This window comes from Vombatus ursinus, unplaced genomic scaffold (genome assembly GCF_900497805.2).
Source record: "Vombatus ursinus unplaced genomic scaffold, bare-nosed wombat genome assembly UNPS02014793.1, whole genome shotgun sequence".
In the NCBI taxonomy this organism is placed as follows: Eukaryota; Metazoa; Chordata; class Mammalia; order Diprotodontia; family Vombatidae; genus Vombatus; species Vombatus ursinus.
The window spans coordinates 18,163,873-18,224,820 of record NW_020954571.1 but is presented as its reverse complement, the minus strand read 5'-3'; the positions used below and the strand labels follow the sequence as shown (position 1 = coordinate 18,224,820).

The window sequence follows — 60,948 nt, the reverse complement described above, 5'->3', positions numbered from 1 at the left end:
CAGGAATTTGTAATTAGACTGATTTGTCTGGAAAGTTAAGTACTTATAGTGGAGTGATATGAAGTAATAATACAAAAGTAGGCCTAGGGTCAAATGGCAAAGGGCTTTAAACACCAAGATGAAGAATTTGTACTTTATCCTAAAAACAATAGGGAGTCAATGAAGGGTTCTTGAGCAGTGTAATCTGCCTCTTTGTGAGGATTTTTTGACAACTAAGAAAGGCTTGTAGAGGAGAGAGAATTGAAGTTAGATGTGTAGTAGTTAATAAATGAAAGAAAATAAAAGCTTACTCTGTACAAAGCACTATGCTAAATCCTGGGGATTCATGTAGATGAACAAGGTAGACTCTGCTCTAAGGAGCTCACATTCTATTGGGGGCAAAAAAAAATACAGGAAGTTTCAGCTGCAAATAAGACAGAAAGGCCTTGTGATTCTTACAATACAACATCAGATGGTGACAGTTCTTTAATGTCACTACCACTGATGAAAATCTGTTTCATAAGGTGAAGCATATGAGCAGATAAACTAGACTGATGGTCATGGGAGGGAAGATAAGGGGATCAATATTAAGAGATGTTTTATGGAAGCAAAATAAACAGTACTTGGTCACTGATTGGGTAGGAGGGTAGGTAAAAGGAAAAGCAAGTGTTAGGGATGATTTGGGGGTTGCAAACCCAGATGACTGGAAGAATGGCAGTGACTCTGGGAGGTAATGAGTTTTGTTTTAGGTATGTTAAATTTAGACCTAAGAAACATGAGAATACCTATCCCTATTCCAGGTCAACTCCACAGACCCCAGTCTGTCTGTGATGGAAGTACCAAAGGAGAGTTTAGAAGAAGGCTCATTTAGTCAACTTACCCAAACATATCTGACTTCCTCTTTGATTAAATTTTCTGTTTCTCAACATCCTCTTTAGTTGTAGCTCTTCCCATATAGAGAGTCAACTCAGTCCGCTCTGCTTTTATTGAGGCCTCTAGCAGCCCCGTGTGTCTCCTGTGTTTCCTTCCTTTAACATTGACCTTATGAGCATCAAAATGTCCTCAAAAGTATGCAAGTGCTGGTGAAAAAGTAGCAGTGTATTTCAGGGCAAATGTGGTTGCTGTTTCATCTAAGTTGACTTTCAAAATGAGGATTCCCTTGGACACCATTATGTCAGGTGAGATGAAATTCTTTCTTTCCTGGTGAAATCACATGTTATCTGGGGAGCTGCAACCAAAGAGGGTCACTCATCATAGACCTCTTATTTTATTAATCACCAAAATGTTTTCCCAATGTAAGGTCAACAAATAGTAGTGCTAACAGGATTTTAAATGTAGTCTGGACAGGACCACTCTCTAACCTGTGAATTCTCAGAGCTGCACAAAGCAGGCCTAGAAATAGGACTACCAAGAATCAAGTAGTGGTTGAATTAATCAATTTCAGAGTGAGGAATGCTCTCTATGCTGGAGTAAAGGCACAGCTTATGTACATAAACCAAAAGTGGGGAAGGGGAGGAGGTGGATTACAAAACAATTATTTCTAGGACCTGAGTGGTTTCCCATGACAAGCCCATGAGTCCACAATACAGGTGTTCTGGAGTGCTGTGGGAACAGCATTGTTTCAAGTCTTTGGGGGTCATTACTTGGTGGGGCATAGGACCAGAGTTCTGTGGCAGGAACAGGTTCTACAGTCTTTGATTCTTTGATTCACTTTACTTTAACATACTCAGGCCCAGGGAAGTAGTGATAGTGAGAGTGTTGTGAAGGGTTTGATTGATCATTTCAAGCTGCATTATAAGCTTCTGACTCCCAAGGCAGATGAGGCTGAGGAATCTAAATTATTATTATATTCACTACACATATCATATAGATGAATGTGAAAATCATGAATCCCTTCACAGTGGACAGTAGTACATCACCTCCAAAAGTTTAAGGAATGTCACCTTGTCCTTTAGGTCCTTGTGCATTTCCAGTAAAGCTCTGTGAATATGCTCCCTAGGATGGAAATGACTTTTATTACTAGCTATAGCATCCAAAATACATCCTGATATATCATTGGTGTTTAATAAATGTTTATTGATTCATTAAAGAAAAATAGAAAAATATAAAAGAGAAAGAAAAAAGTTATAGAAAGGAAAATTGAAATAGAAGAACAGAAATAATGAGAGGAAGAGTAATAAGAAGCAGAAAAAAGAAAGAGGAAGAAAGGCAGAAAGCTAAGCATTAGTGTGCTATAGTGATTGTAGGACTTAGTGAGGGTATGTGGTATGAGAGCTCTGTCTCTATGGGTTGAAAGTTTTGAGGGATAGGATAGAAAGATAATACAGGGAAAGAAAGAATATGATAATGCATGATAGACAAGGAGTGACCCATATGCCTTCAAGGGACTTAATTTGGATTGTATAAGCAGATGGGACTCTTCATCTTCTGATTAAACTGAGTTACATGGTATGATAAAGATTCTTTGATATATCTTTGAAAGTCTCAACTTCCACTTTATCCTTGAAAAAGAATGTGGTAGAGAGGGGTCCTAATTAGAATTCATATATGGACTAAATTTTATTTCAAATATGGACTTATTTATTTTCATTGATAAGACTAAAATCTTGGCATAGGTAGCAAGAATCACAAATAAAGTAGATTTCATTTAACACAACTGTAAGTAAACTCCACCCAAGGAAAACTGGTTCTTCTAAGCATTCTGAAAAGAAAGCAATTGTAGATTGTCCCCTTGTGTAAGAGCTGTGTAAGAGCTTAACTCCCAATAATTGCCTAATATGTTGATGTTTGGCTGGTTCCATTTGCCCCCTCCACCTTCATGTTGAAAAGTTCTCCAACCACCAAATAACCAGACATCCATCTCAATTCTGAAAGATATTGTTGTCACATTTCATGGAGGCTTCTTGTGAAAGAGAAATAAAGGAGCTTTTCAAATTATAACTCTGTAATCTCTCTTTTCACTACAACTGGCTTCTCTGAGAAGAGCTTAGTCCAAAATGCCAGTTCCTTCTCCTTTGGTTTTTTGGCTGTCTTCATGGTGATGTCAATTTGAAGATACTCTTCATTCTGATCATATATAGGCCACTTTAGCAGGCCTTCACCATTGGGGTTTCTGGAAAAGTAACAAAAATTTTTAAAATGTATTAATCATTTAAACATTAATGATGGTCATGGTTTTTAAAAAGTGGTACACAGTGAAGAACTCACTCATTAGTGACACAAAGCCAAATTCCCTAGGATTGAGGCATTATTAAGTTTCTACCTTCTCAATTTTACTTCAAGTTCTCATATGATGCAATAAAGCAATAATCATCAACCTTCTGTACTGATTATAAAACAGAAAAGTAAATCAGTGGAACAGAATTATAAACAACTGAACACAATAACTGAGTTTTTGATAAACTCAAGAACATAAATTCATAAATTACTTGGGGACAAATTCCATATTTGACAGTGGAAAATATATGTGAGGGAAGATTGGCTCCTTCCTCTGCTTCTAGCTCAGTTAATGCAAGTCAAATTTATAAGCAGAGTTGACAAAATGTTAATGTGTTAACAAGGTGCTAACACCTTGTATTCTCTTTCAAAAGGGTGAATACCTATCTGTAATTGAATTAGAAGAGGCACCCATTGACTGCGCAAAAAAAGACAGGGCCTTTTAGGTACCTTGAAAGTCTGAGTTGCTAGTTCTGTAGTCACACAAAGAGGAACCTAAACCTTAAGAGATAATGGAGGCAGAGGGAGTAATTTCTTTTTCCTTTCCCACCTCTGACTAAGAGAACTACTTGCTTAGAAAGGGAGACTCCATCTAGTAGTTGTAAAAATCACTTTAAGAAATTTTGAAGTCTATGTGAGGGAGATTGAGACATAAACATTTACTCAGGGCTAGAAGCAATACAGGACCTCTGGTAACAGAGAGAGAGAGAGAGAGAGAGAGAGAGAGAGAGAGAGAGAGAGAGAGAGAGAGAGAGCTTGCTATATACTCAAGATAGAGTTAGTTCTGTATATTTAGAACCATTCTTCAGTAAGAAATTTAATCTCTGGAAGTCAAGGTAAGAAATTATGCTGTCTTGGATATGATGGAGTGGAATGTGGTGAGATAGAATAAGTGGAGGAGTTGGTGCTTGGTGACAATTTGAATAGGAGACTAAGGACTTCAGAACCCCAAGATTCTGGAGTAGTGAATAGCCTTATCTTTACATATTCCCCTCTTGTATGCCTCACTACCAATGAATTCTAAATTCATATCCGCTCTTCCTACATAAGTTGTAAGTATTTGTGGGAAATTATGCCCCAAGTTCAAAGGGGGAATGTTCTGTTGTGTTTTTTTTGTTGTTGTTGGTTTTTTTTTTAGGCAATTGGGACTAAGTGACTTGCCCAGGGTCACACAGCTAGTAAGTATCAAGTGTTTGGTCTGAGATCAGATTTGAACTCAGGTCCTCCTGACTTCAGGGCCGGTGCTCTATCCTCTGTGCCACCTAGCTGCCCCCTGTTTTGTTGTTTTGTAACTACTCTTCTTATCATGTAATCTTGTTAAATGTCCTTGTTTTAAAGCCACTTTTGTCTACTGGCTGATCATTACTGAGAAGTATACTGGGGAAGAGGGGAGGTGGTGAATTATATAGTTTAGGATTTATTGTCTCAATGGGTAGAGCCTAGGTCCTGGGAGTAGAAGGTGCCCTCTTGAAAACTAATCTTTGAGCACAGGGTGGGAAGAGGCCCATAGGTGTTGATTCAACAACAACAACAAAAATTGTTAAACTGGAAAGAAGCTTGGTAGGAACTACATCTACATTAATATTCAATATTGTATACCTCAGCAAGCTCAAAATGGATATGTAAACCAAATATTTAAAATACCATTAATGATAAGTTAACCAGAAAAGTTATCTTTCATATTTATGGCTAGGGGATGAATCCTTAACCGAAAGATAAAAGTAATCAGAAAAGATGGAATCGGTTATATCAATGACATGAAATTGAAAAGTTTTTGCTTGAACAAAATTAATGCTAGTAAAATCAGAAGGGAAATAATCTATTGGAAGAGAGGAACTTTGCATAAACTCTTTGGTATGGGTCTGATAGCCAAGTTATTTTGTTTTCTTTTTATATTCAGGATTTTATTTTTCCATATTTAGTGTAAAAACAATTCTTAATGTTCATTTTTAAAACTTTGAGTTCTGAATTCTCTCCCTTCCTCCTTCCCCCCAATCTTTCCCTTCCCCACTGAAAAGGTAAGAAATTCAATATAGGTTATAAATGTGTAGTCATGCAAAATATTTCCATAATAGTCAAGTTGTGAAAGAAAACATAGACTCCCAAAACCCATCAAGAAAAATAAAGTAAAACAAAAACAAAAACAAAAACAAAAACATATGTTTCAATCTGTATTCAGACACCATCAGCTCTTTCTCTGGGGATGGATAGCATTTTTCATCATAAGTTCTTTAGAATTGTCTTGTATCATTGAATTGCTAGAATAGCTAAATCATTCACAACTGATCATATTGCAATACTGCTGTTACTTTATACACAGTACATTTCAATTTGCCTCAGTTCATGTAAGTCCATGTTTTTCTGAGAGTATTCTGCTCATCATTTCTTATACCACAATAGTATTCTATCACAATCATATACCACAATTTCTTCAGCCATTTACCAACTGATGAGCATCCCTTCAATTTCCAATTCTTTGGCACCAAAAAATGAGCTGTTATAAATATTTTTGTCCATATAGGTCTTTTTCCTTTTTGTTTTTTGTTTTTTTTTTTAATCTCTTTTGGGATACAGTCCTAGTAGTGATTTGTTGCTGTCCTTCATTTTTGAAGAGGATAAAAATGGCATCACTATGCTAGAGTCAAGTTTTAGAGTGTACAACTGAGACTGATCAGATCAATACAAGCTCAGAATGTTCTGTCATAGGTCAGGCACAAATAATCCACATGAACCTTTAGTGTGAATTCTCAACACGACGACCCACTGCGTGCCTTGGCACAGCCAGGGGAACTGGCAGACACCAGTGCAGAGAACCACCAATTGTGTGGCAGATGGGAATCCACCAGAGGCTGAGCTTACCCATGCTCTAGCGCAGCCATGGGTGAGGAGGTGGCCTCCAGCAGCCAGACTACCTCCATGCCCACACTATACCCAAAGAACTTCAGTGTAACCCCAGAGATGCAGAAAAACTCCAACTAGCCTTTACACACACCAGCCACCAGCTCCAGCTCAGCACCAGATAAGCTGCCAGAACATTGCAGCCTCTAACTGCCAGAACCTGAAGTCCCAGCACACAATGACAGTAACCAGGCCCCTAGCCTACAACACAAAGTGTGAGTTAGTGCCCCCTGCACCCCAGAAGCACAGATCAACTTTAAAAGCCATGAAAAAGGCAAATACCATGAGCAAAATGCAACAGAAAAACAAAGACCATAGATTCTTACCATGGGGATAGAGAAGATCAAAACACAAATTCAGAAGAGGACAGCATTGTCAATTTACCCACATCTGAAACCTCAAAGGGGAATATGAACTGATCTCAAGCCCAAAAAGCCTTCTTGGAAGAGCTCGAGAAGTATTTTAAAAGTCAAATAAGAGAGGTAGAGGAAAAATTGAGAAAGGAAATGAGAGGTATTCAAGAGAGAGTCAATAGCTTGGAAAAGGAAAGTCAAAAATTGACTAGAAAACAAGAACTTAAAAAATGCAATCAGCCAAATGGAAGAAAAAAAGCACACTGAAGAAAATAACTCCTTAAAAAGTACAATTGCCCAAACAGAAAAGGAGGTACAAAAGCTAACTGAAAAAAAGAATGTTTGAAAGTCCTCTATTTTATTGAATGCCCATTTTTTCTTGTGAAGGATTATACTCACTTTTGCTATGTAGGTTATTCTTGGTTGTAATCCTAGCTCCTTTGCCTTCCAGAATATCATATTCCAAACCCTCCAGTCCTTTAATGTAGAAGCTGCTAAATCTTGTGTTATACTGACTATGACTGCATGACACTTAAATGTTTCTTTCTGGGTGCTTGCCATATTTTTCCTTGATGTGGGAGCTCTGGAATTTGGCTGTAATATTCTTGGCAGTTTTCATTTTGGTATTTGTTTCAGGAGGGGATTGGTGGATTCTTTTAATTTCTATTTTGCCCTTCGGTTCTAGAATATCAGGGCAGTTTTCCTCAATAATTTCTTGAAAGCTGATGCCTAGGCTCTTTTATTTTTTTTTAACATGGATTTCAGGTAGTAGAATAATTTTTACATTATCTCTCCTGGATCTATTTTTTAGGTCAGTTGTTTCTCCAATGAGTTATTTCACATTGTTTTCTATTTTTTCATTCTTTTGGTTTTGTTTTATTGTTTCTTGATTTCTCATAAAGTCATTTGCTTCTATTTGCTCAATTCTAATTTTTAAGGAATTATTTTTTTCAGTGAGCTTCTGAACCTCCTTTTTCCATTTGGCCAATTCTGATTTTTAAGATACAGGCTTTTTGGACCTCTTTTTCCATTTGGCCTCATGTGTTTTTTAAGGGGTTATTTTCTTCATTATTTTTTCTATCTTCTTTACCAAGCTGTTGACTCATTTTTCATGATTTTATTGCATTCTTCTTATTTCTCTTCCCAATTTTTCTTCTACTTCTCCTACTTGATTTTCAAAATCTTTTTTGAGCTTTTCCATGTCCTAGGACCATTTCATATTTTGTTTTTGGAGGTTTTGGATGTAGTGTCTTTGTTATCTTCTGAGTGAATGTTTTCATCTTTCTTGTCACCATAGTAACTTTCTATGGTCAAAATGTTTTCTGTTGTTTCTCATTTTCCCAGCCTATTACTTGACTCTTAACTCTTTGTTAAAGTAAGGTTCTACTTCCGGGGTGGAGGATGCATTGTCCAAGCTTCAGGAGTTTTGTGCAGCTGTTTTCAGAGACACTTCTAAGGACCTGTAAGTTTTCAGTTCTTTCAAGGTAGTATGATCTAAGGAGAGGTGTGTTTGCTAATTTCCTGGTCTGTGCTCTGGTCTTTAAGCAACCACAAGCACTCTTTTCTACTCTGAAACTGTGACAAGGGTCCCTGCTCCACAGTGGATGCAAGCTCTGGTGTGCTAGTGGTCCTCCTTGCCTTGGGATCACCACCCAGGACTGTGATCTGGATCCAAGTGTGGGCAGAGCAACAGAGTCCTGCCTCAGTGCTAGCAAAAAGAGCCTTGTGATCTCCTTCTGACCAGTTGTTCAACCTCCTTACTGGCTGTGGGCTGAGAGCTCTGGAAGCAGCTGCTGCAACTGCTGATGCAGTGGCTCCCAAGGCCTGCACTTGTTTTGTTGGGGTCAGGACTCTTTCGGTGTGGCCTGTACTAGACTGTGCTCCATTCTCTTCCAGGTTTGACAGATCTTTCCTGCTGACCTTGTAAGTTGTCTTTGGCATCTGTGGGCTGTGAGATCTGGAAACCACCACTGCTGCCCCTGATCCAGTCATCCTGAGACCTGCTCCTGGTTTACCAGGGCCCTGTCTGTTCTGGCATGGCCTGAATCAGACTGTGCTCCTCTCTCACCCTGGTGCAACAGACCTGTCCTGCTGACGTTCCAAGTGGTCTTTGGTGGAAAAAAATTTTCACTCCACCTTTTGGTGGGTTCTGCTGCTCTAGAATTTGTTTAGAATCATTATGTGAAGGTATTTGGAAGGAGTTAGGGGAGAGCTCAGTTGAGTCCCTGGCTTTACTCTGCCATCTTGGCTCCACCTCTCAGACAAGTTACATTGGGAAATAATGTAAATATATAAAATAAAGAAATAATCAAATAATATGAGTTCATATAAAATGACTACAATAGGAACACCTCAAAATTGTAATAAATAAGTTTGGCCCCAAAGAAGAAATATGAAAATTTACCTCTTTCTGAATTATGGGATGTTGTACATAGAAGTTTACATATGCCACACTTATTTAACATGTATGTAAATTAGTTCTGATGAACTTTTCCCCCCAATGCACATGCAAATATGCATATATACACATGCACATACTTAAAAAATCTTTCATTAAGATAGGAGAATCTCTAAAAGAGTGAGGAAGGATGAATATATAATAGAAATGTAGGTGATAGGAGAAATAAAAGATATTGGTGACATTTTTTGGGAAAAATATCTCTCTTCTCTGTTACTAGTCTTACCCATTCCGAGCAAAGTTGGCCCAGTATTTCATCATTGTCCTGCTAAGTTGCTTCTCCTCTTCTGGGAAATTCTCTGAAAATAAGTGCAGAAGATAGAATTCAAATAGATGTTAAGAATCAATATCATTTATCTTCAGGGTCCCATACCACTTTTGCCTTCATATCATGCTTCCTTTAGAGAGCTCTCCTCTTCGTAAATGCCCAGTTTTCCACTTTGCCTGTGCCCTCCCTAAACAATGCTCTCATTTTATCTGTGAAACTTAAAAGGAGTTTTGATTTCCATGTATCCTACCTCCCAGAAGAATTTACCTGTTATCAAAAGACAATAAATGAAAGGAATTTAATCCCCAGTGACAGCATTTCAAATACTAGCAAGTTTTTGGAAAAGATGATGACAATATCTGATAAATATTATTTAGTATCTAAGATTTTACAGCTTGTGGCAGGACCCATCTAGTTGAACCCCTTTATCTTACAGATTGGGAAAATGAGGGCCAGAATTAAGTGACCCACACATGATCATATAAGTAAATGTAATAAAACTGAGATTTGACTGCAGGTTCTCAAACCCTCAGTCTATTGCTCTCAAAATGCCAACATTCAACTTTGCATCTAAAACATGAATGTCTTTAGTATTAACATTGTATCTGAAGGTTATTGCTGTTACTAGCAAGGAAAAAGTAAAGAAAAAGGGAAAATGAGCTCAGGTTTTCTTTCTGAATCTTCATGAAGCCCCCTGAAGCCAGCTAGAACCTACAACACTTGAATGGAACAATGGAAAAAATGGAGAGACCTGAATTCCATGGTGGAAAGAGGTAAAATCATAGAGCTGTAGCACGAACCTCCAGAACACTAACAGATCCTGTAACTCTGATACACAGGGACTCTTCAAAATATGGCATCATGTGCTTTCATAGTATTATTACGAAGGGCAGCTATGTGGCCCAGTAGATAGAGCTCTGGCCTTTTGGTTAGGAAGACTCATCTTCTTGAGTTCAAATCTGGCCTCAGTTATTTACTAGCCATGTGACCCTGGGAAAGTCACATAATCCTGTTTGTCTCAGTTCCTCATCTATAAAATGAGCTAGAGAAGGAAATGGTAAACAACTCCAGTATCTTTGCCAAGAAAACCTCAAATGGTTTTCCCCATCTGGAAAATGTCTGATCAAGAGTCTGACATGACTGGAACAACTGAACTGAACCTCATTACCAACATATTTTAAAGCAGGGCAGTCTTCAAAGGGAATCAAGGACCTGGAGCAGAGTTGTCTGGAATACTCATGGTATTCTGCCTACAGAAATGCACTCGTATTATATTATATTCCACAATACATTCTAAATGGATATCCAATTTAAATATTCAAAAGATCATATAATAAATAATTAGAAGATAAGCAAATCATATACCTTTCATAGCTAGAGGTACAAGATGTATCCTTAACCAAATAGTGGACGGAGGCAATTACAAGAGATAAAATTGATGACTTTGATTATATGAAATTGAAATTCTTCTGCACTAACAGAATTAATGTGCTTAGAAAAGCAAGGGAAATGGTTGAATGGGGAAAATATTTTTATTCAATTTCTCTGGTAAGCATGTGGTATTAAACATACATAAATGACCAACAAATTGTATACATATATGTATGTATGTGTGTGTGTGTATATATACATATACATACATACACATGTGTGTGTGTATGTATATGCTCTTCTCCAGTAGATAAGTGGTCAAAGAATGCAAAGAAACATTTCTCAAATGAAGAATTGCAAAATTTTTACAGCTACATTAATGAATGCTCCAAATCACTAATATTAAGAGAGACATAAATCAAAGACACCCTGAGGTTTCACCTCATACTTTGCAAATTGGCAAGGATAATAAAAAATGGTAATAATAGATATTAGAGGATGATAGGCATACTATACATTGTTGGTGAAGCTGTGAATTAGCAAAAAAAAATAGAAAGCAATTTGAAGTATTACTATTACATATAAAATTACTAAAGTTTCCACGCCCTTTGACCAAGAGACTTCATTATAGGGAATATACTCCGAGGAAGTCATCAAGAAGAACAAAGTCCCCAGGTACACAAAAACATTCATAGCAATATCATTGAGTTATACCAAAGAAATTGAAATAAAGTAAGTGGTCATTGATTAGGAAATGGCTAAAAAAAGTTATGGTACATAAATGTAATGAAATACTACTCTGCTGTAAGAATTGATGACTGTGATGAATACATAGAAGCATGAATAATTTGTATGAGTTAGGAATCTACATAAAATTAACAGTGCCCTCAAACCCATATATACAAATGGCTACAGCAATATAAATAGAAAGAACACCCACTCCAAAAAATCAGAAAGGAATATGGAAAAATCCAAGCAAAATTCAAAAGAACTGTGAGAGGATATTCCTAATCTTCTCCTTTGTGAACAAGGGAGACCAACAGCTCCTGCACATTGTGAACTTTTTTTTTTACTTTTTCAGTATATTATGCTGATTATTCTCCTTTTTATTTTTAAAAATACTGTTTGCTATTTGGATAGCTCTCTGGGAGGGGAAGAGGCAGGAATACTTAGGAAAACTATTACGATGTTAAAAAATGAATAAAAACTTATTTTTAAATTAATTTATTTTGATTTATCAACAATCACTTCCACAAACTTCTAATATAAAAACTTATTTTTAAAGCAGTGCACTCAGAATCCTAGACTCTCCAAACTAAAAGGGGCCTCAGATAGCATCTAGCCCAAAGCACCCTGAACAAGAATAACCTTTCTAAATCCTTTAACAAGTGGCCATATAGCTTTGACTTGAAAAGTTAAGTAGTGGGGAACTCATTACCTTAATAGAAAGAACAAGGATGCCTTTGAACAGCCAAAATATTTCCTTATATCAAGTCAAAGTCCATCTCTATGTAACTTTTATCCATCATTCTTATTTTCACCCAACAAGACCAAGTCTAATATACTTGAAGATAGCTAGCTATCATAGCCCTGCAGCATTCTCTTCATGCTAAATCTCCCCAGCTTCCTCAAATATTCTCTTTTAGCATGGTCTGCAAGTTCCTCCACAATCTAGGTACTCTTCCTTCAATCATTATCACAGGATACTCCAGATATTGTCTGACCAGGACTTAGTATAGAAGAACTACGATCTTCCTTATCCTAAATACTAGGCTGCTGTTAATGAAGCCTAGCATCACTTTTTAAGGAAAATTAGGGGCCCTTACTCAGTTTTGACACCTTGTTGGTATGTTCATGAGACAGGAAATCAAATGATGATTATTCTAGTTCTAGTTCTATCACCAACCTTAACCAAATCACTTTGCCTGTCTGGGCCCATTTCTTCATCTGTAAATTGGTATACTAAAATAATGTCCCTTCTGTGCCACAGGACTTCTATGGGAGAGATAATGGAGAGGAAGACACTTTGTTAAGTTAAAAGGGCTATGCTAATAATTAACAACCAGAAATGGATAGTAGGTGATATTGTTTATGAAACTTTTGTAGCAAGCAAAGATTCATTACCCATTAGAGAAGGAATCCCAAGGACAAAGAAAAATTCATCCCCATGGTCCGCCTTTATTGTCACTGGTTTCAGGTTTCCCCAAAAACTTGGTCGATGCTGAAATTCATACATATAGGTAGGTGCACCTGAAGCTGAAAGTAAAGAAAATTGTAGGAAATTTAGAACTTCAAGTCTCTTACCATTGATGGATCTCCTTGGAGTCCATTTAAAATGTAATAAAAAGCTTCTGCTCTAAGACATTCAGCTATTTTAAATAATGAGACTGTAGGTCTTAGGCACAATACCTAGATTTACCAACAGAGGCATGCAGGATATTGCACATTATTTATTTTCTCTAAAGTTGTTATTCATATCTACTGCTCTTCTTCGTTGATTACAGAATCTTAGTGATGGCAAGGATATTCAAGATCATATTGTATAATCTCCTATGGGCATCCTCAATATAAGTCATCAAATCTCTGCTTGATGAAGGCAGGCCATTCTAGATTCTCAGGTACCAAGGGTCATCATGATGCTGTCCCCAGCTGACCAATGTTACTTGCTCACAAACTGTTGCTTTCTCCTCTACCAAAACCTTTATATCCTTCCTATTCATATTTAGAAAATAAGAAAGCCAGGATTTGATCTTAGGTGTCCTGTCTTTAAGCTCAGCATTATCTTATTTATATATACAGTTATCTACTCTGTCTCTGGGTAAAATGAGTTAACATCCTTGGCTAAAAAGTGGAAAGACTAAATCTGACTGTATCACTATCCTCCTATCTGGTGTCTTTGGGAACTCACCTCTGTGGAGTTGAGCCACTGTTATAGATGGAAGCCCAAACACCAAGTCTCCCATCATGTCCTGAAATAGGCTTTTCTTTTTTACAGGATCTTCTGTCACTCCAAGATACTCTTCAATTATCACAGGAGTAAGGTCTTTGGGGATTTTCTGAATGAGTCATGAGTGAAAAGTGATGATCATTCATTCAAAGCTTTCATTTTGTCACCCATACATAGATCATTTCATCTATTCATCGACTTAATACTCTACAAAATATTGGCCCAAGCAACATCTTTTCCCAATGACATTGTCAATCCATTGTAACCAATCCTCATTATAAAATTATGAAACCATTTATAACATTACTTATGTAAGACTAACTGCTCACTAAAAATATTGTTTCATTTAAAATCATGTATTTATGGAACCATCATGCTGTTGCTCAGTTGTTAAGTCATGTCCAATTCTTCATAACCCCATTTGGAGGGTTCTTGGTAAAGATATTGGAGTAGTTTGCCGCATTTTTCTCCAGCCCATTTCACAAATGAGAAAACTGAGGCAAACATACTTAAATGATTTGCCCAGGGTCGCACAGCTAGTAAGTGTCTCAGGACAGATTTTAACTTATGTCTTGCAGATGCCAGGCCCCATACTCTATCCAATCCAGCCACTGAGATGACTCTGGAACCATTAGAGTTCAGCAGAAAATCTGTGTTCATAACCTGATTCTGCCACTGAACAACTGTCCAGAGGGAAATTATTTTACTTCTTTGCAGCTCAGGGTCCTGATTATTGCATTGAAGGTGTTGATTTACTTTGCTTCTAGATCCCTTGAGTTTTAACATTTCTGCATTCTAAATTCACCCCCTTACCCGCCCGTCTGTGAATTCATATTGTAAATTCTTTCTCAGCTCTGAAATTCTATGATTCTTGATCCCTTACAAAAAGTGGGTAGGAACTCCATAATAAAGCTGTTGCTGTCTCTTGGTCCAGACTGTCTCCTGATAGAGGATATCCCAGTAGCTGCAAAATAAATAAACAAAAAGCAATTGTTTATTCAATTAAATTACAAATAAAATTTTAATAGTATTTTTTCCAAATTTCATGTCAAGATTGTTTTTAGGATGAATTTTTATGAGATTTTTGAGTTCCAAATTTTTTCCCTCTCTCCTTCCCCTCTCATCCTCTTAAATCATAGGCAATTTGATATAGATTATACAAGTGCTATTGGGTAAAATATATTTCCATATTAGTTGAAGTTGTGAAAAAAGAAACAGATCAAAAGGAATTAAAAAACCATGAAAAAGAATGAAGTAAATGAAAAAATATGCTTCAATATGCATTAAGAGTCTATCATTTTTTAAAAATCTGGATATGGCTTGCATTTTCCTTCCTGAATACTTTATACTTATCTTGGATCATTGTATTGCTGAGAAGAGCTGAGTCATGCATACTTGGCCATCACACAATGTTGCCGATACTGTGTAAAACATTTTCCTGGTTCTGCTCATTTCACTTTACTTCAATTTGTACAAGTGTTGCCAGGTTTTTCTGAAATCTGCCTGTTCATTATTTCTTATTGCCCAATACTAATCCATTACATGCATATACCACTACTTGTTTAGCCATTCCCCAATTTATTTATCCCCACAATTTCCAATATTTTGCCACCACAAAAAAGGCTACTTTAAATATTTTTGCACATGTAGATCCTTTTTCCTTTTGATTATCTCTTTGGGATACAAACTTAGTAGTGGTATTGCTGGATCAAAGGGTATGCACCATTTGGTTGCTTTTTGGGCCTAGTTCCAAAGTGTTCTCCAGAATGGTTGGATCAATTCACATCTACAGCAACAGTACATCAGTGTTCCAATTTTCCCGCATCTTCTGCAATATTTATTATTTTACTTTTTTTTGTCATATTGGCCAATCTGGTAGGTCTTAGGCGGTACCTCAGAGTTCTTTTAATTTGCAGTTCTCTAATCAAAAGTGATTTAGAGCACTTTTATATGCCTATAGATACCTTTGATATCTTCATCTGAAAACTACCTGTTCATATCCTTTGATCACTTATCAGTTGGGGAATGATTTGTATTCTTATAAATTTGACTTAGTTCTCTATATATTTGAGAAACGAGGACTTTATCAGAGATACTTGCTGTAAAGATTGTCTCTCAGCTTTCTGCTTTCCTTCAAATCTTGGTTGTATTAGTTTTGTTTGTACTAAAGCTTTTTAATTTAATACACTGAAAATTATCTAGTTTATATTTTGTAATGCTCTCTACCTCTTTTTTAGTCATGAATTCTTTCCTTCTCCATAGATCTGACAGGTAGAGTATTCCTTGCTCTTCTAATTTGCTTATAGTGTCACCTTTTATGTCTAAATCATGTACCCATTTTTGACCTTATCTTGGTATATAGTATGAGATGTTGGTCTATACCTAGTTTGTGCCCTATTGTTTTGTAGTTTTCCCAGAAAAATTTGTCAGATAGTGAGTTCTTATTCCTAAAGCTGGGGTCTTTGTGTTTATCAAACACTAGGTTACTATGGTCATTAACTTACTGTGTCTTATATACCTGATCTATTCAATCGATTGAGCACTCTTTTTTTTCTATTCCTTTTTTTAACTAATTAATTTATTTTTAGTTTTTAACATTCATTTCCACAAGATTTTGAGTTCCAATTTTTTCCTCTTCTTTCCCCTCCCCCACCATGCATTCTGAATACCTCTCCCCTGATCTGTCCTCCCTTCTATCACCTCCCCCTCTTTTATCCCTTCCCCCTTCTATTTTCCTATAGGGCAGGATAGATTTCTATACCCCATTGCTTGTATATCTTATTTCCCAGTTGCATGTGAAAACAATTTTTTTTAATATTTGTTTTTAAAGCTTTGTGTTCCAAATTCTCTCCCTTCCTCCCTACCCACCCACCCTCACTGAAAAGGCAAGCAGCTCAATATAGGTTATACTTGTAGAGTCATGTAAAACACTTCCATAATAGCCATGTTGTGAAAAACTAACTATATATCCCTTTATCTAATCCCAACCCCATTTATTCTATTCTCTCCTTTGACTCTGTCCCTCCTCAAAAGTGTTTGCTTCTGATTAACACCTCCCCAATCTGCCCTCTCTTATTTCATCCCCACTTCTTATCTCCATCCCCCATTTTTTTCCTGTAGGGTAAGATACATTTCCATACCCAAATAAGTGTGCATGTTACTCTCTCCTTATGCCAAATATGTTGAGAGTAAGATTCATTCATCCTCTCTTACCTCTCCCTTCTTCCCCCCACAGTAAAAACTTTTTCTTGTCTGTTTTATGTAAGATGATTTACCTCTCCCTTTCTCTTTCTCCCAATATGACCTTCTCTCATCCATTAATTTTATTTTTTAGACATCATCCCTTCATATTCAACTCACCTTGTGCCCTCTGTCTATATATATTCCTTCCAGCTTCCCTAATACTGAGAAAGGTTTCATAAGTTACAAATAGCATCTTTTCATGTAGGAATGTAAATAGTTCATCTTACTAAGTCCCTTATGATTTCTCTTTCCTGTTTACCTTTTCATGCTTCTCTTGTGTCTTATATTTGAAAGTCAAATTTTCTGTTTAACTCTGGTCTTTTCATCAAGAATGCTTGAAAGTCTTCTATTTCACTGAATATTCATTTTTTCCCCTGAATGATTATAATCAGTTTTTCTGGGCAGGTGATTCATGGTTTTAATCCTAGCTCTTTTGACCTCTGGAATATCATATTCCAAGCCATCTAATCCCTTAATGTAGAAGCTGCTAAATCTTGTGTTATCCTCATTGTGTTTCCACAATACTTGAATTGTTTCTTTATGGCTTCTTGCAATATTTTCTCCTTGCCCTGGGAACTCTGGAATTTGGCAATAATGTTCCTAGAAGTTTTCCTGACCACTCTATTTCTTGGACAGTACTAGTTGGTTTTATGATTACTTTTATATATATAGTTCGAGATCTAGTACTGATAGGCTACCTTCTTTTTCATTTTTTTTCATTAATTCTCTTGATATTCTTAACTTTTTGTTCTTCCAGATGAATTTCATTGTTATTTTTTCTACCTCTATCAAAATTTTTTTTGGTAGTTTGATTGGTATAACACTGAAGTGAGAATTGTCATTTTGATTATATTGACTTGACCAGCTCATGAGCAATTGATGGCTTTTCAATTGTTTAGATCTGACTTTATTTGTGTGAAAGATGTTTTTTAATTATGTTCATGTAGTTCCTGGGTTTATTTTGGCAGGTAGACTTTCAAGTATTTTATATTGTTTACAGGCATTTTAAATGAAATTTATTTCTATCTCTTGCTGCTGGATTTTGTTGCTCATAAAATGAAATACTGATGATTGAAGGTAGAGTCAAGATGGCAGAGTAAAGGTAGGGACATGTCTAAGCTTTCCCACAAACCCCTCCAAATACTTTTAAAAATGACTCTAAAGAAATTCTAAAGCAGCAGGACCCACAAAAACATGGAGTGAGACAAATTTCCAGCCCAAGGCAACTTGGAAGGTAAGCAGGAAAAGTCTATTGCACCAGGGTAAGATCACAGTCCAACTTAGGCTACACAAGCACAGATCATGCCCCAGCAAATTTGGAACATGCCTTGGGGTGACTGAATCAGTGGCAGCCATGGAGGTTTCCAGACCAATCAATCCAAAGATGCCAAAGACAACTTAGAATATCAGCAGGAAAGATCTGTTGCACCTGGGTGAGAGTGGAGTGCAATCCAGCATAAGCCCCTCCAGTATAGCCCTGGCTCCAGCAAACCAGAATCAAGCCTTGGAAAACTGCCCTGATATTTTACAACCAAAGGGTAAAATAGAGATTGAAAGACTCTACTGATCAACTCTTGACAGAGATCCCAAAACAAAAACTGCCAGGAATATTATAGCCAAATTCCATAGTTTCCAGGTCAAGGAGAAAATATTACAAGTATCCAGAAGGAAACAATTCAAATGTCATGGAGCCACAGTCAGGCTAACATAAGATTTAGCAGCTTTTATATTAAAGCATCAGAGGGCTTTGAATATGATATCCCAGAGGGCAAAGGAGCTATGATTACATCCAAGAATCACCTATCAAGCAAAATTGAATATAATCTTTTAAGGAAACGATAGACATTCAATGAGATAGAGGACTTTCAAATATTCTTGATAAAAAGGCCACGGCTGAATAGAAAATTTGACTCTTAAATACAAGACTCAAGAGAAGAATAAAAAGGTAAACAGTAAAGGAAAATCATACAGGACCTAATAATATTTAACTGTTTATATTCCTACATGGGAAGATGATATTTGTAACTCATAAGACCTTTCTCATCATTAGGGTGCTTGGAGTGAATGTAGACTGAGGGCACAGGTGTGAGTTGAAAATGAAGGGACAATATACAAAAAATAAAATTAAAAGGTGAGAGAGGAAGGTGCTGGGAGAAAGAGAAAGGGATAGGAAAAATGGGATAAATTATCTCCCATAAAAGAGGCAAGAAAAAGTTTTTACAATGGAATGGAATGGGGGGGGAGCAATGAAGGGGAGTGAGTGAACCTTACTCTCTTCAGAATTTGCTCAAGGAGGGAATAATATACACACTCAATTGGATATAGAAACCTATCTTACTGTACAGGAAGGTAGGAAGGGAAGGGGATAAGAGAAGACAGAGTGATAGGAGGGAGGGCAGATTGGTGGAAGAGGGTAATCAGGAGCAAAACACTTTTGAGGAGGGACTGTGTGAAAAAAGAGAGAATTGAATAAATATGGGGGAGGAAGTGAGCAATAGTAACCATGCAAAAAAATTCTTGAAGCAAATTTCTCTGATAAAGGCCTCATTTCTCAGACATATAGAAAACTGAGTCAAATTTATAAAAATAAGAGCCATTGCCCAATTAACAAATGAGCAGAAGTTATGATAAGTTTTTAGATGAAATAACCAAAGCTATCTATAGTCACATAAAAATACTCCAACTCACTATTGATTGGAGAAATAAATAAAAATAAAACAATTCTGAGGTAATACCTCATACCTTTTAGATTGACTAATAGGATAGAAAAGTTAAATGACAGATGTTAGAGAAGAAATGGTAAAAATGAAACATTAATGCACTGTTGGTGGAGTTATGAATTGATTCAACCATTCTGTAGAATAATTTGGAACTTTGGTCAAAGGGTTATAGAACTGTAAAACCCTTTGCCCTAGCAATACCACTACTAGGTCTGTATCCCAAAAGAGATAAAATATGAAAGGAAAAGAACTTATTTATACAAAAATATTTGTAGCAGCTCTTTTCTGGGGGCAAAGAATAAGAAATTGAGGGGATGCCTATCAATTGGGGAGTGGCTGAACAAGTTGTGGTATGTGCTTATGACGGAATGCTATTGTACTTTAAGAAATGATGAGCATGATGCTCTCAGAAAAACCTGAAAAGACTTTTATGGGCTGATGCAAAATGAAATTTACTATGTATTAATAATTAATAGTAATATTGTAAGATGATCAACTGTGAATGACTTAGCTATTCTCAACAATACAATGATCCAAGACAACTCTGAAGGTCTTATGATGAAAAATGCTATTTATCCCCAAATAAAGAACTGATGGCATCTGAATACAGATTGAACCATACTTTTTTTTTTTACTTTCTATATTTTTTCTTGAGTTTTTTTTTTGGTCTCTTTTCTTTCAAAACACAACCATTATAGATACATTTTCCATGACTATATGTGTATAACCCATATCAAATTGCCTGCTTTTTCAATGAGAGGAAGGAGGGAGGAAGGGAGAGAATTTGGAACTTAAAACTTTTAAAAAGAATGTGAAAATTTGTTTTTACATGTAACTGGGGGACAAATGGTATGACTTATAGTTATATTTTTGCTGTTACTATATTAAAATTGTTTTCTAAATGCCACCTATTTTCTCTGTATTTGAAGTTCTTGTTCAGCAATAAAGATGAAGAAATTAAAAAAAAAGAAATGATGGTTTATGTGGGTTTATTTTATATCTTGCAACTTTGCTAATGTAGTTAATTATGACAAGTAGTTTTTACTTGACTCTCTAGAGTTCTCTTAGTTTACCATCATTCCATCTGCAAAGAGTGATAGTTTTGTTTCCTCATTGCCTTCTTTAATTCCTTCAATTTCTTTTTCTTCTCTAATTGTTATAACTAACAATCTAGTACAATATTGAATAATAGTGGCAATTATGGGCACCCTTGCTTCACCCCTGACCTTGTTGAGAAGGTTTCTATCTTATTCCAATTACATATAATGCTTGTTGATGGTTTTAGATAGATACTGCTTATCATTTTAAGGAATGTTCCCCTTATTCTTATGCTCTCTATTGTTTTTAAATAGGAATGGGCACTTTATTTTGTCAAAAGCTTTTTTAGCATCTATTGAGATGACACTATGATTTCTGTTGGTTTTGTTATTAATATATGTTGATAGCTTTCCTAATATTGAACCAAACCTGTATCCCTGGTATAAATACACAAGGTTATAGTGAATAATCCTCGTGATATACTGCTTTAATAGCCTTTAATTTTTGCACCGATATTCATCAGGGAATTTTATCTCTGATATTCTTTCTCTGTCTTAGCTTTTCCTGGTTTAGGTATCAGCATCATATTTGTGTCATAAAAGGTATTTTGTAGGACTCCTATTTTTCAAAATAGCTTATGTAGTATTGGAATTAATTGTTCTTCAAATGTTTGGTAGAATTCACTTGTGAATGAACCCATTAGGCCCTGAATTTTTTTTCTTAGGTACTTCATTAATGGCTTGTTCAATTTCTTTTTCTAAGATGGGTTTGTTTAGGCATTCTATATCCTGATTTTTAATCTCAGTAATTTATATTTTCATAAATATCCATCAATTACTCTCATATTGCCAGATTTATTGACATGTAATTGGACAAAAAATTTCCTAATGATCACTTTAATTTCTTCTTCCTTGGTGGTGATTTCACCCTTTTCATTTTTAATACTGTCTATTTGGTTTTCTTCTTTCTTTTTTTAAAAATCAAATTAACCAATGACATCTATCTTATTTTTTCAAATAAAACCAGCACCTAGTTTAATTTATTTTTTATTTATTTTATTTATTTATTAACTCTGTGTGTGTGTCTCTCTCTGTCTCTCTCTCTATATATATGTGTGTGTATATATATGTGTATATATGTATATATAAATTTAAATTTTACTAATCTCACCTTCAATTTTCAGGATTTCCAATTTGGTGCTCAATTATTAAATTAAATTAAATTTTGTTCTTCTACTTTTTTTTAGTTGCTTGCCTAATTCAATGATATGCTCTTTCTCTATTTTGTTGATGTAAGACTTTTAAGAAATAAAAGTTCCCCCAAATCCTGCTTTGGCTTCATCTCATAAATTTGGGATGTTGTCTCGTTGTTATCATTCTCTTTAATGAATTTATTGATTGTTTCTATGACTTGTTCTTTGACCCACTGATTATTTAGGGTTAAATTATTTGGTTTACAATTAATTTTTAGTTTATCTTTCCATTGCCCTTTGTTGAATGTCATATTTTATTGCAATATGATCCAAAAATAAAGCAGTTAATATTTCTGCCTTCTTACATTTATTTTTTCAGAGTTTATGCCCTGATATGTAGTCATTTTTTTGTGTAGGCTCCATGTGCTACTACAGTATGTTCCTTTCTGTTCCCATTAAGTTTTCTCCAAAGGTTTGTCATATCTAACTTTTCTAATCTATTTACCTCTTTAGTTTCTCTCTTGTTTATTTTTTATTGGATTTATCAAATTCTGGGAGGGAACAGTTGAGGTGCCCCACTAGTATAATTTTGTTGTCTATTTCATCCTGTAACTCACTTAACTTCTCCTCTGACAATTTGGATGCTAAACCACTTGGTGCACATATGTTTAATATTGCTATTCATTGTCTATAGCACCTTTTAACAAAACATATTTTCCTTCCTTATCTTTGTTACTTAGGTCTATTTTTGTTTTTGCTTTGTCTAAGATCAAGATGGCTACCCCTGATTTTTCTACTTCTACTGAAGCATAATAGATTCTGCTCTAGCCCCTTACTTTTACTCTGTGTGTAACATTGCCCTGACGCCCACTGGGGCACCTGTGTGTCTGGTACTGCACTGAGGGGGTGCATTGGGAATGACTGGCAATGCTGTAGGCTTTAGGGGTCTGACAACTTACCTGGTGCTGAGCCAAGGTTCTAATGGTGTTGTCTGGTGTAGGCTGAGGTTGGTAGAGTGTTTCTGCGTTTCCCTGGGGCTATGCTGAAGCACATGGTGGGGGCCCTCCTAGTAGCTGCCTTTTTGCTTGAACACCCCTAGGTTGGTGTCTATGTGTTTGCCCAGAGCTATGCTAAAGCACTTAGTGGTTCTAGGCACTGGGATCTATCCATTCCCCTGGCTATGCTGAGACACATGAGAGGTCCTGGTGTTGGCATTTGCCTGTTCTACCATGTTGGGGCTAAGGATCTCCCACTGGTTTGCTAAGGTGGAGCTTGCTTCTGGCTTGCTGGGACACTTCCTGTCCTGGACTCCACTTTCCTTTTACCTGAGTGAGACAGACCTTTCTTGCTGATCTTCCAAGTGTTGTTCCACCCCATTTTTTTGCTGGTTCTGCTGTTCCAAGATTTGTTTGGGGACTATTTTATGCTTGTTGGAGGTGACTATGGGACACTGATTTACTGCTTACTCCACTATCTTGGCTCCTGGAAGTCCCTTCCATTCATAAAAAATGAAAATTTACAAAAAGCAACGGCAGTCAACAAATGAAGTAAAGTATTCCTTTTGAAACAAGTGAAGAAAACACTTTGTCATTGAAATGAGATTTTCCAAGTTGGGTTAGATCAATGAATTCATTTAGTCTATAAAATAGCCCAAGAAACTACAAAAATGGGAAAATTTTTTTAAATTACAAAATTAATAGTTCCCTCACATTTATCCAACTGATAAAAACATCCTAGGGTTCTTATTGTGTTTAGAAGGCTGGCCAATGGGTCACTTCCTGACCATTAAGTCTTATATATCCTTGCCTCTGTACTATCTCTTACACCCCATAGCCAAGCTGTTGCCAAGAGCCTATCCATTTCACCTTTGTAACACCTCTCAAATTTGCCCCCTTCTTTTCTGCCATCACTCTGATCTATGCCTTCATCAACTCATACTTGTACTATTCCAATAGCCTGCTGGTGGGTCTGCCTCCTTCAAGTCTCTCCCCACTGAATTTATACTCCAATAATCTGCCCAAATGATTTTTTTCCCTAAAGCAGTTATCTAACCATGTCTCCCCACCCCTTTCACCTGCCACTCAATAAACTACAATGACGCTATAATTAGTATGGTCAACTAGGAAGTTGGAGGGAGCACGAGGATACTATGCACTGGGTTGTAGGACTAGAACCTCAAAAGGGAAAAGGCCTAAGTTTTGTTTCTAAGTCTGCTACTAACTCATATGTGACCTCCTGATGACCCCTTCCTTCTTTAGACTTTAGTTTTCTCATTTGCAAAATGAAGTGATTAGATCAGATGATCTCTAAGGTCACTGAACTTTGAGTTAGGGAGTACTAAACACTAGCTTTATACTTCCAATAACTTGACCACTGTCTAGAGCAATTCTTTGGAAATATAGTCCTATGCCGAGGGTGAGAAGTACAGTGCTAACACAATATAATGGTCTTATCACAAAAAAGACTTTTTTTTTCTTCACTCAACCAGTAAAGGGGATGGGAGTTCCTGATCCTGGAGACAGAAGAAACATGAGAATAAAGAACAAAATCAGTGTTCTCACAGTTGGAAGAATCCAGCCAAATTCATCACTGTTGAATCCCACAATATAGGGGACACGATTGAACTGCTTTTCAATGAGGAGCTCTTTGGGACTCTTGGGGAAAAATATTCCATCCACAACTGTAGGAGGCAATACAATTTTCTGAAAGGAAAAAATTAGTAATGCAAATATTTTCTCATGCTAATCCTAAGAGAATTAAACTATGTGATTTAATTAATGACCTACCTCTATGAACTATAGAGTGACCCATCCATTGATGAGGTCAGCAGGGACAAGAACCTGCACTTTTATTCTAAACCACAAGGACTTTTATCTCACCAATGGATTATTTGTGGATTAATTACATTTTCCTCTCTTACAACTGATTTAAATATAATAGATTAGACAATCAGTTAAATAAACTTAATTCAGTTAACATGGTAAAATGTATAGAAAAATATGAGGCTACAAAAACTAACCCCTAATCAAAAAGTTGTCCTCACTATACTGTTCAAAGTATTGAATGGTTTCCCCATCTTTTTGAGACCATATTTAAGTACTACATTCTCTAAGGAACCTTCTCTGATTACTCTAATCCAGGTGTTTATACTTTTTTTTTGACATGGACTTCTCAGAATTTTTAAAAATGCATTAAATAAATAGTTACAAAAGAAATCAATGATATTGAAATATATCAATTTGATATATAGAAGCATATCAATTATCAAAATGTTTAAAAAAGCAAGTTCATAGATATCAGCTTAGGAACTATTTCAGTACATCTCTCCATCCTATGAACACACACATATGCATACATATGTGTATATATGTATGTGTGCATGTATGTGTTTATTATGTATATGTGTGTATAAACATAAAAAAACACCAATCTCAGAGACAAGAGTACAAAGTTTGAGTCAATGTTCCATAGTTATGAGATTATAAACAAGTCACTTACTTTCTGTACATCAATTAACTAACCTGTAAAACGAGAAAAATGATACCTATGCTCTGTACTTAGGGAAGCAAAAAAAATTGTTATATTTGTATACCAACTTATATTAAACCAATGAAAATATTTTGTCAATCATTTTTCAGTCATGTCCAATTCTTCATGACCCCATTTGGAGTTTTCTTGGCAAAGATATTAGAGAGGTTTGCCATTTCCTTCTCCAGCTCATTTTACAGATGAAGAAACTGAGAGAATTAGGATTAAATGAGTTTCCCAAAGTCACACAGCTAGCATCTGAGGTCAGATTTGAACTCAGGTCTTTCTCACTTTAGGCCCAGTGCTCTATCTACCATGCCTGTTAATTGTTTTAAGTATGATAGTTCTGTCACAGAATTAAGAATCTCAAAATTGTAAGAGTTCTCAGATGCAATCTAGTCCAACTCATAATTGAAAAGGAATCCCCTTAGGGAAAATGGCATACCCAAAGAAATAGATATCCTTCACCCATAGTCCTCCAATGAGGTGGAATGCTTAACCTTTTTAGGCAGCACATTCAGCTTTTGGATAGCTCTAATTGTTAAGAACGGTTTCCTTATGTCAAGCTTAAATCTGGCCTTCTGCCGGATTCATTCCATGTCCATTCACTGTTCCTAGGTTGAGTCCATGGGGTCAAAATGAACAAATCCAATTTGCTTTGCCACATAACAGCAATTCACCTACTTGAAGTAAACTACCATGTCCTTCTTAAGTCTTTGGTGTAAATATCCCTTGATTCTTTACATGATCTTCATCTGGCATAAACTAGAGGTCTGTCAGCATTCTAATTGCTCTTGTCTAGCCAATCTTCAGCTTACTAATGTTCTTAATAAATTGTTGCACTGAGAATTTAATATAATACTTTAACCGGGGTGGAATACAGAATATCATTATTCAATAGCCTCCTTGTTCTTAGAAACCATGTCTATTTTAATGCAGCCCAATTTTTCATTTGCTTTTTTTTTTCATTCAGAATAAGAACTCTACATTTGGAGAAAGCAGATTTCAACAGTTCAGTGGAAGGATGGACAGAATAATAATAAAAGTAATAATAATAATATCCCACATTTATACAACACCTTAAGGTTTGCAAAGCACTGCTCATTTTGCCTCTTTTGATCCTTACAGTCCTGTGAGGTAGATGCTATTATTAATTCCCATTTTACAGATATGGAAACTGAAACAGAAAATTAAGTGACTTACCCATTATTACACAGATAGTAAATTTTTGAGGTGAAATTGGAACTCAGATCTTCCTGACTCCACTTCTATTCAAATTACACATGATACCACCTAATTGCTTCTAGGATCCCATGGACTAAAATTCTACTGGCAAAGTCAATCCAGGAAGAAGGAGAACTTCTCAGGAATGAAATTGTGAAGATAGAAAGAAAAGCAATGCCAATGAGTAAGAAAAATGAGAGTTGTCTGAAGTGACACAGGATATTCTTTAAACAAATGAGATTTTTCTTCAAAGGAATGTATAAGAAATGTAAACAAAGCCTACAAAGGGGGGCAACCAGATGGTGGAGGTCCTTGATTTCATGTCAAATAAAATTTGTTGAAGGAGCTTGGAATCTTTAGCCCAAAACTTAAAGACTCAGGAGGATTATGACAGCTGTGCTCAAGTATGGAAGGCTGTCATGAAGAGTAGAGATTGTATTTGTTTTCTTTGGCTACAGGAGGTAGAACCAGGAGCAAGGTGTGTAAATTGCAAAGAAGGAAACACAGATTTTAGGAACTGGAAATTTCCCTCAGCAGTCATATAGTGCAACCATATGTGAAAGAAATCCTCATTATAATATTCCTGAAAATGGTTGTATCATGGTCTCCCCTCTGATAAGGATGAGCCCACTATCTCTCATTCTACTTTTGGTCCTTCTAATTCTTAAGTTTTGTGATTCTGTGAATAAAACTATACATATGTACAGAATTTCCCCACCTACAAATTACACTAACACCCATTATCACATTTAGTTATAGCCATGTAATAATTCCATTACACAGATGAGGAAACTGTGGCTGAAAAGTATTATAGACTCTTTAAATCCTAGAGATAAAAGAGATCTTAGAGATAGTTTAATCTAATTCTCTTATTCCACAAATATTGATCAAGTACTTATTGTGGGCTAGCTATCTGACTCTTAATCCAGGGTTCTTTCCACTATACCATGATGCCACTAGTGCAAAACAGACTGCAGGTCATTGGTTCAATATGGCAACCAGGCTAAGAAGAGAAGAAACATTAATACATACAAACCATGGATGTTTAGATGGGGTAAGAATCTGGAAAGATTCAAAAGTTCAAACTTAAAGACAGTGGGTTTGAAGGGAAATTATTTTTTCTCTTTTGATTAGTCCAAGAGGATTTCTTGGAGCCAGTGGAATTTAAGTGATAATCTGAATTAAAAAGTGGCCTTAGAGTCTCTTACAAATATTGCAATGGGGAATAACTTTGTAGTGATGGTGATGGGAGCCAAGGAGAAAGCTTATTATAGAACTGAGTGGAGAAATATTGGTATCACAAGTGGGCCAATTAATCCTCCAACATTTTTACTTAATAATTAGCCCAAAGCAAAGACTTACAGGCATTATCCTCATGGGGTATATAAGAGGTAGGTGGCATTAGCAATCATAGCCTTCCTTCCCTGGAGCCTTGACAAAATCTCTTACAATTTCTGAAATAATTTGTAAGCTCAGGTCACGTGTTTCCCTAGGGGACTGCTCTGAAAGGGACAAAGAATAACCTAGGTGTCTCGAAGAGGACATGTTCATTAGTGGTTATTATGGAATACTAACCTGGCAGTAGCCTGAGAATGAGGCAGACTATTCAAGACTATGAGACTGAAATGACTCCATTCAAATAGAGTTGCCTTCCTTTTGTTTAACTGGAACTTAAAAAAATCAAGACTCAAATAATTAAAAACAAACAAACAAACAAACAAGGATTTCTAACCTGTGTGGGGTCTCCCACAAAATCCATGCTGAACAGTTCCTGTGAAGACAGAAAAAAGATGGGTGAGAAAGATTTCCCAGAAAGTGCTTATCTTGCTGCTTCACCTGACTTTTTCATAGTTTGTCATGATTAGGTTCAAGTATGAAGTACACAGGATTTCTGGTCCCTGTGCTTCACAGGAGGAGTAAAGTCAGGCTATGGGATCTATGAAAAGAGTCACAAGGTCTCAGGGGGAATATCATAAGACTTGGGAAGTGAAAGAGAAATTTCAGCTTGGCCCACAGATCAGGACAAGAAGCAAAGGGTGGAAGTGCAGACAGGCAAATTTAGGCTTATGTAAGAAAAAACCTCCTAACAGTTGGAGCCGTCTGTGCATGGAATGAGCCTTGGAGCAACCAGCTGAAAATATAGGGATTTTGCTCTCCTACCTACACTTTCCTCAAGCTAGACCTCTGGAAGAAATGCCTGAAGAGGCATATATGCCTACAAATAGGAAGAGGGACACTTTGCTCCAGATTTTTGAATGTCTGATTTTGAAATTAGTGCAGAAATAGTCTTATAATTGTCACTTAGCATTTTGAATACTTCTGAAAGTACTAGGGCCTTGTTCTGAATTTATAGAATGACTGGATTCCCCAAAATTTAACTACTAGTTCCTAACAAACTGGGTTCATGTGTACAAAGCAATAAAGCATGGCAATTATATAAATCATTCTTGGTCCAACAAACTACTTTGATTTCATTTATCTGAGTACGTCTCATTCTAATTTGTTTGGGGCTTTAGTAGATCTAAATAATTATCCCAAAGCTGTATTTTATTTTGTACATTTCAACACTCACTTAGCCCTTGGTCAGATTGGCCTTATTGTGAAAGGTACATTACTCTCTAGTATAGCCTATGTTATAAAGTTCCCTCTCTTCAGGCAAAGCAACAACACACGTCAAGTTCCCCTGTAGTTTCAGGGAACCTCCTCCCCACACCATCTCTTGTACATATATCTTAGTCTTCTCTATAACATTAACTTCCCAGAAATACTGACTGTATACTATCCTGATGTGAGGAGGGACATCAAGAACTCTTCTAGTCAAGCTGCTCGAGTGCAGGCAGGTGGATATCAGAAATGAAACTTGGAAAACCCTGTACTAGATCATGACATGGGTGATTTTCAAATTAAATGAGGTAAGTTGGAGAGACCTTTGTGAAAGTCAGAGCTGTAAGTAAGATAGGGAAATCAGGGCTTTTCTCTAAGACACTAAAGAGAATGATATCTATACTCAGTATTCTTCAGGACCAGATGAACAACTGAATAGCATTGGATTAACAAAAATAATTAATGTAATGCTTAGTATCAGTGGTGGGGAATCTATGGCCTTCAGACTACATGTAGCCTTCTAGATCCTTAAGTGAAGCCTTTTGACTGAATCCACATTTTACAGAACAAGTTGGGTGCCTCACCCCTGGCCTTAGTTCCTGTGTACAAAGGTGAGCTCTTTCCTGGCTTTCCCACCAGTACCAACTTCTTTTCCTCCAACACTCCCACCCAAATCAAGGAACCCCCTCCCCCATGGATGTTCAAGGGATCATTTTGTCACTCTTAAAACCAGGTACAAAAATTGCCTGTTATGTTTCTGGTGAAAATAAATGTTCCTTCCTAACTCACTAATCTGTAGTTCTGCAGGTCAATGTTTCTCACCCATGACAGGCCATTCAAGCTTCCTAGGAAAATTAGCAGGTCTGAAGAGGTCATGTAAAATGATTCTTATTAAAGGGACAAGGGGTCAGAACTCTAAGAACACCTACCATTTTTAGAGTTACATTCAGGATCTCTTCTTCTGTCTTCTGCCGCATACAATGAACCATACTGGCTGAAGTGGTTGTTTTACACCCAGCAAAGGCTGCAATTTTCTGTAACAAAGTTTGACAGGGGCAACCTTAAGGTGTGACATGGTACATTGGGGAAAATTCCAGATTAGAAGCCAGAAGAGTGAAATTCAAAAAGCCCTGCTCCTTCCTGTGTGATTTGTGATCACAGAAATGGATTAGGTACACTATTTGCTGAAGCAATAAATTTGAACATCTCAATTATTGGGGTAAGTATTATTTGACAAAACCATTAGGAAAAGTAGAGAGCAATATGGCAGATACTTGGCTTAGATCAATACCTCATATGATATACAAAGATAATTTCTAAATGGATTCATGACCTACATATAAATGGCCATATCATAAACAAACTAGAGGGCAAGGAAGAAATTACCTTTTTAGATCAATGAATGGAGAATAGTTCCTGATCAAATAAGGAACAGAAAGGATCTCAGAAGATAAATAAAAAATTTTGATTATATAATTTTTTTTGAAAAATTAAAAAACCAAATCCAGTTCAGTTAAGATTAAAAGAGAAACAGTAAAGTAGGGAGATACAGGCTACATTTCTAAGATGTATCAGTAACTGATTTGAATTTGTAAGAATACATATCATTCAATAATTAATAAATTATTAAATATGTGAAAAGTTGGCTCTCAAGTGAAATAATCTAAGCTACTTAAAATTCATTTAAATGTTTGAAATCACCAATAATTAGAAAAATGAAAGGATCTCTGAGGTCATCCATCAGATTGGAAAAATTGACAAAAAAGGAAAATTACAGAAGTTGGAAGGGATTCAGGAAAAATTTATTGATGCAATTGATGGAGCTGTGAAATGAATTTGAAACTCTTGCTAAAACATTACTAAACTAGACATACCCTTCGGTCTATATGAACAAAGTGATGAAAAAAAAAGAGGAAAAGGTGCTATATGTACAAGAAATACTTAGAGAAACTTTTGGTAAAGTCAAACAAATAGGGAATACTTGACAAATTATGTTACGTGAATATAATGGAAAACTATTGTATTCAAGGAAATGATGTAGGGAATAGTTTCAGAGAAGTCTAGGAAGACTTGTATGAACTGAACACAAAGTAAAGTGAGATGAACCAGGGGAACAATTTGTATACTAAAACATAATTTTGAAGACAATTTTGAAGGATTTAAGAACTCAGATCAACAAAATGATGAATCGTGATTCCAAAGGACTGATATTGAAGAATGTTGCCTACCTCCTGAGAGAGACATGATGGACTAATATGAAAAAGAAGAAAAAACATTCTTTAACTTAGCCATTCTGAGAATTTTTGCTTGCTTATGCATGTTTGTTACAAGACTTTTGGGGTGTGTGTGTATGTGTTTTTTTTTTCTAGTGGGGAAGGGAATTGGAAGAAAAAAAAACAGAAAATAGGTTCTTGCTAATTTAAAAAAATAATAATTAACAACAATCTTCCTGTGTGACTTAAAGAAGTCTATTCTTTATTCAGGGATTTCATTTTTACCTCTATAAAATGAAAGGGCATCTCTAAATTATTTCTAATATTCCTTATAGCTCTAAATGCTTAAATCTGTAAATGGAGTCAAGTTTTTGGTGAGTCATATAATGTCAAAAACCAACCTCAGCTGTTGATTTGATGTTAGAAATGAATATGGATTCCATAATGGCAACTCCACTCTGGGAAATGGCTCGATGGAAGAGGTTTGTTGTCAAAGGAGAAAGAACCTGAGGGGGACAAAAAGAAAAGAAGAAGCGAGATTATGATTTAGGACCAGAACTCTAACTAGGGTAAGAAAATTGTAAATTTTACTGAAAGGCCTCAAGAGCTTGCTAACTGAAGATTTGGTAGGAAAAAAGGAGGCAGGGGAAAAGGTGATTAGCTTTAAGAACAGGAGACTGAGGTGGGGGAGGAGACAATTTCATTATTTTTAGATATCTGGAGGGATGTCATGGCACAGAAGGAACACACTTGTTCTATTTGATAAACAAGGGGAGGATTAGGACCAATAAAGAATGATTTGGGGCAGATTTGGGCTAAATGTAAGGGATAACTTCTGAAAAATCAGGCCTATTCATAGAATCATAGAAAAGGCCCTCAAAGGCTATTAAGGCTTAATCCCCCCATTTGAAAAAGTTATTTTATTTCTCCCCAATTATATATTAAATTTTTTTTAACATTTTAAAAAAGTTTTGAGTTCCAAATTTTCTCTCTCTTTCCTTCTTTCCCCTCATGCCTCCCTGAGATGGTGAGCAATCTGATATAGGTTATACCTGTGCAATCATGTAAAACATTACCATATTATTCATTTTGCACAAGAAGACTCAAATAAACAAATAATGAAAGTGAAAAAAAAAGAAAATTGTAGCTTTGCCTCAGCATATTGGGAGGATGTTGACAATGCTCCTTCACCAACACAGAAACTGTATTTTAGCTTCCTGCTACAAAAAAAAAATAGTCAAAATGGAGACAGGAGAACCAATTGTGGTATGGATAGAGGGCCAGCTTTGAAAATTAGAAAATCTGAGTTTAAGTCCTATCACTGACATATACTGACTGTGTAATCTTGGATAACTGACAACTTATTATCATCTCTATAATCTTTATTGTTGATTTGCTTTTAAAGAGGGAGTTTTCTCATCTGAATTTTCTCAACTATTGAAATCACTTGGACATTTCCCCAAAGAGTTAAGGTTGGAAGATACCAAAAAGCAAAATTCCTCCTCTTGGCCAGCCCTCCTCAAGTGAATTCCTTCCTATCTCAGATCTGTAGAGCTCCTCTACCCAGCCCAATGGAGGCTTTCCTAGGAGCATAATATCAATTATATCTACAGCTATTATTTCTTTCTAGTGATATACAAACATCTTAAAGGCAGAAATTTTCTATGTGTCTTTATATTCCCAGCATCTAGCACTAGCATAATCTCTCTGTCTCTATCTCTGTCTCTCTGTCTCTCTGTCTCCCTCTCTCTCTTTCTCTCTGTCTCTCATTAATTTTGGGGCATATTTCTACCTGCTTGCCCCAGATGCCAAAATGACTAGTTATAGCATTGTTCAAGAGTACAGATTGGATAGGTCAAAGTAGATCTACTTATGCTCAAAAAACACTGTCCCTCATGAGATCCTAGAAAATGTGCATTCCCCTCAGCTTCAGTTTTTGCTTTTCCATTTTGCATTATTTCATAACTGTTGTTTAAGATTTCTTTGTATTCTTCATACTTGTATTAGTATTTGTATGGATTCTATCTATCTGTATTTATAAATGAGCATGTTAGATTCCTGAAAAGAATGTGACCACTTTGAAGGGAGGTCTGATTTTACTTTATTTATTATTTATTTTTATTTATTTATTTAGTTATCTTTGTATCCCTGGCACTTGGCACAGTGCTTGGTAAATAATAAGTACTTCATAAAATCTGGTTGTTTTACTAACTGATTTCATAAATTTACCTAGTATATTTAACATTTTTCTCACAATTGGACATTTAGGAACTCTCATTTCGCCATGGAAACCTTTGAGCATGGACTGGTCTAAAGCACAAAAAGCCCTTTTGAAACAGCTCAAGAAGGACTTTAAAAGTCAAATAAGGGAAGTAGAAGAAAAATTGTGAAAGGAAATGAGAGGTATGCAAGACAGAATCAATAGCTTGGAAAAGGAAGGACAAAAATTGACTGTAGAAAACAAGTCCTTAAAAATACAATTGGCCAAGTGGAAAAAAAAGGACACTGAAGAAAACAAGTGCTTAAAAAGTAAAATTGGTCAAATGGGGGGAAAGCACACTGAAGAAATTAACTCCTTAAAAAGTAGAATTGGCCAAATGGAAAAGGAGGCCCAAAACTCGATGAAGAGATGAACTCCTCAAAAAGTAAAATGGGCTAAATGGAAAAGGAGGTACAAAATCTAATAGAAAGAAACAATTCATTAAAAAAATAGAATTGGGCAAGTGGAAGCTAATGACTCTATGAGACATCAAGAATCAGTCAAACAGAAACACTCTACCTACTGTTAAAACAACTGATCTGGAAAATAGATTCAGGAGAGATAACTTAAAAATTATTGGTCTACCTGAAAACCATGATAAAAAAAAGATCCTAGATAGCATCTTTCAAGAAATCATGAAGGAAAACTGCCTTGAGGTCCTATAACCAGAAGGTAAAATGGTTATCAAAAGAAACCACCTATCACCTCCTGAAAGAGATCTGAAATTGAAAATGCGAAGGAATATTGTAGACAAATTCCAGGATTATCAGCTCAAGGAGAAAATCCTGCAAGCAGCCAGAAAGAATCAATTTAAAAATCATGGAACCACAGTCAGGATTACACAGAACCTTGCAGCTTCTACATTAAAAGATTGGAGGGTGTGGAATACAATATTCCATAAGCCAAAGGAGCTTGGATTACAACCAAGGACCAACTACCCAGTGAAAGTGGGCATAATCTTTCAAGGGAGGAGATGGACATTCAGTGAAATAGGGGACTTTTAAACCTTCTTGATGAAAAGACCAGAGCTCAACAGAAAATTTGATCTTCAAATACAAGACTCAAGAGGCATAAAAAGGTAAACAGGAAAAAAACAAACACTGTGTTATTAATAAAGGCAAACTATTTACATTCCAACAAGGGGAGATGACACTTGTAACTCTTAAAAACTGTATCATTATTGTGACATTTAAAAGGGGTATACATAGACAAAGGAGGTGGGTATAAGTTGACTTTGATGGGATGATAAAAATCTAATTAACTGGTGAAAAGGGATTGTTCTGGGAGAAGAGGAAAGGAGGTGGCAGACAAGGGTAAATTACGTCACAAGAAAAGACACAAAAACTATTACAGTAGAGGGAAAGAAGGGAAGGAGATGAGCATTATTTGAACCTTCGTCTCATCATATTTGTCTCAAAGAGGGAATAACATAATCAGGTATAGAAATTTAACTTATCCTATAGGAAGTAGGAGGAGAAATGAGAAGAAAAGGGAGTTAGTAGATAGAAGGGAGGGCAGATTGAGGAAGGTGTTGGTTGAAAGCAAAACTTTAGTGAGAAGAGAAAGGGGAAAAGGAGAGAAAACAGCATAAATAGGGGTAAAAATAGGAAGGAGAGAAAGACATGGATAGTAATCATAACTGTGAATGTAAATGGGATGAACTCTCTCACAAAACAGATAAGAGAGTAGATTATGATCCATAATCGTCCAATATGTTGTTTAAAAACCTGGAAAGATTTATATGAATAATTGCTGAATGAACTGAGCAGCAGAACCAGGAGAACATTGTACGTGGTAACAACTGTGTTGTGCGATGACTGACTTTGATAGACTTAGCTCTTCTCAGCAATGCAAGAATCCTAGGCAACTCCAAAAGACTTATGATGGAAAATGCTGTCCACATCCAGAGAAAAAACTCTGGAGTCTGAATGCAGATGGAAGCATGCTATTTGCTCTCCTTTTCTTCTGTTGTTTTCTTTTGTTTCTTCTTTCTCGTGGCTCTTCCTATTAATTCTAATTCTTCTTTATATCATGACTAATGTGAAAATAGGTTTCATATGAATGCATAAGTAGAATCTATATCAGATTGCACACTGTCTCAGGAAGGGAGGGGGAGAAAATGTAAAACTCAAAATCTTATTGCAGTGAATGTTGAAAACTAGAAATAAATAAATAAATAATAAACAAAAGGAAGTAAGAGAGGACTAAGCTGAGAGGAGAGGAAAGGAAAAAACAAAAAACAAAAGGAGGCAGGGGAGATGGGTCCCAGAACCACACTTTAATTTCTTCCCAAGTTTGCCCAGACTTGACATTGTGTCAAGAGAAAAGTAATAGGATGTGAGTGTCAGTGATCAAAAGAGTTTTCATCCACTTAGAAGGAGAATGCAATGGTTCAGTGAAAAGCTTGCTAAGTGTTCTTTGTGATAATGCTCTAAGTTACTTTGTAGAGTTCCAGTAAGAGGGCTAGGCGGCACAGTGAATAGAGTGCTAGATCTGGAATCAGGGATACTCATCTTTCTCAGTTCAAATCTGGCCTCAGACACTTACTAGCTGTGTGACTTGAGGCAAGTAACTTAACCTGATTGCCTCAGTTTCCTTATCAGTAAAATGAGCTGGAGAAGGAAATGGCAAACCACTCCAGTACCTTTGTCAAAAAAAAAAACCCAAAAAAACCCAAATGGGGTCGTAAAGAACCTGACACAATTGAAAACAATGGAGCAGCAAAGAGATGCTATGAGTGGAAAAAGCATTGGGTCTGGAATCTGAAAACAGAAGTATGAATCCCAGCTCAGATACTTCATACCTGTGTGATTTTAAGCAAGTCGCTTTATCACAAATAAATTTAGTTTCCTCATCTGTGCAAATATGAATGATAATGCTTTTATTACCTAACTCATAGAGTAGCAATGAGGAAAGTGATTTTAAGCATTTTTTAAATGTGAATTGTTATTGTTATTATAAAAGAAACAACACATTACAAACTGAATCAACTCTTCAGTCCCACAGACCTTCACTGTTAAACTTCTACAGTTATTCTTGGGGCATGGTAAGCTCTACATTCTCATCCTCTTTATTTTATTACCTGATGAGGAAAAGAAAACTCACTGCCTAGAATCATATATGGTCCTGTGGAAGAACCGAAGCAACTAGCAGTCAACACCAACAACATCTACATGAGGTGAGGGCTCACACTCTGTGCTAACAGACGTTTTTGGAGGAGTCCTGAATTCAAGCATGGCACCCTGAAAACTTACCAGTGCTGAAACACTGATACTTCCTGCCGACGCACCAAAGATGGTCACCAAGTTCGGGTCTCCTCCAAAGTTGACAATGTTCTTCTGGACCCATTGGAGTGCAGCCACCTGGTCTAAGTAACCCCAGTTCCCTCGAGCATGTTCATCTCCAGTGCTACAAAGAAAAGAAGGAGGAGGAAGATGAATGCTTAGAAAGGAAGTGATTATTGGTATAACAAGGAAGGAAATGGGAGGAAGTATGATGTAGTCGAAAGACTAACTAATAGTTAGGAGATACCCAGGTTTAAATTTGACCTGGGAAACATAATTTATGACCGTGAATAAGTCACTTAATCTTTCACAGCTAGTTTCCTAATTTATAAAATGGAGATATCAATAGCACTTACCACATAAAGCTGTTGTTAGATTTGAACCTTGTAAGAGGTATAAAACATAGCAATTACTTTAGGAACAAGTGGTGTTATGGGAAATATGGAATAATGCTAAGCTTCCTACTTCCAGTGTGTGGTCAACTTTTGTTGTTGTTGTTCAGTCATTTTTCAGTCATGTCTGACTTTTAATGACCCCATTTAGGATTTTCTTCACAAAGATACTGGAGGGGTTTGGCATTTTGTTCTCTAGCTCACTTTTTATAGTTGAGGAAATTGAAGCAAACAGGATTAAGTGATTAGCACAGGGTCACACAGCTATTACTTATATGAGGAGAGATTTAAATTCAGGAAGATAAGTCATCCTGACTCCAGACCAAGCACTCTAACCACTGTCCCAACTAGATACCAGTCAACTTACCACTTTACTAAGTTTATGTGTGGGTCTGTTTTGTTGGGTTTTTTTGTTTGTTTGTTTGTTTGTTTTTAGATATAATTTGATGAGGATAGGGATCAGGTCTTCCAACTTCCTTCTGTTACCTTCATGACCCCACTAACCACTCAGACAACTTCATCAGTATTAATGATCTTCATTCCCAGTAGGTCTTGGGAGAAATTCCTATGTCTTTGGTGCCCATCTCCTTGTTGTCTTCACTAATACTATACTAGTGCCTTTTTTATGCTTTTCTCCTGATTGGAATATCTTTCCATCCTATCTGCCCATCCAAATGGATCAGGTCCTCTCCTATCTCCTCCAGGAAGTTCAAATTTGATATAAGCCAATTGGAATTGCTCCCTCCTCTGAACTGCAGTAGCTAAGAATTTTTAGCCCCTGTAACCCTCATTTGGTATTTGGCAAAAAAAAAAAATGTCTTATTAATATTAAACTTAGAGAGACAGCATTTTTGTGCTGGACAGAAGTTAACAAAGAGGATCAATTCTCACCCCTACTCACATTCCCTGCAAGATGTATATAGTAAAGGAAGGAGTGTGGCTCAACTGCTTCACTTAGCCTTGTATTTTCATCTAACTTCATTTGTATGTCTCCTTTCCAATTAATCAGGATCTAGGGAGTGACTAGGGTTTTATCTACCTAACCTTTACATACTTTCTGGGGCATTATTTTGGGTAGAGTCCTTGAAATATCCCCAATCTCAGACATAAGAGAAGTTAAAAGGAAGTTACTAACTTACCCCCATATTGTGGAGGATTATAGACTATAAATCTGCCCCAGGAAAAAAGGGCATAGGACTCCATGATTCAGAAAAAGCAAATCAATCTTAGCCTGAGCACTTTCTGCTCGATTTTGTTGGTTGCCTGGCTAGGTGTTTTGGCTCATAGACTCTGCAATTAATGAGGTTGAGCCTATACTTGTAAGAGAGAGGCTTGCTAGGCATTGCATGATAGTAGATAAGACCAGAGAGTCTAGCAGATGACACTTGAAAGGTACAGCCAGTCATATAGTATCACAGCAGAGCTGAACAACCACAAAAAGAGTGGAAATGTCTGACAGAGAAGATTTTATTCCCAGAAGAAGGAGTGAGACAGCATCCAGAAAAGATAATGCAGCATTTGGTAGTGATTTGATATTAGTCAATCAACAAATATTTTAAAATGCTTACTATATATTAATCACTGAAAATACAAGAACAAGATCCAAGTAATTCCTGTCCTCAAAGGGATTATATTTTGTTAAGGGAAACAGTATGTAATCAAAGAATTAAATACAAAACATGCACAAAATAAATAAATGTGATTTTAGAGGAGTGAGGAGGCAACAGCATCTGAGGACTTAGGAAAAGTTTCATATCAGAGCTGGTGCTTGAAAAGAACTTTGAAGGAAACTAGAGCTTCTAAAAGATGTTAATGAGGAGGTAGTACATTCTATGTAAAAGGAACAGAGGTTCTCAAAGTGGGTGTTACTGACCTCTGGGCATTGCTGGAAAGATCTGGGGGGTGGCAATAGTAGCTTCAGGTGCAATTAGGAGGCATTTAATAAAATTAAAGGGGTGGTAGAAGTATAAGGAAAGAAGAAAATTTTGAAAACCATTTATACATGTTTCATCTGTTGTGCAACAGAGTTAAAGTCATAGTGATTACATTATTTTCCAAATGAATACACAAAATGCAAGCTATAACCTAACAGTGGTCAACCCCACTAACAGGTCTTAACAAGCAAGTGTTGTCAGGTGAGCCATCTCCTGAGTGGTATTAATGCAAAAACTGAAGCAAAGCCTAATGGTCTGGCAGGCTCAATGCAGCTCAGAATAACTGGCCATGGCATGGAGCACTTTATCTTCATCTTATCTTTTTTCTTCCTCCTCTCCCACCACATGTTTCTAAAATCTATAATCTCCCTTATGATCACAGGTTGAATGACCCATAGGACAAATGTTAGCCTTTGCCCTTCTTGGATTGATATTTGAAGCCAAGGACTTGAGGGAGGGGCAGGACACAGTCAGGGGAAGCCAGGAGATGCCCTATAAGAAAGACAGCTGGTATCCACCAGGTTATTTCCTAACAATGAGCTGTCCCCAAATTGTTTCAGGATCAAGTGACTAAATTATCAAATTTAGCTGGATTTCTATGATAGATATGGGCTTTTGTTGAAATGCTTTAATAGAGGAAAACACTTACCTTTTGATAACTGAAAAGTTAAACTAAGCCCTGCATCTCTAGCACCAAGTATTCTTTCTTGCCTAAAGAGCTATAGTTCTGAAGGCATCTTATCCATAATCATAATCTTAAAAAATATAGTCTCTAATATGATTCTGCTTATCTCTCTTAGAGAACATAGTATTCTGTGATCTCTAAGGTATGGTAATCTTTTTTAAAATTAATTTATTTTGATTTATCAACAATCACTTTCATATGCTTTTGAGTTTAAAATTTTCCTCCCCCTTCCTCCCCACTACCCTCCCTAAGTCAGTGCACAATCTGATATAGGCTATATATAAATACATTCTTATTAAACATATTTTTAGATTAGTGATATTGTAAATAAAAATTAGAACCTATAGGAGCAACCACCAGAAAGAGGAAACAAAACTCAACAGAAGAGAAAAAAAATAGCAAATAGTATGCTTCAACCTGCATTCAAATTCCATAGTTCTTTCTTTGGATGTGGATAGTATTTTCCATCACAAGGCCTCTGGAAATGTCTTAGATTCTTGTATTGCTGGGAAGGGTTAAGTTTATCCATATTAGTCATTGCACAACCTGGCTGTTAATGTGTACAACATTCTGTTGTTTCTGCTCACTTCACTCAGCATACAAGTCTTTCCAGGTTTTTCTGATGTCAGCCTGTTCATCATTTCTTATAGCATAGTAGTATTCCATTACATTCATATACTACAACTTGCTCAGCCATTCCCCAATTGATGGGCATCCTCTCAATTTCCAATTCTTTGCCACCACAAAAAGAGCTGCTATGAGTATTTTTGTACATGTGAGTCTTTTTCCCATTTGTATGATCTCTTTGGGATATAGCCCTAGAAGTGCTATTGTTGAGTCAAATATTTAAAAATTATTATATTCCTATGTAGTTTACTTGCCTCTTGGCTATCACCTTCCTTTCTGATTCATCATCCGCATTTCTTCCTGAGTAAGCTTCCTAATGTACCCTTAGGGTCATATCACTCCACTAGTTAAAAAAGAAATAAAAAACCTTCAGTACCTCCTTTTTTCAAGCAAATACATTCCTGACCCTGGGATTGGAGGCTCTTTACAATCTGACTCAGCTTACTTGTGGTTAGCCTTTTCTCAAACTAATTCCTTTCACATACTCTATGTTGTAATCAGACTTAGTTGTACTATTTTCTCATCTGACTTTTTCTGTCTCCAAGACTTTGAGGGCACATTTCCTTATCTGGAATGGACAATTCACCCCATTTACTCTATTAAAATTCTTATTTTCTTCAAGGCCCAACTCATATGTTACCTCCTCCATAAATCATTCCCTCATCCCTCTTCCCTCTCAGGTGAGAGTGATCTCTCCCTCCTCCATTTTCTCATAGTACTGATAGTTGCACCTTCCCTTGGCACTAATCTTCCTTTTCTTTGTAGCCTTCATTTTTGTACTTGGACTTCCCCCATTGGACTGTAAGTTCTTTGAAGCAAGATGCATATAAAACATATCTTTATATTCTACTCCTAAATCCTGAATTGAGCACATATTATACACTTCATAAATGCTAAATTGAATAGTTTGAACATATAAGACACTCAATAAATATTCACTGAATAAGACAATACACAGCAATTATTCAATTCATGCTTATTGAACTAGACTGAGAAGAATTTATACTCCCTGGGTACAGATGGCCAACTGTAGGTTTGCAATAATATTAGCTATATTTGTTATATGCTCACAATGCATCAAGCACTATATTTGCCTAAATCCTTGAACCCAAAGAGAATACATTATGGAAAAAAGTCCAATAAACACACATATATGCCTAAGGAAACAAAAAGAAAGACAAACATTGTCTGCTAGAGTCAGATAATTAATTGAATGTTTTTAGAACCTTTTAAGATAAGTGCCACAAAATCACAAAATGTCAGGGTTGGAAGCACCACAGGCTACTTTGTGTCAACTGAGTTCTCATCCTTCAGGTCTTACCTGTAGAATCCAAAGATTCCAAGACGGTATTGAATGGCCACCACAACAACATTCTCAAGAGCTGAGAGGTACATGCCCTCCCAAGTTGAAGCATCACCCATCAAAAAAGCTCCTCCATGGATCCATACCATCACCTAGGGAATGAGACAAGAATCTTATTGATCATAGTATCCCTGAATTAAAAGGAACCTCAGAAAATACATGCATAGACCACTCAGCCCAAGTAGTCTCAATTCTACAGATCTCTTTGGAGATAATAGGGTGTAATAGAATGGGAACTAGACTAGAGACCAGACGAACTGAATTCTAATCTGGGTTCTACCACTCACTTGTTGAATTGGGGAAACTCATTTTTATTTTCTAAGTCTCAAGTTGTCCAACTGTCTAAAAGGAAAAGTTTAGCCTAGATAATCTTTAAGGTCCTTTCTAGTTCTGATTTTACAACTTTGATCGAGTCCTCTGATAGAGTCCCACACATAGGGAGGGGAGAAGTTAAGATGGATCAGGCAGCTTAAGAGAGTTATCATATTCTTCCTGAGTCTCTATTCCTTTGAGTTTAACTGCTCTGTGACCACTGCACTCCATTGACATTATCATATAAGCAGTAAACCAGACAGATAATGCAGATCTCAATACTCTAACCATCTGACTGATTTGGAAAATCAATTATCATAGAGAAGGAAAAAGAAGTATGCTAAACATCTCAGATTTGAGTCAGTTGAATAGTAAGAATGTTTAGGTCAGGAAAAAGAAAGACTGGGGGAACATGATAGCTTATCCTAAAGTATATGAAGTGCCATCATGCAAAGTAAATGTTGGACTCATTCTGTTTGGTCCATTGGGCTAAAATAGGAGCAGTAATTTGCAAGAAAGCAGATTTTATTTCCACGTGAAAAAAAAATCTTTCTAACAGAATTTCCAAAATAGATTGCTTTCATAGATAGTCGACCCTACACACACACATGTACACATACACACATACACACACACCACCACTGGAGGTCTTAAAGCAAATGGTGAATAATTACTTGTCTGGCATATATATATATATATATATATATATATACACACATATATATGTGCAAATATGAGTTATATTAGATAACTTATGAGGTCTTCTCATCCCTGAAAAATTGTACTTACACATTAATGGGGATTACTAAACCTTTTTTGTGTGTCAGGGATGCCATTGGAAGTTTGGTGAAGCTTATGGAATCCTTCTCAGAGTAATGTTTTTAAAAGCATAAAATAAAACACATAAAATTATCCCCCCCCAAACCAATTATATAGAAACAAAGATGTATTTCACTCATTAAAGGTCACAGACTCCCTGACAATTTATCCAGAGAACCCATGAGTGGGAAGAAGGAAAGTCATCCCTTCTGCACTAGAGGAAAGTAACCAAGATGCCTCAAAACTGTCCTATGAGGATTGATTGAATGAAGAGTATTTAAGGTAGAGAAGTGGGACTCAAGGGCTGAGCCAAGGAGGAAGAGGTAATTGAGCATTGCTGTTGAGATGTCTCAAACCAATCCTTTAATTAACTTTTTAAAATGTCTCAAATCATATTCTGAGTAGGATAATAAAAAAGCCACAGTATCTCATTTTTATAGCCCAGGAAAGCTTAGGAAGACTGAAAAAGAGGGCCGCCTACAGATACTGGAGGTGGCATTGGCCAGGAATTTGATCTGTGAGGCCTGGAGATTGTGGCAGCGATGGTGTAACACTAAGGGGAGTAAAGGGACTATACACCTGGTCAGAAAGATATTACACAAGACCCCATGCTAGTGATGGGAACAGGGACAGGCACCATTTGGCAGCTCCTTCTCCCATTATCTAGGTCCACGTTGCAATTGCAGAGTGGAGAGGAGTGATTAGAGTGTGATCACAAGGAATTGAGGGCCTCCCTAGGTAAAGACAAGAGCATACACCATGAGGACAGTGACTACAACTCTCCCCAGGTCATACCACCTTAGAAGCACCAAAAACCTACAGGTTCCAGGCCTAGTTACATACTAGACCTACACCTATGTCCTCTGTTTATGTAGACTCCTTCTACCTGCCCTAATGATGATAAATTTCTTAGGAGTTACATGAAACACTCAAGATAGTAGTGTTGATGGAGCAGTCCAGTCAAACTCTTCCAACATTCCCCTCCAAATAAATTTAAAATAACCTGTCAATTTGAATTCTGGAGTGGCTTAGTCAACAAAAGGTTAGGCTGAGGCATCTTTCTAGCCCAGGATAACATAGGAGGTAAGACAGAGAGGTCTGTGATACAGGGGTGGTACTTGCCTAGAATACAGTGCAGCAACATTAGCTGTGGGCCTTGAGGCTGTAGCAATGATTACAGTAGCATTTTGGGAAGCTCTCACTACCCTGAGATAATAATGGAATTGGGCAACTGGTGAGAAAGAAAATACGGGGGGCCTCTATGTTGGCACTGGACATGGAACTGGACATTGTTTGGCAATTCTATTTTCATCACACAATCCCTGGGCTGAAAGGAGTGTTCCTGGTTGCAAGGGAGTTGGGCCCCTACCTAAGGAAGGACTAGAGCACAGACTAGTAGATCAGTGACTATATTTCTTCCCAGATTTCCTATATCTCATCAAGTTGGAGGAACCAAAATTCTTATAGACTCCTCCCCAGAACTAGCTGTAAAAACAGCAGAGTAAAAAAAGCCAGAAGCTTGGGATAGTAATTTCTCACCTACCCATCCACGTGAGCAAAGCCCAATTCCAACATCAAATTCAAAGTCAAGAAAGAGATTAGGAAAATGAGTAAACAACATAAAAGGAATTTAACCAAAAAAAAACCCACTATGGTAGCAGTGAAGCTCACAACATAAATTCAGAAAAGGCAACAACATGAAAACATCTACAAGCAAAGCATCAAAGAAAAATAAAGATTGAACAAATGCCTAACAGGAATTCCTGAATGAACTAAAGAAAGCAATAAAAAGGAGCAAAGCAAATGATTTTTAAAAATAAAAAAAAGTGGTAGAGGAAAATCTGGGAAAGTGAGCAATGCAAGAAAATTATGAAAAAAATTAATTGCTTGGTAAAAGATGTACAAAACTTCTTTGATGAAGTAACTTCTTAAAACCAAAATTATCAAAACAGAAAAAAAGATGTACAAAATATCAAATGAAGAAAATAATTCCTGAAAAATGGGACTTGTACAAGTGCAACCTAGTAACTCCAAAAGGCATAAGAAACAATAAAACCAAATCAAAAGGATTAAAAATGAAGATATTGTGAAATATCCCATTGAAAAAAAAAAACAATTGACCTGGAAAGTAGATTGAGGAGAGATAAAAATTATTGGAATACCTGAAAGCAATGATTTAAAAAAGAGAGAGAGAACCTAGACATTATATTTCAAGAAATTATAATGAAAAATTGCCCCAATATCATAGAAACAGAGGGCAAAATAGCAATGGAAGAATTTATTGATCACTTTCTCAAAGAGATCCCAAAATGAAAACTCCCAGGATTTTTTAACCAAATTCTAGAGCTCCCAGATCAAGGAGAAAATAATAAAAGCAGAGAGAAAGAAACCATTAAAATACCATGGAACCACAGCCAGGATCATACAAGATTTAGCAACTACCACAGTAAAGAAGTAGAGTGCCTAGAATGCAATATTCCAGAAGGCAAACGAGCTAGTAATACAACTGAGAATAACCTATCTAGCAACATGGAGTCCAGCCCTTAAGGGGAAAAATGAATATTTAGTTAATTAGTGGACTTTCAAGCATTCCTGATGAAAATATCAGAACTAAATAGAAATTTTGACATTCAAGTACAAGAATCAAGAGAAGCCTAAAAAGGAAAACATAAAAGAGAAATCATAAGGGAATTAATAAGATTAAATGGTTTATATTCCTAAATAGGAAGATGATACATCTAACTCTTAAGAACTATATCATTATTAGGACCCTTAGTAGGAGTTCCCATACACAGAGGTCAGAGGTGTGATTAAGTTATGTTGTGATAATCACAAAAAAATGGAGGAGTAAGAAAGAGAAACGGGAGAAGGGGGAAGTAAAAGGAAAAGATGCATATAAGGAAGAGGTTTTACAGTGGGGAGGGGCATGTAATGCTTGAAGATAGATACATAGAGATAGATAGATAAATAGAAAGATAGATAGATAGATAGGTAGATAGACAAAACTATAGTCACAAATATTACCCAACAGGGAAGTAGGAGAGGAAGGGACTAAGAGAAGGGAAGGACTGATAAGATCGAATATTATTAAGGGAGGTAAAGTTATTTCTGCTTTTTCTTATTTGCTATAGATGCAAAAAGGAACCACAACCCCAACAAATCCAAAGTTGAAAACAATCAAACCACAAATTTCTTACAGGTAACTTAGTCTTTGTTGTCAGATCAGCTGAGGTGTAAATGTTTAGATACAAACAGTCTTCAGAAATTTTCAAGGAAGTTCTATTTAGATCGCCAGAAAGTTTCAACATAAATTCCCCTTCAAGCGGATTCTGGGCACACCTGTGCAATGAAACATGGGAAATCACTTTTTTAATGGCATCTCAGGAAAGCATATTTGAGGTCATAGGATCACTGTTCAGAGGTTTTGGAGCTGGTAGGGTTCTTACAGATCACCTAGTCAAACACATTCTCTTTACATATGAGGAAACTGGGGCTCAGAAAGGGAAAGTGCCTTGCCCAAAGTGACATTATATGAATAAACTACATGTTGTTCTTAGGAAAAATAGAATGAAAAAGGGTGAGAGTTATAAAGCAGATGGTCTATAGAAATTATTCTGATTTGTGAAACATTGACGTTCCTTCAAAAACAACCAAATGCAAAACTGTGACACTAGAGCTGCACCTAGCTGCACTTGGAGTCTTCCTGGCTCTCACTTTCTGGACCTTCTCCTTGCAACATAAGTAGAATAGTCAGCCATGTCCTGACTGAACATATGACAAAAGCAGAAAAGTCAAGTGAATAACCCACGGTCAGACTTATAAAATAAGAGTCTTGACTGAAATCGTGATTTCTTATTCCAAGGTTCTTTCTCCCAAATTATTTTAAAGTCACTGAACCCATAGATGTCAATACAGAGGCTGCTTTGTGGTTCTGGTATAAGTGAAGAATGGAGACAAAGAGCAGTTGTCAATTTGCTAGGCAATGAATTCTCAGAGATTTGTTTGATTGTAATCAAGCAAATAAAGCAGTCTCATCTATTAATGGTGGGGACCGCAGCAAGTCCTTGTTTTGTTCATTGTAGCTAACACAGGCATATGGAACCTGTGGCCTCGAAACTACTTATACCTTCTTAATCCTCAAACATGACTGAATCCAAACTTCACAGAACAAATCATTTTATTAAGGGGAGGTGGCAGGTTCCCCTGCAGGGAGGTGGATCACTTTATAACTCAGGACCATTTCACTATGCAAACCTGAGATGTTCCCCTCCAATCTAATAGGCTGGGTTAGGAATGAGAAGAAATAGGAATATTTCCAGGGGGCAGGAGGAGATAGGCAAAACATAGAATTATGGAATGATTGGAAGGTTCTGGAATGGTAGAAAACCAACAAAAGAATTAGGAAATAATTCTCTTAATTAAGAGATAATGATTTTCTCTACTTGAAGCCTTCCCCTCTTCAGAAAACTCTAAAGATTGATGACTTACATGGGTGGGTATGTAGTAGTGCTCTTCACATAGTCCCAGGACTCAGGTGGCTGGGGTGGAGCAAACCTTAAGGATCCAAGAGGGGCTTTGGCAAAGGGGACTCCCAGGAAAACATTGACAGGTTTCTCAAATTCTTGTAGTATCACTTGTTTTCCTTGAACCTTCCCATATTTAGTGTCCACTACAGGTGTTGAGAACTGTGGCCCTGTGCAACATTGAGAGAGGAAAAGATGATTCCACTTGAGGAGCCAACGTGGCAGAACAGAATCATCATTGAATTAAAAATCAGGATTCCTGGGTATGTTTATGTGTGTGTGTGTGTGTGTGTGTGTATGCACATACACACACACACACATACACACACACATATATATATATATATAATTTATATACACCTAGCTCTATTCCATACTAACTGGGTGACTTTGGAAAAATAAAGAAAGCTCTCTGAACCTTCTACTCCTCACCTATAAGTGGGAAGTAATAATAGTTCCCTACAGGATTATTTTAAATATCAAATGAGAGAATGGAAATGAAATTACTCACAGATATTATAATAATAGTAAATCACATTTCCACAGGACTTTCTTGTTTACAAAAACTTTGCTCACAAGTGAACAAAATAAATAGTAATACTATCCTAATTTTATACATGAGGAAAGTAAGGAACATAGAAGTGGCTTACTCAAAGTCACACAACTCTAAATGTCTCTTTTTTAAAATGAATTTTTATTGACCTCCTTTGTTTTAACATCATCAGAATTTCTTCCAGTATCCTTTCTCTATTTCCTCCCAGCCATCTCATAAAATAAATATTTTTAAATAACAAATAAAAAAATCAATCAACAAAATCAATCAATACATCAAAAAAGCCTGAAAATATATGAATAGTGCTACCCCATGACCCTTTCATCTCTGGAAAGCCAGCAGCCTAAGTAGTGAAATTGCTGGTTCAAAGGTTATAGATATTTAAGATGCTTTATTTAAAACCTCTAAATTTGCTTTCCAAAATGGTTGCACTGATTCACAGCTCCACCAAAAATACAATAATGTATTTATCTTCTCACAACCCCTCTAGCATTGATTATTCCAATATTTTATCCTCTTTGTCAATTTGCAGAGTTGTTTTGTTTTTAGTTTCTTTCACTTGGAGTCTTCTTTCATATTATTGTTACTAATTTAAATTCTTCTTTTGAGAAATATTTATTCATTTCCTTTGACTACTATTAAAGAAGTTTTTGGTTTTATGTGTATATCTGTAATGCAAAGCTTATTTTTCCCCATTTGCCCATGCCACTTCTTATGCTAGATGCACTATTTGTTGATAATTTAATTCATAATAAAATTTATTTTTTCCAAAAAGATTGATGAGGCTCTGCTGACTTTTTAGCTGAGATACTACCAAAAACTCTCAGTAGCTTTTATGATTGTTTTTTTGTTTGTTTCGTGTTGCTTTGTTTTGTTTCTGAAAGAGGAAAAAATGCCCCCAAAATCTTACCTTGAGTTGTGAATGCAATGAAGGAGCAGATAACCAGGGAAATCAGCCACATCTTCTTGAGAGAAGTTCTTTGCCACATGCCCAGTGCAGGGATTTGAGCTGTGTTTAAGGGCTAAGTTTGCTTTTTAGCTGCACAAGTATAAATTCATTGAGTGACTCAGAGCTGGACTGACTCAGAGAAAGCCAAGTCATGCAAAAACAAAAGAAAATATTTTGTCTCTTTCCTGATAAGAACTAGATTTAATATCTTGAGTATATTCCTACAATTAACTTACGTTCTTCCTTTGAAGAACTCTAATCTTTAAACATTCTGTTATAAAAATGAATAATAGTATCAGTAAACAAAGCCAAGGTTAACTGAAGGTGTACTTTCACCCTGAAAGCTTGCTGAATTTTCACCCTCTCTCCAGGGCACACAAAGTCAGTCACACAGTGTGGTGTGATGAAAGCCATTGGGATCTGATGGGTGTGAAGGGAATTAGGATTTTCACATTAATATATATGACATGTAATAATATACTAATAATTTAGATTTCTCAGGAGACTCTGGCTTGGGAGTCAGAGTCTTACAATGCAGCTTGAAATGGTCAACCAAATCCTTGACAATGCTCTCAAAATCACTACATTCCTGTGCCTGTATATGTCAAGTGAAGGGAATCAAAGATTGTAGAACCCATTCCTGTCACAGAACTCTGGTTCTGCACCCCATTAATTAATGACCCCCCACATGCTTGAAAGAATACCATTTCCACAGGACCCCAGAACACTTGTACTATGAACTTGTGGGCTTGTCATGAGGAACTACTCTGGCCCTGGAAATGATTGTTTGCAATCCACCTTTCCCTCCTCCTTCCCCACTTGTGATACATGTATATTAACTGTGCTTTTACTCAAGCTTAGAGAGCATTCCTCACTCTGAAACTGATTAACTAAACTTTTACTTGATTATTGGCACTCCTGTCTCTAGGCATACTTTGAGCAGCTCTGAGCTTTCCCAGGTTAGAGGCTGTCTCAGTAAGATTCTGTTAACGTGGTGTTGTGGGTTGACTGATACTCCCCATCCACTGTATTACAGGGTATCCTTGAAGAACTGCTGCAACTTCTCACATGTATTTTCTCATCAGTGCAAAAGACATTAGAAGTCTGAATTCTTTAGAGAAAGAATCTCTGACTTATCAAGGAACACTAAGTGATGAATGCAGACTAGGTATATATTATATGGGGAGATGGGAAGGAAAGACAAGTGCCTAAACTAAAGGAAGCTAAAGTTTACTGATATAAGACAGACTCACGGCTTAGATTCTTACAATGTAGCCACTGCTCAGATTCTTAGAATCTAAGCAATAGCTCACTGATGTTCAGACTCCTTAAGAATCTACCCAATATGACAGATGTTCTAATAAACCTTGTCTTTGACTGAAAGAAGGCTTGGGTCGAATTCTTTTGGGCAAGACTCCCGTGTTCTGATTTTGGGGTCCCTGCACCCCTAAATCTCATCATTTTAGTGGCCCATATGGGGAAACAGCCTAACCAGAAGTTCTTCTCTAGCCAAGACTGAAAGGTATGTAAGCCTGCCCCCCACATACCTCCTTTCTTGCTCTACAGTTGGGGTCACTTTCCAAGCACCAGGGCTTGGAAGTGCTTTTCAGGCAGACAGTTACAAGGCTGTCTCAAACTCAGCCTGATGCTCTCAGGCTCTCGGTCTACTGGGTCAGTTTGAGGCCATGGACTTGGGTACACCTTCCACAGCATAGAGGGCAAAGACAGATTCCCTGTCTAAAAGCATATACCCAATTCTGTCAGTTCTCTTGGTTTTAGGGAATTGGGAAAAACTGCAGTTGGTTTTTGATTCCCTGAGGCTTAATTACTCCCTTCCCTCTACATTCCTGAATCCTCCTTCATAGAGGTCATAGGGAAAAGTTTTAACAGCTTAAATATCTTGGCAGATTCGGGAGGTTTTGTGATTGATCATCAAGGAGTTTTGAAATTCCTCCATACAACCCTGGTCACTCCTTTCTCCCACTCCCTTCACTTGAGTCAAGAGGGTATGTTAACCCCTTTCATAGGAGAAGAGAGTTTCACTCTTTACCTCTCACCTTTGATTTCACCCTCACCCTCACCCCACCTGGGAAAGGAAGGAGGGGGGTGGAGCAGCAGCTACTGCATGCACCTCCCCCCCTTCTCGGCAATGGCCTTGGGGCCTAGGGCAACCTTTGCCTGGAAGCATCACCTAGGTTCAGCACATCCTGCTCAGGGTAAAGAAGCTGGCCTCTGAATTTGGGTAAGCATTATCTTTTAAAGATGCAGTTTTAACTGTTAATGATGAGATCTTGATTCTCTGTGTAAAGTAATTTGGAAATGCATTTAACAAAACTAAAGTCACCTGATTGGTAATGGATTTGTTTCAAGTTTCAAATTGGTGAACTTTTTGTATCAGTTATGTCAAGCAACTTTTCATAATTTGGTTACTGCTAAAATTATTTGGCTATTGTTGGTTATTGTTTTAATGTGTAAACTAGCCAAAAAGCTTCTTTGGGTTATGGCTTGCTGAGAATTTGCAAGTGTATAGAAATCTCTAATGACTGACTTTTTTTCACCAGGACAAATTTAAATTTGAGATGTAAATCCTGGAAAGGCTTTTTTTTTTTTAAATGGTAATTTTTATTTATTTTTTTGTTTCAACATTTACTTCCACAAGATTTTGAGTTCCAAATTTTCACCCCGTCTCACCCCTGCCCCCACTCCAAGATGGCATGCATTCTAAATACCCCTTCCTCTAGTCTGCCTTCCCTTCTATGTCTTCCCCCCTTCTCCTATCCCCTTCCCTTTCAATTTTCCTGTAGGGCAGGATGAATTTCTGTACCCCATTTCCTATATTTCTTATTTCCCAGTTGCATGTGAAAACATTTTTTTTAAACATTTGTTTTTAAAACTTTGGGTTCCAAATTTTCTCCCTTCCTCCCTCCCCACCCACCCTCATTGATAAGGCAAGCAACTAAATATAGGTTATATATGTGCAGTTATGCAAAACACTTCCATAGTAGACATGCTATGAAAAACTAACTCTATTTCCCTTAATCCTATCCTGCCCCCCCCATTTATTCTATTCTTTCTTTTGACTCTGTCCCTCCTCAGAAGTATTTGATTCTGATTACTCCCTTTCCCAATCTGCCTTGCTCTCTATCATTCCCCTACTCTCTTGTCCCCTTCCCCCCCCTATTTTCCTGCAGGGTAAGACAGATTTCCATACCTAATTGAGTGTGTATGTTATTCCCTCCTTAAGTCAAATCCAATGAGAATAAGATTCACTCATTCCCTCTCACCTTCCCCAGTTTCCCCTCCACTGTAAGAGCCTTTTCTTTTCTGTTTTTTTTTGTGGGATAATTTACCCCATTCTACCTCTCCCTTTCTCCTTCTTCTAGTATATTTCTCTCTCAGTCCTTAATTTTATTCTCCAGATATCACCCCTTCATTTTCAACTCACCCTGTGCCCTCTATCTTTATATCTATCTATATATATGTACATATAACTTTTCCCCTTCAACTACCCTAATACTGACAAAGGTCTCGTGAGTTACAAATATCATCTTTCCATGCAGGAATGTAAACAGTTCAACCTTAATAAGTCTCTTATGATTTCTCTTTCCTGTTTATCTCTTCATGTTCCACTCGAGTCTTGTATTGGAAAATCAAATTTTCTATTCAATTTCATCAAGAATGCTTGAAAGTCCTCTATTTCACTGAATGACCATTTTTTCCCCTGCAGGATTATACTCAGTTTTGCTGGGTAGGCGATTCTTGGTTGTAATTCTATCTCCTTTGCTCTCCGTAATATTATATTCCATGCCCTATGGTCCCTTAATGTAGAAGCTGCTAAATCTTGTGTTATCCTGATTGTGTTTCCACAATACTTGAATTGTTTCTTTCTGGCTGCTTGTAATATTTTCTCCCTGACCTGGGAACTCTGGAATTTGGCTACAATATTCCTAGGAGTTTTCCTTTGGGGATCTCTTTCAGGAGGAGATTGGTGGATTCTTTCAATTTCTATTTTGCCCTCTGATTCTAAAATATCAGGGCAGTTTTCCTTGATAATTTCTTGAAAGATGATGTCTAGGCCCTTTTTTTGATCATGACTTTCAGATAGTGCAATAATTTTTAAATTCTCTCTCCTGGATCTATTTTCCAGATCAGTTGCTTTTTCAATGAGATATTTCACATTGTTTTGTAATTTTTCATTCTTTTGTATTTGTTTTACAGTGTCTTGATTTCTCATAAAGTCATTAGCTTCCAATTACTCTATTCTAATTTTTACGAAAGTATTTTCTTCAGTAAGCTTTTGGACTTCCTTTTTCATTTAGCCAATTTTGCTTTTTAGGGCATTCTTCTCCTCATTGGCTTTTTGGACCTCTTTTGCCATTTGGGTTAGGCTATTTTTTAAGGTGTTATTTTCTTCAGTATTTTTTTGGGTCTCCTTTAGCAAGCTGTTGACTTGTTTTTTATGATTTTCTTCCATCACTCTCAGTTTTTCCTCTACTTCTCTTACTTGCTTCTCAAAATCCCTTTAGAGCTCTTCCAAGGCCTTGGACTGATTCATATTTTTCTTGGAGATTTTGAATGTAGGAGCTTCGGCTTTGTTGTCTTCTTTTGGTTGTATGTTTTGATCTTCTTTGTCACCAAAGTAAGATAATATAGTCTGACTCTTTTTGCACTGCTTACTCATGATCCCCGCCAATTACTTGGGTTTTAAACTCTTTGTTAAGATAAAAGTCTGCTTCCAATGTAAAGAGTGTACTGTCCCAAGTTTTGGGGGTTTGTACAGCTGTTTTCAGAGGTACTTCTAGGGGTTCTGTAAATTTTCAGTTCTTCCAAGGTGGTATGATAAGGGGTGAGGTGTTTCCTCTCCAAAGCCACAAAAATCTTCACCACACCAGCATTCCTCCTAGCCCCAGGACCACCCCTCAGAACTGTGACCCTGATCCAAGCAGCAGTAAAGCAAGAGATTCCTGCCTCAGCACTGGCAAAGAGATCCCTGCAATTCCCCTCTGCTCAGCCACTTAATTCCCCCTCAATCTGTGGGCCAGAAGCTCAGGAAACAGTCGCTGCCCCAGGCCGTGCTGGAGACTTGCAGCTGAGACCTAGCTCCTCTCTCACTGCAGTCACAGACTTTTCCCACTGACCTTCCATGTAGTCTTCGGTGTTCCTGTGTTGAGAAGTCCGGAAACCGTCACAGCTGCCTGTGATTCAGTCCTCTGAGGCCTGCTCCAGGGTCGCTGCGGCCTGCGTACCCACACCGAACTGCACTCCTCTCCCGGCCAGGCGCGATATACCTTTCTGATCAATCATTCAGGCTGTCTTTGGCTGGAAATTTGTTTCACTCTGTCTTTTTGTGGGTTCTGCTGCTTTAGAATTTGTTTAGAGCTATTTTTTTAGGTATTTGGAGGGCTTTGGGAGAGAGCTCAAGACAGTCACTGCTTTCCCTCTGCCATCTTGGCTCCACCCCCCTGAAAAGTTTTTTTCTAAGCTGTGATTAGTGGAACTTTCTGTTTAAGGTTAAAAAAAAAAGCCCATGATTTTGTTTTGAGTTGTCTAAAGGATCATAATAATCCACTGATAAAATCAATAATCCACCATCTGAGAAATGCCACTAGGTACTCTGAGAGAATGTGATGCCGGTGGGAAGTCAGCATTGGGAAAAAGCTGAAAGGACAATTATAGCCTCAGTCTAAGATGGGATCCTCCTGGTTCAGTTTCCCCATTATGTTCCTTTGAAAAGGAATGTTACCCACCTGGCTATTCCTGAGTCTGGCTATGAGGTGGATTTGATACTGCATGGTTGGAAAACTGAATTAACAGAATCCAAACAGAGCTAAGGATGTTTTATCTTGTTATATTTGGGCCCTACAGTCTTTTCTGTCAGATTTGTGTCCACCAGACTACAGGCCATTCACCTACAGTTGGTAGCAAACAGCAGGTAACAGACAATGTCTCCCCATGGCTCCCTGGATGTAGTCTATGCTCAGTTCCAGTCAACCTCCTCTTTGGGACCGCCTCTAGGCAGAGACAGCTCTATGCCCCTTGCCAGCAGGGAACAGTTTCAGAAGCTGAGATGCGCTTAACAGGAATGTAAAATTTATGGCAGGATAGAAATGCAATTTTCTTTTATTAGAAAGCATAAGAGGAAAAATTTTAGATCACCTTCAGTCTTCAAAAGAATAAAAGTGAGTAAAGTTGGAATCTATTTACCCTTGTTGTCCTTATTGCTTTTAAACAACTAACCTGAAGACATCAAGCAAGTCCTATTATAAGCCCTACATTGTGACTCTCAGATTGAAAGTGAATCCCAAAGTACACCCAGAGAGAGAAAAAAACTTTTTTTTAGAATCAGGAAGCAACTGAAAAGTAAGTAAAATATAACATTTTTCTATGAAGAATACATTATGTTAGGGTAAGAAAATAGAAGAAATGGACTTAGTTTTTGAGTGATTTCCAAGGAAATAGAGAAAAAATGATACCTTGAGCCCTTCAGAAAAGTACAATCTACATCAGACTTATTTGGTGCAATTCCTGTTAACTCTAATAAACATATGAAATTTAAATAAAAGAAGATACTTCAAATCAAGAAATTTTTATGATACAAATCAAAGGATACTTCTAATGCAAGTCATTGTTGACTATTTGACAATGAGGCAAATTTTTATTATAGATAATAGAGGATAATAATTTACTTTACTATCAAAGACAGTGAAAGTGGTATAAAGTTCTTAGGGAATTCTATATCAAGGCTATATCATTTTCTTTAAATGTCAAAGGATTGTGTAAGTGTACTGTCAAAAGGTATTGTAATTTAATTTACATTTAATAGCACCAATATGATGCTGAAAATTACATTCCAACAGTTGTAGTACCACCATCACTTTTCAATGTGAGTTACTTTTGAAAAGTTAAAGCATTAGCTAATTGATAACAGTGTGCTTTGCAACTTGAAATCCTGGCAGTTAATGGTCTTTGTGAAAATTGAGATTTTAAATTGTTAATAGTAGTGATTATTCAGTTATATTTGATTTGATTGGATCCAAAAATTAAATAATGATGTAAAGAAAAATTTGCTAGTATGAAGATTAAGTCTGTAGATAATCTTGGACATGATTGGGTAAAAAGGATAGAAGAACTAAGCAAGTAAAAGAAAGCAAGAGGGTTTTGATCCTACTGAAATAAAAAAGATTTAAGGAATTTTTAGAGAAATGCCTTTTTGACAAGTACTACGTGTTTACTTTCCCCAGTCAATGTAAGATTACAAAAGAACTTGTTAAAACTTTGAAGGGTTAAATGAAAATTCAACAACCATATATTAACTAACTGATTAGTGGAGAAAATATTGTTGTTTTTTCAGTCTGGTTTAAAAAGTTATGCTAAAGACTTTTAAAAAACACCTAGTAAATATTTTTATTTTCCTCCCAGGAATATTATACTCAAATTCCAGAGTTCCCAGATCAAAAAGAAAATACTTTAAGCAGTCAGAAAGAAATCATTCAAATATCTTGGAAATACAGTCAAGATTGCACAGGATTTAGCAGCTTCTATGTAAAAGGATTGGAGGGCTTGGAATATGCTATTCTGGAATGCAAATGAGGATTACAACCAAGAATCTTCTACTCTGCAAAACTGAGTAGAATCCTTCAAGAGAAAAAAAATAACACTTAATAAAATAAAAGACTTTCAAGCATTCCTGATAGAAAGGCCATAGCTGTATAGAAAATTTGATTTTCAAATACAAGACTCAGGAGAAGCACAAAAAAAAGGTAGATAGGAAAAAGAAAATATAAGGGGTTCAATAAGGTTTAACTGTTTACATCTATGTCCAGCAAGATGATACTTGTAACTCTTAAAAACTTTTTTGTTTTTAGGACAATTAAAAGGAGTATACATAAACAGAAGGTGTGGGCAGAAGTTGACTTTGATAGGCTGATATCCAGAAAAACAAAATTAAGGGCTGATAAAGAAGATTGCACTGGGAGAAGATGGAAGGGAGAAGTAGAGTGGAGTAAATTATCTCACATGAAAAACCTATTACAATGGAGTGATTTATGGGAGGTCGGTGGGAATAGCTTGAACCTTACTCCTATAAGAACTGAGTCAAAAAGGGAATAGCACACAGACACAGTTTGGTGTAGAAAGCTATCTTACCCTACAGGGAAGTAGGAGGGGATAGGTTTAAAAAAAGGGGGGGAGGTGTTGATAGAAGGGAGGCCAGGTTGGGAGAGGCAGTGGTCAGAAGTAAAACACAGGTCAAGAGGGAGAGAGTGAAAGGAGACAGAGAGAAAGAGAAAAGGATAAACAGGGGAAAACACAATGGAGTTAAATACAAAGTCAGTAATCATAATTGTGAATGTGAGTGGGTTGAACTCATTCACAAAATGGAATAGCAGAGTGAATTAAAAACTAGAATCCTAGAATATAATGTGTACAAGAAACACATCAGAAGCAGAGAGACACACACAGAGTAAAGGTATGGGGCTGGAACAAAATGTATTATGCTTCAGCTGAAATTAAAAAAAAAGCAAGGGTAGCAATCATGCTGTCAGACAAAGCAAAAGCAAAATTAGATCTAATTAAAAGAGATAAGGAAGAAAATTACATCTTGCTAAAAAGTATCAGACAATGAAGTAATATAAATACTAAACAGATATGTGACAAATGATGTAACATCTAATTAAAAAAAAACAAATTTAAATGAGTAATAGGAGGAAATAGTAGAACTATTCTGGTGGGAGACCTCAACTTTCTCCTCTCAGAATAAGATAAATCTAACTAAAAATGAACAAGAGAAAAGTTGAGATAAATAGAATTTTAGAAAAATTAAACATGATAGACCTTTGAAGAAAACTGAATCAGGTTAGGAAGGAATATATCTTTTAGTCAGTGGTACATGACAACCTACACAAAAATTGACCACATATTAGAAAACAAAAACCTCACAATCAAATGCAGAAAAGCAGAAATATTAAATGCTTTTTAGATAATAATACAATAAAATTACATGAATGTAATACGTAAAAGCCCATGGAAGCATAAATTTAAAATTAATTGGAAATGAAAACATCCATTACTAAAAAATGAGTAGTTCAAAGAACAAATGACAGAAACAATCAATAATTCCACTAAAGAAAATGATAACAATGAGATAATGTACCAAAATTTATGGAATGCAGCCAAAACAGTATTTAGGGGAAAATTTGTATCTCTAAATGCTTATATCAATAAAATTGAGGGAAAAAAATAGATCAATGAATTGGTTATGCAACAACAACAACAAAAAATAGAGAAAGAAAAATTTAAAAATCCCCAATTAAACACCAAATTGGAAATCCTGAAAATCAAACTAGAGATTTAATAAAATTAAAAGTAAGAAAACCATTGAGCTAATGAATAAAACTAAGAGCTGGTTTTATGGGGAAGAAAATACACTAACCATTGGTTAATTTGATTTAAAAAAAAGATCAAGAAAATGACAATTACCTGTTGGGAGAATTTTCCCATGGGAGTACTAGTTTCTCTTGGCAGAAGCTGAGGATCACAATCTGTTGCGTGGCAAAAAGAAGGAAGTCTCACAAGACCTCTCCTTTGCTGACATGCAGCTCCCACGGTTGGCTCGGCTCTCCTCTCATTGGGAGAAAAGTCCTACTCATACCCCTGACATGAGGGCTGCATGTAACCAGCAGACTTGGTGATTGGCTATCATGTGGAGATCATGCTTTGATCATGTATTACTAGGGAAATAAAAGAAAGCTACTAGCACTTAATAAATGGAGCTTCTGCCATCTTGCTGTCTCCCGCCTCATCAATGCGCCTCTGAGTTAAGAGTATTGAGCTGGTCTCATGCTCACCACTGCAGTGGCTGCATTAATTACCAACATCAAAAATGAAAGAAGATTAATTTGTCACCAGTGAGGATGAAGTTGAAGTATTTATTAGGAGCTATTTTGCTCAATTATATGTCAATAAATCTGACAATCTAGGTGAAATGGATGAATACTTAGAAAAATATAAATTGTCCAGTATCCAGGAGAGGAAAGAGAATACTTAAATAAATCTAACCCAGTAGTAAAAAACAAAAAGCGAACAAGTCATTGATGAACTCCCTTAGAAATTATCTCCAGGGCCAGAAGGACCTACAAATGAACTCTATTGAACATTTAAAGAACAATTAATTCCACTACTATATTATAATTACAAACAATTGCAAAGCACTTTTCACACAAAATCAGATCTGACCAATTGGAAAAATATCAATTGTTCATGGTTCAGCTCAGTTATAATCACCATAAAAATGTCAATTCTACCTAAATTAATTTGCTACTCATTGCCATGCCAATCAAACTACCAAAATATTTTATAGAGGTAGAAAAAATAATGAGAAAATTGAACTGTAATGATAAAAGGTCAAGCATATCAAGGGAAGTAGTGAAAAATGTGAAGGAAAGTAGCCAAGCAGTATTAGATCTTAAAGTGTATTATAAAGTGATAATCATAAATACAGTCTGGTACTGGCTAAGAAATAGAGTGGTGGATCAGTGGAATGGATTAAGTACACAAGACGCCATAGTAAATGACCCTAGTAACATAATGTTTGGCAAATTCCAAGCTTTTGGGACAAGAGCTCAGTATTTGACAAAAACTGCTGGAAAAACTATAGAACACTAATGCACAAATTAGATATAGATGAATATTTCACACCATATAGCAAGATAAGGTCAAAGTGGGTACATGATTTAGACATAGAGAGTAATACCATAAACAAATGAGAAGTGCAAGGAATAGTTTACCTTTCAGATCTATGAAGAAGGGAAGAATTTATGACCAAACCAGAGTTGTGGTGTATGATTGTGATAGACTACTATTGTACTATAGGAAATGATAAGCAAGATGATTTCAGAAAAAAACCTGGAAAGACTTATATGAACTGATGAATAATTCAGTGAGCAGGACCAGGAGAACATTGCACATAGTAACAGCAATATTGTATGATGAGGAACTGTGAATGACTTTGTTATTCTCAGCAATGCAATAATCCAAGAGAATTCCAAAGGAGTAATGATGAAAACTACTCTCCACCCCCAGAGAAGGAACTGATGGAGTCTGAATGTACATCAAAGCATGCTATTTTGTTTTTCATTTTTTTTCATGGTTTCCTTTTTGTTTTATGTTTTTGTTAATTTTTTTTACCATATGACTAATACAGAAATACATTTTGAATGATTGCAAATGTGTAACCTGTATCGAATTTCTACTATCTCAGAGAAAAGAGAAGGTAGAAAGGGAGGGAGAAAAATTGAAACTTTAAACATTAAAAAAAAGAATATTAAAATTGTTTTTAGATGTAATTGGGAAAATGTAATTTAAAAAAGAATTATTGAAGTACCTGAAAGTCATGATAAAAAAAAAGTCTTGACATCACATTTCAAGAATTTATAAAGGAAAATGTTCCCAATATTCTTATTTCCAGAGGGTAAAATAAAAATTGAAAGAAATCACTGATTACTCCCAAAATTAGAACTCCCAGGACTATCCAGAGGTCCCAGGTTAAAGAGAAAATGTCACCATACAGCCAGGAAAAAAAAATTGGTCGGGAGCACACAAGATTTAGCAGTTTCCATGTTAAAGGAATGGAGGATTTGGAAAATGATATTCAGAAGGCAAAGGAGACAGGATTACAACCAAGAATGTTCTACCCAGCTAAACTGGGTATAAGCCTTTAGCAGAAAAAAAAAATGGATATTTAATGAAATAGAGGACTTCTCAGCATTCTTGATGAGAAGATTGGTAAATTTGACATTCAAACACAGAACTCAAGAGGAGCATAAACAGGTAAATATGAAAAAGAAATCATAAGGGATTCAATAAGATTAAACTATTTACATTACTATATGAAATATAATACATGTAACTGAAGAACTTCATCACTATTAGGGCATTTAGAAGGCATCTACACAGACAGAGGGTGTTGTGTAAATTGATCATGTTGAAATGATCACTA

General features: G+C 36.5%; 1 protein-coding gene across 2 annotated transcripts; it reads right to left on the bottom strand.

Annotated features, from left to right (window-relative positions):
* Positions 1-2,577: 2,577 nt before the first annotated feature.
* Positions 2,578-49,052, bottom strand: LOC114048503 (liver carboxylesterase 1-like). 2 transcript variants are annotated; one of them, XM_027869451.1, is made up of 14 exons: positions 48,915-49,052; positions 47,417-47,621; positions 46,126-46,267; positions 41,756-41,889; positions 36,767-36,920; positions 31,654-31,758; positions 29,969-30,073; positions 28,168-28,206; positions 24,245-24,385; positions 14,374-14,454; positions 13,452-13,599; positions 12,668-12,799; positions 9,131-9,203; positions 2,578-3,091 (listed from the first exon to the last, which is right to left on the bottom strand). In XM_027869451.1, the coding sequence occupies exons 1-14, from the start codon at positions 48,991-48,993 to the stop codon at positions 2,914-2,916; spliced, it is 1,716 nt and encodes a 571-aa protein (XP_027725252.1). In that variant the 5' UTR covers positions 48,994-49,052; the 3' UTR covers positions 2,578-2,913. The 2 variants fall into 2 exon arrangements, with proteins under 2 accessions (XP_027725252.1, XP_027725253.1); XM_027869452.1 differs by lacking the exon at positions 31,654-31,758.
* Between the last annotated feature and the right edge of the window lie 11,896 nt (positions 49,053-60,948).

Excerpts from the sequence above, each read along its gene's own strand:
- LOC114048503 (XM_027869451.1), bottom strand. The coding sequence starts at position 48,993 with ATGTGGCAAAGAACTTCTCTCAAGAAGATGTGGCTGATTTCCCTGGTT. Across the intron at positions 28,207-29,968 it reads TGAATGTAACTCTAAAAATG|GAACTGTTCAGCATGGATTT; the intron begins GTAGGTGTTCTT and ends CTGTCTTCACAG. Across the intron at positions 3,092-9,130 it reads GCCAACTTTGCTCGGAATGG|AAACCCCAATGGTGAAGGCC; the intron begins GTAAGACTAGTA and ends TTACTTTTCCAG.